Source organism: Sarcophilus harrisii, chromosome 1 (genome assembly GCF_902635505.1).
Source record: "Sarcophilus harrisii chromosome 1, mSarHar1.11, whole genome shotgun sequence".
Taxonomy (NCBI): Eukaryota; Metazoa; Chordata; class Mammalia; order Dasyuromorphia; family Dasyuridae; genus Sarcophilus; species Sarcophilus harrisii.
The window spans coordinates 328,808,927-328,881,015 of record NC_045426.1 but is presented as its reverse complement, the minus strand read 5'-3'; positions in this window follow the sequence as shown (position 1 = coordinate 328,881,015).

Below are 72,089 nucleotides of genomic sequence, written 5' to 3'. Positions count from 1 at the left end.
GTGTATCTAAATCATTCAAGAGAGAACTAAGAATCACAGAAGCACATTTTTGCACAGCAAAAATAATCAGCAACATTAAAAAACTTGAATTCTCAGAGGAAATATCTCCAGAGAAACGAGAGAGATCAAATGATTGGGAATACAAATTCACAGAAGTAAAGAGCAATCTGAAAGAAGAGCAACAAAAAACCATTACGTTAAAAGAAAACATGATCTCTATACTAGCAAAATTTATTGATCTCAAAGATTGGTGTAGAGGTGACCCTGAGCACTCAGAGACTAAGCCCATGAAGTATAAGTTTTGGCAACTTTTGAGTACAGGCCCAACAATAGGCTTTGTGTCTATGGTCAAAGGAGCAGCTAAGTTTGGAGGGTTAATCATCCAATTAATTAACCAATTAATAATTAATATTATGTGCCAAGAAATGTGCTAAGCCTGGGTTAGAAACTGGATCTAGGATTTTATTGAAATAGAGAATTCCTAAAAGAGAAAACTCACTCTACTAGACCAAGGTATCCTAGTAAAGACAAAAAGCCAATAGTCACAGTACTCAAGAGAGTTACATCCTATAGCGGAAAACACACAAATTTAAATACACACAAAATATGAAACCATCTACTATAGTGTGGTAGTAGTACAATCTAACTATCCATATGGGAAAAAGTTACAGATTCTTGAAAAAATTGACTTTCCATGAAATGGACAATTTCGGGGAAAGTTTCATGAAGTGGAAATGAAAAAACAAACTCATTTTTATCTAATTTGCTTCATGTCTCATCTATACTGTCATAAGATTGTGAGTTCTGTCAGGACAGGGATTGCTTTTTTGACTCTTTTTGTGTCCCCAGTGCTTAGCATAGTGCCTGACACATAGGCTTATTGAATACTGAATTCTTATTGAAGTGGTTATTGAATGAATGATTAGTACCTGGCCATTTTGATATTTTATTTTCTATTTGCCGTTTTTAAAAACTCAACTGTTATCTATAGTAGGCAAGTTATGTATTTATGTCTTCCAATAATTTTTTATCTATTATTTACTGGACATTTGTGTTACATATTATGTCAAGAATTTCTAGAATTTGCATTTAAAACATAAATTGTAATTTATAATTTTTATTACATGAGACAGAAAAGCCTTTTCATGAACAAAATCAACACAGCTAGGAAAAAGAAGAAGGGAAAAAAATAGGGAAAAAAATTGGTGCAACAAAGATCTCTGATCAAGTTCTAATATCAAAGCTATATATGAGAAATAAAGCAAAAATAAGAACAAAAACCATTCCTTATTTAATAGATGATCAAAGGATGAGAATAAACAGTCCTCAAAATTAGAAATGCAAACTACTAATTATATGAAATATCTCACAAATCACTATTAATAAATGAAATCTAAATAACTCAGAAGTTTAACCTATAACAAATGGCAAAGATAAAATATGGAAACAATAAATGTCAAGAGGATCATAGAAATAAAAGACACTGATACACTATTCATGGAGCTCTGGATAAATCCAAAACTTTCAGAAGGCAATTTGGAATTGTGCTTTTTTAAAAAAGTGACTTAAATATCCATCATCTTTGACCTAGAAATGCCACTGCTAGACATATATCACAAGATGTTCAATAATATAAAACAAAAAGCTTGATAGTATATAACAAAATATTCATAGCATCACTTTTTGTTGTATTAAAGACCTGGAGATAAAGAAGTTCTCATGTACTTCAATACACTACAGTATATAAATGTAATGGAATATCACTGAAACAATGCTGAATATGGTGAACTCTTATCATCATAAGATGAACCTTAAAGAGAAACCTTAAAGAAGAACCTTAAAGAAATTTATGAACTCATATGATGTGAAAGAGGAAAACAATATCCACAAAGACTACACCAATGTAATTATAAGAAGAATACCCTCCCCTCAAAAAAAAAAAAAGGTAGAAAAACTTGGTGCTGTGAAATCACAAGAATCAAGGTTAGCCCAAAGAAAAACATGAGAATGAACTTCTCACACCTCTCTCCCTGCCACCCTAAATGTAGAAAGGTGAGTTTTCTAAATCACTCTCTCCAATTCTGACATTTCTTGAGCTCTAGATTCTCACTTCTGTTGACACACTGGACATTTCTATCTAGCTGTCTCACCTTCTGGACACTTCATCTTCCCTTTCCTTCAGCTCTCACACTCCTACCAATCTCATGCTCAACATGCAAACAACTCTCCCTCAAAAACAAAAACTCCTCTTTTTGCCTTCTGTATTTCTGCTAACTTAAGTAGCCTAGTTCTCGATAAATGTGAAAGTACTTTTTAAAGACATACTCATCTCATTCCTTTTTATTTGATTAATTTTAAAGTCTAGTTTTCTACTACTTGGGAAGACTATAAATATGTTACCTCTTTTCCTATTCCCAGCACTTAGCATAGTGCCTGATATATGATAGGCACTTAAATAAATGTGTGCTTGTAGCTTGCCTTAATCTTCAATCTTCACGTGTCCTCTGCATTATTGTATTAAAGAAAATCCTCCTTATCTCCACCACTTAGAATCCCCTTTCATTACTCAGATTGGGTGCTACCTTCCAAAAGAAACTATCTTTGATCTTCAGTATTATTTGTGTTCTCTCACTTAATAAGTTCTCCTATTTTCTACTTATTTATGTATTTATGCTACCCCCAAGTAGAACATAAGCTTCTTTAAGATAGGGTGTGTTTGTTTTTTTCTTTGTATCCCATAGTCCTTAGCACAGTGTCTTATAAGGCTTAATAAATGTTTATTGAAGTGAAGTGAATTCAATCAAGTTGAAAAGAATATTTGTACAGTCTTATGTAATGTAATACCATCTTCCCATGTTATAATTCAGGGTATAAATATTGTTGTGTATATTACTGAACCATTATGCAATTATACCCCCAAAATATGTGAAGATTAAGGAAGTGGTTCATGGGAAGTTGGAAGCAAAAAAACTGTTTGTGTGTATGTTATATGAAATATAATTCCATTAAGTTGTGAACTCCTTTAGACCAGGGATTGTCTTTTGCCTCTTTTTCTATTCCTAAAACTTAGAAAAGGACCTGGTACATGGTAGACATTTAAATAAATATTTAGAGACTGACATATGTGCTATATATGAAATCTCTCTCTCTCTCTCTGTTTCTCTCTCTCTCTCTCTCTCTCTCTGTTTCTCTCTGTCTCTCTCTCTCTTGTCTCTCTCTCTCTCTCTGTGTCCCCTCTTTCTCATACACACACACACACACACACACACACTTATCACATGTGTCTTTATATAAGCCTTCATAGAAAGGGTTTGTGGTGGTAATAGATAGCTAACCCCCAGGGAAATGAGTGATTCTCCAAATAGCTACTTTGCTTTCATGTTCCATGGAGTACACACAGTATCTATGACACTATTTAATCATGCACCTCTAGTAAAAATCAATGTACATTGTGCTCTGGGGCTGGGTCTAGTTTTAGTTATTATTTTCCACTCTTTTCTATAGCTGCTTTAAGTCACAAGTTTCTGGCATGAAAGTAAATAGGGACTACCTGACAGAGACTGAGGTATATGAACTGTATTTTCTGCTTTTCAAAAGGACTGAGTACTCAGTAAGGAGCTAGGGAACTCATCTCAATATGTGATCTTTTCTATATTTAAATTGTTTGGGGCTCCAAAGGGACACTTCATTTATTCATTCATGTATTCATTTGTTTGTTCTTTTTTGCCATTTCTTCATTCAACTAACAGCTTATAAAACATATAAACATATATATATAAAATATATATTAAAAATATAAAAAATAGACTTCTCAGCACTATGAGAAATACATAAATATAGTAATGATGATACAAATAATCATGAAATGTTATCTCTGGAAGGAACCTAAACCATACTCCTTTAGTTTACAAACAAGGAAATTAAATCTGAGAGAGGTGGGAAGTTGACTTTCACTTTGAAATTTCTTTCATGAGATAATTGATGGACTCTTTCTATATTTTTCTTTGATCTCTAGTTCTAATAGAGCTAAGTGGTTTTATAGGATTTGATTTATTTTTGTTTTTGCCATTTTAAAGTGATATCCATTTTTTCATCTTTGCTTTCTAGAAGTTTGGTGATTCTTAAATTATGTTTCCTAGACCTTTTTATGCCAGTTTAATTTCTTTTATATTAAATACTTTACATCTTCTTCTAATTTTTCAGTCTTGTCTTTATTTTTTTTCTTATTGGAGACACTTGCTATAAATATTATTTCCCAGCTTTCTGCTTTTCTTCTACTCTTGAGTATTGATTTTGTTTGTGTAAAAGCTTTTTAATAAAATGAAAATTATCTATTTTACATTTTGTAATGTTCTCTATTTCTCATTTGTTCATGAACTTTTAACTAATTTAACTTCTCTTTTAATAATTTTGATGCTGTAACACTCGGTGCATATATATGTTTAGTATTGATGCTACTTTGTTGTCTATGGTATCTTTTAGCAAGATATAGTTTTCTTCCTTATCTCTTTTCATGACATCTATTTTTGCTTTTGCTTTGTCTGGGATCAGAATTGCTACCCCAGCTTATTTCTTTTTAAACTTCAGCAGAAGCATAATAGATTCCAATCATATTTACAGTTATGATTACTGTTTATTTCCTCTCTCATTTTTGTTTGTCTTCTCTCATTTTTTACCCTTTCTTTCCTTAACACTGTTTTGTTTCTGTTACCACCTCTCCTGGTCTGTTTTCTGTAAGTGCCCCCTCCTTTTTTACTTAGTCTTGAATCCTCCTGTCAGGTAAGATAGATTTCCATATTCAACTGATTATGTATATCATTTCCTCTTTAAGTTAATATTAATGAAAGAAAAGTTTAAACAATGTTCATCATTCATCCTTCCATCTTTTTATCTCCTGTTGTAATGTCTAGGCTAGCTCTTGGTGGGCCTCAGGATCAGTCAGAGTCAGGATCAATTAAAGTCCTTGATCTTTAGGAGGAGAAGTGAAGGAGGAAGGCAAGCTGCCACATGGCTCGTCAAAGATGGATCCTGCACTCTGGAGTCTGGAGCCTGAAGTCCTTCCCTGCTGAGCACTGCAGCAGAGAGACTCTGACTCTCTCCCTCAGCCCTCTGATCCTTGCCTACCATTATCTTACCACACCACATTCAGCAGGTGCCAATCATGAGGAGAGCCATCACATCATCGTATCACCTAAGTATATGTTTATAGAATCATTATCTCACATGGAGTAAGTACTTATCTTTAAGTACTCTGCTGTTTTGGATTCAAGTACACCTTTCCAGAGTTTCAGCCCTCTGTTCCATCCTGTAATAGGTTTTTTTGTGTTTGTCCATGTGAAATAATTTACATTGTTCTACCTCCTCCCTCTTCTTTCTGCATCCAATGTACTCCTCTTTCTTATCCCTTATTTTTGTCATTCCCTCAAATTCACCTTATATCTATATCCCCTGTTTACATATACTCTTTCTAGTTGTATTATTAATAGTATAGTTTTTAAGAATTATAAATATCTTCCCATATAGAGATATGAAAAGTTCAGCTCTACTGAATCACTTATGTTTTCTTTTCTTTTTTAGGCTTCTCTTTTGTCTTGATAGTGGAGACCAAACTTTTTGCTCATTTTGATCTCCTTGTTACGAAAGCTTAAAATTCTTCTATTTTACTGAATGATCCTTTTTTCCTTAGAAATGTTATGTTTAATTTTGACAAGGTAAGGCTTGATTGTAATCTTAGCTCCTTTGTGTTGGAATCCTAGTATCAACTCAATTTGAAACAAGGTGAAAACTCAAGGGTGATGTCAGAATCCTGGTGTTGACACTCATCCTTTGCCTTCTAGAATATCATTTTTCATGATCATTGATTCTTTAATAATGCAATTGCCAAGTCTTATGAAATCCTGATTGTGGCTCCCTGATATTTTCTGGTGAAGATTTTCTTAGCCTATTCTGTAATTTGGCTATAATGTTTCTTGGAATTTTCTCTTTTCGGAGGTAGATAGTGGATTCTTTCAATGCCTATTTTCCCCTCTGGTTTCAGTATATCAGGATGGTTTTCTTAGATAATTTCTTGAAAGATGCTGAGCAGATCCTCCTTTTGATTATAGCTTTCAGATAATCCAGTCATTCTAACATTATCTCTTAGATCTATTTTTGAAGTCAGATTTTTTCCCATTTTCTTCTAATTTTTTCATTCTTTTGAATTTGTTTGATTTATTCTTGATTTCTTAGAGTCATTAGCTTCCACTTGCCCAGTTCTAATTTTTAAGGAATTATTTTCCTTAGTTAGCTTTTGTACTTCCTTTTCCATTTGACCAATTCTATTTTTTAAGCAGTTGTTTTCTTTTTTCCAAGATGTTGACTCATTTCATAATTCTCTTGCAACATTCATTTCTTTTCCTAATTTTTTTTCCACCTCTCTTATATGACTTCTAAGATCCTTTATGAGCCCTTCTATGAATTCTTTCAGGGTTTAAGACTATTTCCCATTTTTCTTTGGAGTTTTGTACATAGGCATTTTGACATTGTCTTCTGAGTTCATGTCACCATAATAAGTTTCTATAGTTAGATTTTTTTGTTGTTGTTTTTTGCTGATATTTTCTGCCTTTTTTCTTTCTTTTAAATATGATCTCTGCTCCCAAAATGAAATGGGAACTCTTTGGGGCTTCTTGTGTTAGGGGTTGCAGACTCTGCCATTTAACCTGATACTGCACTGATGTTGTCCTGAGGCCAATGGGGGACCCTTCTAATCTAATTACATTAGGTTTATTTTGGGAAAAAAACTTAATTTTATATAATCTTCTGTTTTATCTTCCACGATCAGATCCTCTCTATCTTGTTTTCCATATCTCTTTTATTCCAATGTTCCAACTTTCAAATGAGCAAAGAGATAAAATGACATCTGAACATCTCATATTGTCTACCTCTTGACAAAGGTAATAGATTCAGAGTGTAGACTGAAACCAATTAAGATCTAACACAGAAACATAGTTTCTGGTATAGTTTCCCCTCCCCCATTATTACCCTTTAGCTTCTTGACCTCTTTTCCCTTAATATAAATTTCATAATTTCTTTCTAGATTTATAAAATGTTTCTTTAGTAGTTTGATTGTTTTGGCGCTGGATTAGAAAATTAATTTAAATTGTGATTCTATGAGTAAAAGAATAAAAAACATTTCTCTCAGAAAAATCTATTAAATGTCTGAAACAATGGAGTAATAGCTAATATTCATATAATATAATTTAAAGTTTACAAAATACTTTGCATATATCATTTAATCCTCTTGCCAAACCTGTGAGAATGGTGAATTAGTATCTCCATTTTACAGATGAGGAACCTGATGTTGAAAAGATTTAAAGGATTTATTCAGAGTCACAAAACTATTAAAGAGTTTGAACTTTGGTTTGCCTAATTCCACACTTAACAATCTATTCACTATTCACCTACCTGCCTGTTATTCTATTAGGATTAAATTGACTACATTGTTACTCCTTGATGAGATTATATATTGCTCTTGATAGTCTCTTTCTTAACTGTGCCTCTTTCCCCGCTCCATTCCTTGTTAAGCTATCTTTTCTTTTCCTCCTTTGAAAAAAAAAAAATGGAGGGGATTCTTTCCCTGTGTGAGAATACTGAGAGCAATCTCACTAAATTTCTCTCTTAAAATCTCAATTATAGAAAAAAAAATTCCATACTATTTTTATGGCTACAAATTTCTAAAAAATAGTGAGATACAGATTTAAAGCTGACCCAACAACTCTAATAGCATATTAGGAATATTTGAGACTTTAGTAACTTAACTTGTATGAAAGATTTATTAAAAGTTATGTACAAAAATTACATAGAATGAAGTGAGAAAGGGTTGAAATCTCCACCTGTTGATAAAGGATTGAAGCTGATAAGATTACAGGTACATTAGAATACCTAGGTAACTTATCTTTTTTGGTACCAGAGAAATAAAGGAAAATATTTCCACTGAGGTTTTTCCTTAATGATGCAACTCCACAAAGAGAGCAGCATTGTAAACAATATAACCAGTCCAAATGCAAATTAGTTCTTTTCCTAACCATCATGGAAAGATGCTTTGGGATGCTTTTTTGCAATAGTCAAGTTTTTTTTTTTTAATTGTGCTGAGTAAAAGTTGCAAGACACAAAATCTGTTGTTTATTTACAGTTGTAAATGAAGAAGTCAACTCTGATGGTGGTTCATTATAAAGAATCTTCCTTATGGCTGTTCTAATATGACCCACTGGCAGGTGTTTTAGTTTGGGGTGATGCTCTCAATCTTGGAAATACAATTATCCTTTGATATATACAAAAGATTCTCCACATTCATGAATTTGTGATTCTCTTTTTGAATATTCAAGAATAGCTAGAGTGCCAATCCATTGCATCCCCAAGACATGGTTATGTTTTTTGGTACTTAGGGTGACATAAAAGTTCTAATAGAGATGGAAATAGATGGTTCACACTTGTAAGGATAGTGCCATGAACTTTACTCCTATGTGTATTTGTTAAATTTAGGGGAAGGGAAAATATGAACAGGTAAGATATATTTCAGCAGGAAGAGTCTCAGTCCCCTTCAGGTTCAAATAGTTATGACACACAGATGTATATTAATTATAACAGCATAAATTAAGATGTTCTTTATCCCCTGAGATTATGAAACTAATTAATTGGTTATTTACATCTTAGTATGAATTGTTTGAATGAGTGAAACATCTAGCTGAAATCATTAGATTTCTGAGAGGTATGTTTTTTGTGGAGTGGGGGTAGTAGGAAAGGTAATTTTGTAGCACAGCAAAGAAAAAAAAAGATTTTTATTTATCCATTGAATATTTAAGTAAGATAAGTACAGGTACTATTAGAAAAGTGGGAGAAGAGAGATTAACTATGTCCAAGTTAAAATGTCAACTAAGATGTAAGTCCAGATTCTGCCACTTTTTTACTCAGGTGATCTTGGATAAGGCTTCTCAAGAAATGGGTTGGTTTTTAAACTACTGATAACTCTGATATTGTGTGTTCCATGTTCTCAGGATTCTTCCACTGCTAACATTTTTACCTTCAATGTTTTAAGGACTCTCCCAATTCCATCATGGTCTATGTTTGAAGATCTTTTCCTAATTAGACATTCCATGATCCTATGACTAATAGGAAAACTAGAAACTTCTATTTCTAGACCAGGGTCTTCCTGTTATTCTCCTACTACAGAAAAATAGAAAAATAAAATTAAAATATTTTGTCCTCTCTTCTCTCTTCCCCCCACACTTTCTTTATTGCCTATTGTAGGATTTGAAAATTTCTCCATTTTGTGGACCCCTACAAATTCTGGAAAATACCAAGGGGCTATTGCATTTTTTAACCAACTGTTTTATGAAAGACAAATTAAGATTTTATTTTTTTTATTTATTTACCCAAATTAAACTCATAATATTGGCATGTATGGTTCATAGTTTTCCCCCCATGTTTTAATAAAATTAGCTTCACTCTTTTGCCATTTTCATCCTAGTTTGAAATGAGGATCACTTTGTATCTACATAATGAAGAAATCAGCTGGTAGTAAGGTACATAATTCATGGGGAGGGCTTTTGGAGTACAATATCTCTGTGATTTTGGCTTAGAATTGATTGTTTTTAGCAAGTAGTTCAAGCATCAGCAAGCTACTACAAGCATGCCAAAAGCAAGATGATTATCAGTGGCAGGTGGGTTTATTGCCACTAGGCAAAATGTCAAAATAAAAAAATTTTGTCTGTTGCTTTTCCACCTCCCTTTCTTCACCCCTCTGTGAGGGGCTCTCTTACTAATCTCTGAATATCTGAAGTCTACTCTCCAGGTCTTTCTTTCCTATGTTGCCTTTCTAAAATTATCCTCTTTTCCAGTATTTCAACAAAACTATGATTCCTAAGTGCAAATGACCTAAAAGAGGTATTAAAATGAAGTGATTATCTGATTAAAGTTATTTATGCTATGATATAAATGTATAAATAATCTTTCTAGACTATATATAATATATACTGTGTATGTATATATATATGTAATATGTGTATATATATATATATATATATATATACTAAGAGATTTGTTCTCCCTATTTCACGTAGGCTACAAGTTCAATGACAGCTAGACGATACAGTGGATATGGACACTGGATATGGAGTCAATAAGACCTGAATTCAAATCTTGCCTCAGACACTCTCTAGCTGTGTGACTCTGGGTAAGTCACTCAACCGCTGCCTGCCTCAGTTTCCTCATCTGTAAAATGGAAATAATAATGATCCCTAGCTCCCAGGGTTGTTGGAAGATAATAAGATCGTAACAAGATAATATTTCAAAAAGCTTAACACAGTGCCTGGTACATAGTAGGACTTAATAACAGCTTGTTTCCTTCCTTTCTCCTTTCATTCTTGGCCCTGATAGTATTGTTGATGTCCTTGCAATCTTTAACTTGCTGGGTTTCTAAGTGGCCTCTGAGTGGCCCTTGCTCCTGGGAGCTAACTTTATTGGGGCCAGATAGCATATATACCTAATTAGCTTAAGACTTAATGCTACTCAGAGTTCAGCTTCAGCCTGCCCTGTTGTTGGGTTTGTACCGTCACACCTACAGGCACTGAGCACTTTACAAATATCCTATTTGATCCTTACAAATGCCCAGAATCACACAGAGTGTCTGAGGCTAGATTTGAACTCAGGCTGCTCCAGGCCTAGTACTTTATCCATTCTGCCACTTAGCCCCCCAGTTTAATATCACATTAATTTTTTGGGCTGCTGCAACAAGTTTGATTCATTCAGCTTGTAACTTGCTAAGCTTCCCCATCTTTTCCCCATGTTTGCTAATCATATCTTCCCCACTCCACTAATTTGTGGATTCTACAAATCACTTTGCAAATTGTAGAATGTATTGATTTTCTGAATCCAAGTTAAGGACTTTACATTTATCTCTATTTAATTCCACCTAATTAAATTCAGCTCATTTTTCCAGCTTATTGAGATACTTTTAGATTTTCATTCTGCTCTCATAATAGTACATAAACCTAATTAAATCACTGCCATGTTCAAAAAACTTAAGTTCTCTAATATTATATTTTTCTTTGATCTAATTCCAACCTACCCTTCTAGTTTTGTCATATAGCTGACTTCTATGCATTCTCTATACCAACCTGGAATACTAGCTAATTCCCAAGACTCACCCTGTCATGTCCTATCTCCATGTATTTGCATACACTATATCACATTTCTGTAATGGAATCTCTTAATTTGCAAATAGATTTCCTGTCAAAATCCAGATCTCATGCCACCTTTTCTATAAAGCCTCTCCTGAATTCAGCTAAATGTCTTTCTGTCTCTGCTCAATCTCTCATCCCTCAATTTATCTTTCATATGTGTTTATTATTTTATCATTTATATTTATTTGTGCATTTAATAATAATATTCTGTAATTTGGGACCTTTCAATATTGCTAGACTATTGGTCTTAAAATGTGGGATTTTTGCTTGAAATTTGTAATTATAAAAGGAATTTTCCCTGTATCTCCAAGGAAAGACAGTCTACTCTACTCCTTCTGTTTAATTCTGGTTCCAACATATAGTCTATTTGTCATGTCTGTGTAGGTTGTATCTCTATTTCTCTGTGTGTGTGTGTGTTTGTGTGTGTGTGTGTGTGTGTGTATGTCTCTCTCTCTGTTTCACACACACACACACACTCACACACACACACAGACGGATGAACTATATCAAGTGTACATAACTTCATTTCCTAATATGAATGATAGTCATCAATGACTCACTAGGTTTTTTTAAGTAGGTGTTCATACCAAATTTTCTTAAGTAGTTATAGATCTTGTCCAGAAAGCTATAGTGTTCTGGGACTTTATAGAACTGCTATGATACTTTCAATAAGCAAGAACATATGGAGGACCTCAAACTATCTATATTTCCTCTTTAATCAATCATTTTGTACTTTGTGCTTCTCCACAACAATGGTAAACACTTCTGTTGAGTATCCCTGGCTTATATCTCACTTGGTATCAATGATCAGAGGAATCTTGAACAAGATTAGATTTATAATCTTTTTCTATGGAAATAGATTTATATAGATTCAAAGGTGGATAGATATAGATGCGATATATTCATGTATGCATGGAAGATTTCTTGTTGGGAAAAATCTTTAAGCTAGCATTTTGCTCTCTTGAATAAAATATCTACTTTTTAACAATCAATTAGCATTTCTCTGGGTGGAATCATATAGTCTTTAGATATTTTAGTTTTAAATAAATTAATTACTACTATTACTGAATACAATGAAGAGACATGATAGGTGTGAACAAACTGCAACACACATACAAAAATAAGGGACTGCAAACAGAATCTGAGTAAGGGATGTCTTCCAAGATATTTATGATCAAAAGAGAAAGGCTGGTCATGTTGAAAAACAAATTATAGACAGTTGAGGTTCTATGTCTTTGTCAGGTATTATCACAACCCAGAAGAAAGAAAAAAAGTTCCACAGAATGTTGATTGGTCATTTTGTTGTGAGCATTCTAGTGGAAGGACATGATAAACATAGATGGGTTGCAATCTGTATCACTAGAGAAAACATTCACAGCATATCACAGGTCCATTTAACTATGGTCTTTAATTATTTGTGTAAATCTCATTTCTTCTCTTTATTAAGAGACAGTATAGCATTCATAAATGTAGGAAAACCAAGAGAGAACTATATATATATATATATATATATATATATATATATATATATATACATATATATATGTATATATATATATATATAAAATGATTAGCAAAGATGGAAGGATCAAATAAGTTTTTTTCAGGATAGGGGAGAGATGGGCACATGTATGTAGGCAATAGGAAATTAGCCAGTAAAGAAGGAAAGATAGAAAATAAGTGAAAATTCGGGATAACAGATGGGATTATCTATTGAAGGAAAAAGGGTGGAATGGGATCACTTGAACAGATGAAGTGAATTTTGGTAAGCAGCAAGACAACTTCATCATGTGAGACAGGTGATGAAAGAGTGACAGAGGCCATCTCAAAGATAGAGGATGAGTAAGAGAGAAAAGGGAGTTCATTGCAAATGATCTCAATAGTTTCAGTAAAATATGAGGCAAGGTTTTCTGCTGAGGGAGTGTGGGGAGGGGAAGCCATGAGAAGTGTGAGGAGGGAAGAAAAAATTTGGAAGAACTGCTGTGGAGAGTTTGACACTTAAATCTCTTCATAATTTAACTTGTCTATCCTTTTAGACTGACTTCACATTACCCACCAACTCTAAACCCTTACCCTTTCCCTACACTCTGCCAGATTATCCTACTCATTCCTCCCCATATAGGACATTTGATTTCTTGGCTCCATACCTTTACACAAGAAATAGGGAGAGAAAAAGAGTTGAACCTCCTCAATATATAGTAAGTCCAGTTTAAGTACACTTGTAAGTCCTTTCTGGATTTTCCCCAAGTCTCCTCCTCCCCCATTACTTTATACCTACTTTGAATTTATTTTGTATTTGCCTCCCTGTTTATATATTCCCTCTGCCCTCGTGGAGTATGAACTCCTTGCAGACAGGAACTATTTCATTTGTCTATGGAATATAACACATACTTTCCAAACATTTGTTGAATTGAATGAACAGGCAAGGTATAGAATCTGATTAAGAGAGCAAGATTTAGAGCCCAGAGATTTTATACTGGAAGGAAGTCACATGATGGTTCATATTCTTAATACATAAGCAGGAGGTCAATGAAGGAATCTAAATCAGGAATGACTGTCTGCATCTCAAGTAGTCAGGGAAAACCAGAGTATGTCTGTTGACTCTAGGATAGGAGCTGTTTGCTCTCTGTATAAGCTTTAAGCAGTCTTCCTGGTGTGGGAGAATAAGGACTGGCAGGTGTTTATTTCTCTTCAGAGAGAGCTAGAGTTTCACAGGTGCTTTTTGGCTGATGATTGAAGCACCAACTATATTCTCTAGGGAGTCCCAGAATTCTAATAATCAGGAACCATTGCCTCTTCCTTCAAACCCCAGTTTTCCTCATACATCCCTACATCTCTCCCTAGGCTTCAGAAATTCAGAGAAACATCCTGTTTATAAGAACCCTCTTTATACTCGAGAGTCTTATTAAACCCTACTTCAAGATTTTCTGTGGGCTGACTATTCTAGCTTCTTCTTACTTTTAAACTTTTAATAATCTTCCTTATTTTGAACTTTCTTCAGATGCTTTACATCTTTGTGATAAAAACCAAAACTGAATGTAGCAGAAGTCTGACCAGGGCAGAGTTTAATGGGAGGGGAAAGAATGGCCTATCCTCTACATGAATCTTACTCTGGTGCATACTTTGTCAAAGTATTTATTAAGCACTTAATAGTTCCTAGTAAGGACTAGGTTGTAATGAAAGTTAGAAATGGTTCCCACTTTCATTATTCTAATGAAGGAGACTTAATTTGTGATTAATGTTACAGTCTGGTAATATTTAAACCTCATCAGAACATTAATTATTTTGGTGACTACCAGTTGAACATTTTTCATTTCATTTTGTGTGGTCTCTTTCGAAAATTTCCAGCCAACCAAACAATGCTTTTCTTGTTCTCTTCCTATAAACAATGATCATTTCTAAAAAGGAAAATCCTCTTGACATTGATTTACTTAAAGGACTCTTGAACACACAACATTGACCCATTCCCAGAAACATTCACCTCAAGACTGATGCTCAGTTACCTATTAGAAAAAAGGAAACACAAAATGAAAAAGGCAGTTAAGAGGTCCAGAAGATGCTTTACATCAAGATCAACTAGTGGAAGCTCCAGACTATAGTTGCCATATAAAAGTAATTGTTCTGATGTCATTGTGGGAAAGAGCCAACCTCTACTATTTCTCTCTGGAAAACACTTAAGTTACATGATGCCTACTAGAGAGTCAAAGAAAGCAAGAATCAACAGGAATCTTTCTCTCCTTTTTACTGATGCAACAATCCCCTCTAGGCCTTCCCACAGGAACAACTCAGAGTCTTCTGCATTATACCATAGGGATAAATCCAATGCCAGCAGCTACAAGTTCATCCAGGAAGCTTATCATCCTGTAAAGGACAATGTGTTGAGTTACTTTATACCTGTGGCCTCTTGAATTCCCATAAAACTCCTCTAACAGTGTCTGGCTCATAGTAAGGACTTAATAAATACTTCTTGAATAACTGATTGATTTGTCTGAATATTGAAGTTTGTGATATCTGAAAGAATTTCTACCTTTCCTTTTTTAAAAAAAAATACGTAGAAATATCATTATATATCCTACAAGAGAAAAATTAACTCACACTTTTGCATATAAAACTACTTATTACATACATGGACCTAAAAATGGGAGAGCTTATGAGAATTAAATTGGTATGTATGTGTGTATATATATATATATATATATATATATATATATATATATATATATTTGTTGGCGAGGGTGAGGGTGAGGGGGGGTTTAGTCCAAAACTCTATCAGTGCATAGAGTCAGTTATTTGGGGCCTTAGAGGAGATATTCCTAACCTTTTTTATGGCATAGATCCCTTTGAAAATCTGATAAAAACCTGTAGCTTCTTTACCAGAATAATGTTTTTAGATGCCTAAAATAAAATACATAAAATCATTAAATAAACTAATAATGCAAAAAGTTACCAAACGTGTATATCTAAAAATTTAATTCACAGGCTCCAGGTTGAGAAGTTTAGAAATTTGCCTAGAGGAAATGAAAAGTTAAAAGACTCCCTAAGAGAGATTGTATTTTTATGTCAGAGGTAAACTCTACTTAGATGTAAATTATTCAGTAAGGTGAAAAACCAAAATGCACAAAAGGCATCTTTCACTTTCTGAAGCGAGAGTAGAGTGGGGATTAAAGAAAGAATAAGATCTTAAACATTTCCAGAAAGCTAGACATTTTGACAAATTTGTTGTAAAGACTTAAATTCAGTTATTTTCACAGAGGCAGAGAAGAACAGATGATTTTAGTAACCCTTTTCCTTTAAAGAAATATATTTAGCTAGAGCATGGCATCCTGCTGGAATATATCAGTTTGAAGTCGCCATCAACAAGCAGATGATGGCATCCAAATAAACTTCTTGAAAATACACACTTCACTGAAGATTCCTTTGCTTTGGAAATGTTTTTTAAAGTCACCAGCCAATGGAATAGATAATGTGATCTGTAGGGAATCACTGCTGACATCTTTAACATTGATTTCCTCAAGGAACAAGATGACAGAAACTGACTATAAGATCAATATGAATATACCATCCAATTCCATGCTTTGTTAACCAGAAAATTTGAAGGAATGTATTCTTCATAGCAGAATGTCTAGTCCTACATTCCTGTAGGAACATTTTAGTAACTGTTCTCTGTTATGGACCAAAAGTCTAGTGACCTTCTGTGAACTCATTGTTTAAAGACAAACTAGAGTAAAGAATCAACCTAATGCTTACGTCCACTTCCAGTATAGGGTGGTTGTTGCTGGAATCATAACTATTATCTAGTACAAGCAATTTTTAAAAGTTCCCTAAAATAAAAAATTTTGAAGATATATTGAGCAAGATATTAGTTGGATAGTATCAACAATTCAGGGAGAAGCCTTAGACTTCAGGGTATTACTTTTGTGGCTAGGTTATAGAGATCCTAGGAGATCATGAAACTGCTCTAGGGAGGACACAGCCAAGGTGAAAATAAATTGGTCAGGACTGAGCTGAGAAGGAACTCTCCTGGGATATAATCAACAGTTGGTAGGGAGGAAGCTAGGAAGAAAGAAAAATCTCTCTTAATAGCTTCCCATTTTAACTAATTGTTCTTACTAAAGATGTATTAAACTATTTCTGCCAGCTGAAAGTATACATACAAGTATATAAGTACACTCTATAAATTACTATGTCTTGAGGCAAAGCTTCTACCTCCTTTTCCTAGTTTTGATTCTATACCTTACTTTGAAGAACAATGAGGGTGGCAGTGGCAGGAGCTCTCCAATCAAAGGAGATCCAGAAGAAATTAGAATATATGGTCAGTGCCAAAGAATTGGGCATAAAAAGAATCCCACAGAACTTTTAAGTGTGATAAATCAAGAGAATTCTTTGTCAAGTTTGGCACTTTTTCTGTTTACCTCAGCCCTGCAATTGAAACCCTGTACTTTTGCTCTTGCTAACACCTTCAAATTTTCATACAAATCATGCTTTTGACTTCCCTTTCACTTCAGATGCAACTTGACATGCCTCGCCCTCCAGGTCTGTGACTATTTTTCCTGAATTTTCAATCTTGACTTCTTCACATTGCTTTTCTGTTCCCTGTCTGCATAATAATTGTTTTTGCTTTGACTCTTACTCTACAGGGAAGAGTTCAATCAGCACCAAAAAACCCAGTGAATCATGACCCAGATTAGACCTGAGCCCATTCCCACCATGGTGCAAAGCCAAAGGAAACAGTACAATTCTGGAGATAAGAGTTCAGGTATGGCATTCTTGGGGATGACTATCAGATCCTACACTTCACTACTTTGTGGTCTGGATGTATGAGATATGAGGAGGAATATCAAAATTCAAATATCAGAAAAAATTGACTCACCTTCAAAACACATGGCTAGACCCCAAGAGATAATGTAATCAGTAGCATGGTAACAAATTCCCCCCCCCCCCCCCCCCACAGTATTCAGAGCAGAAATGCCATTGCAAAGACTGTGCTGAACAACTGAAATGTACTCACATTTTCCTCTCAGAAAAAGCTCCTTCATTCAAAGCTGACACCTATGGAAAGGCTTTCCTAATCCTCCTATGTGTTGGTGTTCTCTCTTTGTATTCCATGTTACTGATCTGATAAAGGTCAGATTTTTCCAAATAGTGTATAATCTCACTGAGGACAGATATTTTTGTTTTAATTTTGTCTTTGTATTTCCAGGATCTACTAGTCTATCTTACAGAAAGTAAGAATTTAACAAATATGAATTGAACTGAAAAGTGCCAATTTAGGCTTTATGGTTAAAAGGAGAGGAGGATGTTGAGATTTTGGCCACCCAGACTTAGAATCATATTGACACACTATATAGTTCTTAGTTTGCATGCACAAACACTCATGTACAAAATTTCATCCAGATTCAGCAGCTAGTTCACTATCTCCAAATAATTTTTGTCCTTCCAGCTTCATTCTTGGGGATCCTTCCCTATTTCTGCTTTATCCATTAGTCTGTATCTCCCCAATTTAAACAGTTACTGCAAATATATAAACAATACCCACACCTACATATCCCCACCACACCCATGCACACAATGTATGAATATGGATATCATTTTGAAGGTTATAAACCCTGTGATTAAGAATACAAGTGTGATTATCCCCATTTACAGATGATAAAACTGAGACTCAGAGAGAAAAAATATGGTAAATATAATATATATATTTATATATGTACATAATATATAAATATAAATATATAAAAATAATTTATCAAGTTCACACATATATTAAATGTTTGGACTTAGAATTTGAATCTGTCTCTCTTGAGTCCAAGTCCAGTGTTCTATAGAATGATATAGTTTTCTAGCATACACTCTAAGATAGAATGAGCATCATCTCCCCAAATGCCTGTCATTTCTAACTCACCAGTGCTTTTCTATTCATTTGAATAAGGTAATAAGGTCCGGAATAGCAGAATAGCAGTTTCCTTTGCCATGTAGGGATGTGTAGTGGTAACTACTGTTTAACAACTGGCTCTCTTGGGAGGGAAAGGGATGGGATGTACACAAAGCATATTTTTAAGTGTATTCTGTATTATCAATATTTTCTTATCACTCTCTTAAGTCTAGACAATCCATAAAAAAATAACCTGTCATGTTCTGATTGGTAATGTTTACCAATTTTTGGGATAAAAAATACCATACTGAAAATTTAATATTTGGTCCTTATGAGACATTTGAGTTTATTCCAAAACATCCCTACACATATTTTCTGCATTTATTTCTTGTTGTTTTGTTACCTTGCGTGAAGCTAAAAGAAATTCTTTCTCTTATTTCTGGTCCCTTACAATCTTAGACTTTACCTCTGAGGATTCTAGCCTAGTATAATTTGTCCCATGGAAAATTTTCAAAAACAGCTTTTGGCCAAGTTTTACTCAAGACTCCTGAGAGTTGGGACCCTGGAGATCAGTGCAACAGTCTTGCTCTTGTTACGTTAGGTAATTCATATTTTTGACATCAAATATTACTTTGATAAATATGTATACTATCCAAATGAAGACATCAAATATAAACTAACTTATTGGTATTACAATGCTTATTTAGAAAATTTGGAAATATTGTAATGCAAGGAACTAAATGCAATGGGAAATCAGTACTATTTCTGCAAAGTAGTAATGATGCCATATCTAATTCATTTTATAAACATTTAGCTCAATTACCCATTTTACATGAGAGAGAGCTCCAGCAAAAGGCTTCAGCCCTTGGCTTGATTTGCCTCATGGTTTTGCCTGGGGACAATTCATATACTCAGGTTTTTTCTAGATAAGAATGTCTTATTGAGAGAAGAGATTTTCCCATTTCCCAAATGCTAAGCTATAATTAACTATTACATCTCCACATAAATCATTATTTTCAAATCCCATTCTTTTTGCCTTATTTTTGCTCATGCCTTACTTACCAAAAATTGTGATAATAAGGATACTCAATCCCTTTCTAGAAATATATTTTGTCTTAGACTAGAGTCTATTTTACTCAGGTGGACTAGTGTTGTTTGTCCTCCAATCTCGAAGGAGGATCTATGACATCAGGAAAATAATGCCATAACATGCAAATGAATTGGATTTAAGTGAGTAAGGACTGTGCAAAGTCACCAGCCTCACTTTCTTCTCTGGAGCCATCAGGTCAGTCTAGTGGCAAGATATAGATCAGGATGACTGGAGATGGCCCTGGAGGTAGTAGGAAAATTTAACCTTTTTTAAACTAAAATCTTTAATAGTCTCAATTTAACTGAGGCAATGCCCAATCAGTAATTAAGTATAGGTAAGAAATGAGGTAGAGAATGGGCTCTTTTGCCAAATTAAAAAAAATCCATCTCTGGCTCTCATTGATTGAGATGGATTATAGTTTAGGATAAATGAAACTAATCTAGCCTGGGTATTCCATTCAGCCTGCATATTTGAAGTACATATAAGATATTATACTAAGCTGGGCAATAAGGCCTCGGATAATGATGAAATTGTCTCTGCCTTCAAGCAGCTTGCATTCTACCACAGACTGAGGATAAAGCATGTACCCAGATAAATGAGGAAAGCACTAACAACTTCAGGACTAGGAAAGATTTTGTGGAGCAGATGGTGCCTAAGCTGAATTTGAAAAGAAGCTAAGAATGATGAGAGGTGGAGGTGAGAAGTGAGTATAAAGAGTATTCCCAAGACCACAGGAGTCTAACAAGAGGTATGGCCTTACACAAAATAAATGCTTCATATTGTTTGCAGGTGTGATAGGAAATCATAGAAATAGATTCATCATAGATTTTAGAGCAGGTATTTACAGAAAAGGAAAAATGTGTAATAGAGTTGGAAAGCCCAGGGGCACAGAAATAATGTTTCCCAAGTGGGATTTGAACCAGAATCTTCTCACTCTAACTTCAGTAATACTTCAACTCTGCCATGCTTTCTCATCTCACACTACCATATAAGCTTTCAAGCAAGTTTTTTTTAATATACATTTGATGTTAAAAAAATGAGTACGAAGCTAAGGCAACATGCAAATAATTATTAGTAACATATAACAGTTTACTTGTAGGGAAATGATTAATTCTTATATTGTGAAGAGGAGGGAAATGAGGGGAGATCCAGGTTTTTCCTCTTTCTATTTTCTCATTCAAAGCCCAAGTCCCTCAAGGACATTGCTGACCTGGTCCAAAAATTTACTCTATCCAGGCCATCTTATATAGATGGAATTCTGATTTCCCCATTGTTCATTGTTCATTGACTAGGTAGAGGATAGATCCTTTTGTACAGATTGCCCAAGAGGGGAGTAATCTGGATTGAAATGAGTTTCTCTTTGTCCATAAGTGACAAAATCAAAGTCCAGCAGCTCATTAATATAAACCCTCCTCTTCTCACATTAATTGTTAGCCAGAGTTGATCTCTGTCAAGAATACCCACTCTGCTACAGGCATATAAGTGTTAATCAGCTTCAATGATTTGTCTTTGGTTGACAAGAGAAAGCCACTAGGCATCTCTCCAATTCCCTTTGGGTTATTTGTTATTTTATTTCTTTTGACATGGAAATCTATGAGTTGAAACAAAAAAATAAGACTAGGAGAATATTAATGTTAAAGAGATGGCCCATTGCCACAATGAGTAATCTGAGATCACAGAAAGCACTGTTTGATTTCCCAAATGTGATCTAGCACCATCTCTCCCTATTCAATTCTAGGCCCAGTTTACTGTCCAGCTTTAGTGCCTTATCCAAAACATACATATTACAGTACTAACAAAAACAAGAGGAAAGGATAAGAAAAATTTCCTTCATAATATCTACAACATCATAAAACATCTGGAAGTTAACCCTCCAGAATACTCACATTATTGCATTACTACAAATCACTCTGTAGAAATTAAAGAATTAAATAATTTGTTGGATAGTCTGTGCTCATGGCTGGACCATATCAATATAATAAAAATGACAATACTACCTAAATCAGTTTGGAGATTTTAAGCTATTCAAATTATCAAGGGTATAGTTTATAGAACTAGACAAAATAATAACAAAATTCACTTAGAGGTCAAAAGTCTAGAATCTCAAGTGAAATATTTTATTAAAAAGAAGCATAAGAAGGCATAGCATCATAAGGTCTCTAAATGTTATAAGAGGTAATCAAGACTATATTTGGTCCTAACGGTAGAATAAAGGTGGGAAAGTGAGAGTTTAGCAACCCAGTTCTGGATCACAATTCTAAAATAGAGAGCAATAATCATTGTTGCAAGGGAATGACTGTCTATGTAAAGATTAGAGAACAGACCCAGAAGAAAGTGAACAGACCTCTCAGCAAATCACACTGCATTGGAAGTATAAAAAACAGGCCTTGAGTGGGTTCTAAAAATGGCAGGACATAAAAGATAGAAGCTCAGGACAAATATCACACTAAGAGACCAAAAACTATCTCTAACTTAAAGTCCAAAAGTCAAAAAGTCGATTGGAAAAATGAACAAACAACAATAACAAAAAAGTAACCTGACCATAAAAAGCTAGTATAGTGACAGGGAAGCTAAAGACCAAATTCAGAAAAGACAATGACATGAAAATGGCAACAATTGAAGCTTCAGAGAAAAATACAAAATGGACATGAGACCAACAATAATTCCTAGAAGGAGTAAATAAGGAGATTTTTTTTAAAAAAGTAAATATATGATTTTAAAAGCTAAATAACAATAGAAGAAAAACTGAGAAAAGAAATGAGAGCTTTGCAAGAAAATTACAAAAGAATAATTAAAAGTTTGGTAAAAGAAGCACACACACAGAAAGAAAAATCCTAAAGACAGTAACTGTTTAAAAACATCAGATTTAGTCAAATGGTAAAAGAGATATGAAACCTCACTGAAGAAAATAACTCCTTAAAAATTAGAATTGATTGCATGGAAACTAATAACCCTATGAGATACCAAGATTCTTTTATCTTGGCTAAAAAATTTTATATATATATAAATGGAAGATATTAGATAAGCAGGAATCAGAAACAATTGAAAACAATAGGCTAGTGTTCAATAAACCCACTACAGAATCAGGATTCTAGGCTAACTATATTCCAGATAATATTGTTATATTTCTAGAAGTCTAACATTACTGAAAAGAACTATATTGAAAATCAATGAGAAAGTGCTTCCTATGTGAAATCATGTAATGGAAATAATTGATTAACTTGCAACTGTAATTTGACTTTTTTCTTAGAATATATATAATATATATATACATATGTATATATATATATATAAAATCGCAAGCACTGAGCTTTTCTGGCTCTATTCTGTATGCTTTCATCTCCTAATTTTGTATGCCTTAATTTATCCCTTGCCTTTGTACAATCTTCATCTATTATTTCAACTTTGTTCTAACTCAAGAGTTTTCTTCACAGCACATTGACTGACTGCTGAATATTTTCTCCTATATAGCTGTATGAATAAAGAAATATTTTGATTAAACAAGTACTGAGTTAATTCTCTGACACCCAGAACATTAATTTCTAAGGGAAGTGTTTCTCATATAATAAGAACTATTAGAAAAACTGGAAAACAATTTGGCAGGAATTATGCTTAGACTAGCAATTTAGGTCATATACCATAATAACCTCCAAACAGATGCATGGTCTGAATATGAAAAGCCACATTATTTAAAAATTAGGAAAGAAAAGGCAATACTTTTCAAAATTAATCTTAAGAAGAATTCTTAGCCAAATAAGGGCCAGATGCAATTTTTAAAAAGACAAAACATTGATTGTGTAAAATCAATAAGCATTTGTACAAACAGAGTCAATACAGGTAGAAGAGAAATTATCTGGATGGTGATGGAGAAGTCTTTGCATCAAATATAACTGAAAAAAATCTGATAACTAAGATACATAGGAAATGACATAAATATATAGCATCAAGAATTATTCCACAATAAATCAGTGGTTACAAGATAGAGGTCAAAAGGAAGGGAATAGAAGTGGTGAAGGAAGGAGAAAGAAAGAGCATGTGCACTTACAAATGACTTGACAGGCTTCTTATTGGGATGATTATTATAATTTGATCTACATACCTATTTATTTACTTTGTTTTTTTCCATCATAAATGGTTAGACTAACTTCTTTTGTATAGTTGTTGGTTTCACCAAGAAAACTATTTTTTGTCTAAGGGCTTTATGAAATTACTATTTCCAAACATATGGGAAAAGGAGAATTTGTAAAACCTCACTCTCAACAGAGAATCATTTTGTATGAATTCTACAAAAAAAAATCTTACCTTAGCTCTCCATAAATCTGTCTTTCTGTCTCTTGTTTCATTAACATATTATCTGATGAAAAATACAAACCAGGATCATTCAATTATGTTATTCCATACTCATATTTGTCATGGCATTACGTTATCTTAATGTATTTATTACATTAAAAAACATGCCTTGTTTGTGAAATACTTTCAAGGCTACATATCATGCTACCAAGTGAAATTTTAAAAAAATCAATAATCAACGGGAAAAGCAACATATTCTATTCTTCAACTGTCAGTTGCATGACTATAAAAATATGGCCTGCTATAAAGAAAAAAATAATCTACAAAAGTCTCTCTGTTCTTTTTCCAAGATTTTATCAAGTATATCATTAAGAATTTAGCTCATTCATAAAGCATTCTCATAAAATCTTATACAGATGAAAAAGAAGTCAATAGAGTGATTGAGAATTAGATATCAGCATACTATTTTCAGCTTTTTAAAAATTTCTCATGGTTTTTCCCTTTTGTTTTGATTTTTCTTACAAAAATAAATGTTTAAAGCTCGTTTATGTGATAAGATTTACATGTAAGATTTTTGTAAGATTTTGAGTAATTGGAAAAAATAAAATACTATTAAATGAGAAAAAAAGGCAATTTACCTGGGCAGCTGATTGTGTTGATTATTCTTCATTCTCAAAGAGGACTAAAATGGTATTACTATGTTAGTTTCAAGATACAATATGTCCAACTGTGACTGATCAGATCAATACAGACTGTGAAGACTTCTCCACAGGTTGGGCACAAATAATTCATATGAACATTTGGAGTAGAAATAAGTCTAAATTTGCACAGCTCACATTTCTTTTGAGCTACTACCATTCTGCTTTGCTCATAAAGTACAGTACCTTCTTTGATGTGAGCACTACATGCTGGATGGTCCTGTGCCAGTGAGTTGTGAGTGATTGGACTTGGAGAGACATGGCATAGGTTACCTCCTCTATATGATTTCAGAATAACTGAGTCCCTCAAATAAATTTATATTTCTTGTGCCTGCAATTATATTTTCTTAACCTTAAAAAAAAAGTCCAGGAGGAAAAGCTAAAACTTGGCCCTGTGGTACATGAAAGACAATAATGCCATTCTGAATGCCTTAATGTCTCCATGCAAGGCATTCAGAAAAATAGAGATGCTATTTCTTCACAGATGTGGGACTAATGTCCACTAAGAACAGTGAGCCAAAACATGGTAGAAATTATTGTGAGCTATTAATGCCATTATATAATATATCAAGTGAAATAGATAGTAGAAGTAAGTACTGAAAATGTAAAAATCAAGGGAACAGGCAGGAGTAGAAACCAAAAACAAGTAAAATTGACACTAAATAGAATGCCTACTTTTATGCTAATAAAAATGTCATAATTATATGTAATAATAACCATTATCATAAAAATTATATTAATAGAAGTCATACATTGAAAGATTGAAAAGATACTTGTATTGGTTCTGTTAACTTTTCCCAATTATCTCTTACTGAATTAACCAAATGAGTAGAGTAATGGCCTAATTGTTTAAGGCTACAAGAGGAGACAGATATTCTGGATTCTCATGGGCTACATTTAGAAAGCCAATCTTAATTTTTTTTTTCTTTTGTTTTGCTGAGGCAATTGGGGTTAAATGATTTGCCCAGAGTCACACAGCTAGGAAGTGTTAAGTGTGTAAGGTCAAATTTGAACTCAGGTCCACTTAGCTGCCCCTAGAAAGCCAATCTTAATGTGAAACAGATAAGGTATTGGCAGGGTTGGGAGAAAAAGGAACAGCAGAGGGTTAATAGATCTGAAAATATAGTAGGGAAACCATAAAAACAGTAGACAAAAATACATGATGCTACACACAGTAGAGATTAGTTGCTGAGTGATGTGACCAACTCTGTCACTGCAAAGAATCCTAGGGCATAGGAGTCATGCATAACTCACTGTCTGAAACCTTGTGGGAAATCAGGACCCTGACATTATTATCTGTCTAACATAGATAACTTAGATCTCAGAAGAAACAATGGCATTCCTAGGATTGGCTTAGATTTTTGAAGTGTCATGAAAATTCCCTTCTTTTCAAATGAGGATTCTTAGTTGTGTGGATTTTTATTTATTTATTATTAAAGCTTTTTATTTATAAAACATGTGCGTGGGTAATTTTTTCAACATTGACCCTTGCAAAATTTTTTGTTCTAAATTTTCCCCTCCTTTCCCCCACTCCCTACCCTAGCTGGCAGGTAGTCCAATACATGTTAAATATATTGAAATACTTGTTAAATCCAATATATGTATACATATTTTTAACTTGCTGCACAAGAATAATCATATCAAGAAAAAGAAGGAAAAGAAAAACTGAGAAAGAAAACAAGATGCAAACAAATAACAAAAGAGAGAGTGAGAATGCTATGTTGTGGTCCACACTTAGTTCCTACGGTCCTCTCTCTGGGTATAGATGGTTCATCACTGAAGAAGTGGAACTGGTTTGAATCCTCTCATTGTTGAAGAGAGCCATGTCCACCAGAATTGATCATCTTATAGTCTTGTTGCTGTGTATAATGATCTCCTGGTTCTGCTCATTTCACTCAGCATTAGTTACATAGGTCTCTCCAAGCCTCTCTGAAATCATCCTGCTGGTTGTTTCTTATAGAACAATATTCCATGATATTCATATACCACAATTTACCCAGCCATTCTCCAACTGATGGGCATCCATTCATTTTCCAGCTTCTGGCCACTACAAACTGGGCTGCCACAAACATTTTTGCACATGTGGGTCCCTTTCCTTCCTTTAAGATCTCTTTGGGATATAATCCTAGTAGTAGCACTGCTGGATCAAAGGGTATGCACAGTTTGATAACTGTTTGAGCATAGTTCCAAATTGCTCTCCAGAATGGTTGGACGCATTCACAATTCTACCAACAACATATCCCCTTCAACATTCATCATTATCTTTTTCCTGCCATCTTAGCCAATATGAGAGGTGTGTAGGGGTATCTTAGAGTTGTCTTAATTTGCATTTCTCTAATCAATAATGATTTGGAGCATCTCTTCATGCGACTACAAATAGTTCCAATTTCTTCATCTAAAAATTGGCTTGACCTATTATGAATTTGAGTCAATTTTGTATATATATTTTACAAATGAGGCTTTTATCAGAACCTTTGAACGTAAGAATGTTTCCCAGTTTATTGCTTCCCTTCTAATTTTGTCTGCATTAGTTTTGTTTGTAAACTTTTTAACTTAATATAATCAAAATTATCTATTTTGTGATTAATAATGATCTCCAGTTCTTTGGTCACAAATTCCTTCCTCCTCCACAGATCTGAGAGGTAAACTGTCCTATGTTCTTCTAATTTGTTTATAATATTATTCTTTATATCTAGATCATGAGCCCATTTCAACCTTATCTTGGTATACAGTGAGTTATGTGACTTTTTTTGAAAGAAAAATAATTGCTTTCATATGTTTAGTCTATTATGAATTTTACCTATTCCATGCTCAGGTAGTCCGGAAAATAAACTTTCAGGGCCAATTGGAGTATACTTATACTCTTAAGCATTCAAACATAGATGTCTGTGTTCACTATAGACATTTTTACTTCAGTGTATTATTTTTCTGGAAAATTTAAAAATGAGCTTTGTTTAGCATCATATTACAAAAATGCCTTATTTTTCTTTTAACCTTTAGGTAATAAATTTCATCTTTTTAGCCTAGGGAAATGGTCAGAGGATGAGACTGGATGATTTTTCCAAGCCTTTACTGACCCTTTTGTTCTTGTAGTGGTGGTGGTGGGTTTTTTTTTTTTTTTTTGGTTTGGATTTTGTTTTTTGTTTTTCTCTCTTATTCTCAAAGATAGAAACTCTATGGTACTTCACAGCAGGGAAAGACTATTCACTACAACTGGCAGTCTGTTCAAGAGGCCATCTGCTTAAGTCATGAGAATGTGACACCTCCCAGACCCATCCCTAGCTAACCCAGGTTTGGCAAGTCTCTGCTAAACATAATCCCCTGAAATGGAGTTGGAGTAAGGGGACAGGCAGCATGCTTAGATTGTTCTTGACTTCTTATTTCCCCCTCTTCTTTTCTTTTTTATTGTCTCTCCTGAAACATCTATTCCAACTCCAACATGAATTACAAGGGACTGCCTACTCAGCTTGGAAAATGAATTTTTGCCAGAAAGAAGAATTTCATTGGTTTTAGGAGAACCAATTTTCCTTATTCATTATAAATAGAGAAAATACTTGGAAATTTATCCTTTTTTTCTTATGACCTTGATGAACTGTCTAATCCCTATTCTTTTATCACCTCTTGATTTTGAGGAACTGAATTTTCTTCAGCATGCTCCCAACTGTAAACTGGGTCTTCAGAAACCCCTTGGTGAATTAGCTTTGAGGTTACCTGTCTGATATCATGTTTATCCCTATAGAGTTGTTCCTTTTTAAGGATCTGGCTAGCCTATGACTAGAATTCTTTCCTTATTGTAGTAGCAAATCCTGTCTATGCAGCCTACCTATACTATACCCAAACTATTGCTTACTCTAGAAGGAATGGCCTCAAGCCTGGAGCTCAGTGTTTGAGATAAGCAATGATAGTCAGTTTTGATGTTGTTCTGAGAGAGCATTGAGGGGATAGGAAAAATCTCTTGGGAGTTTAGGCAAGTCCTCAGGTTAGAGAAAGGATTGGTGATAAGAAGCCTATCCAGTTGGTGGATTTTTAAAAGTTAAATAATAGTAGATTATAGTTCTATAGTACTTTAGGATTTGCAAAGTATGTTAGTCTAAACAAGCCCATGAGTTAGATAATGAAAGTATCATTGCTTCACTTTATAGGTAAGGCAACCAAGGTTTAGAAAAATTAAGTGACTTGCCCAGGATCACAAAAACTGAAAAATCAGTGCAAAGACTCAAACTCATAGTCTGTATCATGGTATTTTGCTTCATATCAACAGTACACACACACACACACACACACACACACACACAAAATTACATCTATATTTTATCAGTTGACTTTTACTTCAAATATAAATATAGATAGAATATATATGTGTGTGTGTACATATTATTATATACCTTACATATAACATTACATATTTTCAAAGATAGTCCTTAATATTATGCCATCATATCTCAGGGTTATCTTTAAGGTCAAATTTGCACACACAAAGTGCATGAAAAAAATTTACATTTGGGTCTGAGACATCAACAGATTTCCCCAAGGTTCAGAACCCATGCTATTTTTACTGATTTCTCATAGTTTATGGACAACTCTAAAATGCAACTTTATAAAATGATTTATATTCATGGAACAACAAATACAGTCATGTGTACAATGATTTTTTCACCTATTCACTTAGTTAGGAAAGTGCTCAATAATGTTTTTCTCCAGGTCTCTTGTATCATGCCATATTTTAATCTTTTCAGTGCATTTGCTTCCAATGTGCTAAGAGTGGATTTGTTTTTTCCCCTCATTTCTGGGAGTTACAGAATATTCTCATTTCAGTGGAGGCCCCCCAATATAATGCTGGCATTTCAGTGACGTGAAGGCAGCAAAGATATACAGATTACCATAACATGCCTGGAAGAAAAGGCCACGGGAGTGAAAAGGTCCTTTGTAGCAATGCACAAACTATATATTTCTGCTCAATACAGGTGTTCTTTGTAATTACAGTCATCAGTTTGATATTCACTGTCTCTCCCTCTTCCAATTATTTATGGAGATTTCAGCAGGGACATCATTAGTGCTGGCTCTGAAATGTCACATTCATAACTCCAGTTGCTTTATTCTCCTATCTGTCCTCCTGATAGTGATATGATGTTCTGAAAATTGTTCTGCTAAGTAGACTAGCTTTTAAAAGTAATACATTTGCAACAGTTCTATTCTCTCCCTCTTCTCTCTGAAAGACCTGGCAGAGACTGAGACTAACTTTATTCCATCAGACAGTTTGAGCCTTTCCTTCTGGGGAGCAAAAGGTGAGGAAGCAAGGTGACATGGTAAATAGAGTGTGAGACCTGAAGTCAGGAAGGTCTGAATTCAAATCCAGCCCCAGACAATTGCTAGGTATATGACTTTCGGCTAATCATTTAACTCTACCTCCCTTAGTTTCTTCATCTGAAGAACAGGAATGGGATTAACAATAAAATCTACCTTCAGGGATTTTGTATTAAATAGATGTGCACCACTATAATTGCAGACAAGAAGTTCAGAAACAGAAATATTTTGAGATAAAACAAAATCAGTAATTAGTGAATGGTCTGCTGATCCTAGGGGTCTGAAGTGAATGAAACAAAAGTAGCATCAATAGTAGCAGAAAGAATAGAGGCTGACATTCTGGAGAGCAATTTGGAATTATGTCCAAAGAGTTTTCAAACTTGTGTATACCCTCTGATCTAGCAGTATCACCACTGGGTCTATATCTGAAAGAGATTATAAAAGGGAAAAGGACCCACATGTGCAAAAATGCTGGTAGCAGCTCTTTTTGTAGTGATAAGGAATTGGAAATTGAGTGGATGCTTATCAGTTGGGAAATAGCTGAATAAGTTATGGTATATGAAGTAATGGAATATTATTGTGCTATATATAATAAATGATGACCAGGCTATTTCAAAAAAGCCTGTAATGACTGACATGAACTGATGCTATTTGAAGTAAGCAGAACCAGAAGAACATTGTACATAGCAAGAAGATTATGTGATAATCAACTATGATAGTTAGCAATAGGATGATCCAAGAGAGTTCTAATAGACTTGGGATAGAAAATGCTGTCTATATCCAGAGAGAGAACTATGTAGATTGAATACAGATCAAAGTATACTATTTTCACTTTTTTTTATTTGCTTTTTTTTCTCATAGTTTTCCCCATTTGTTCTGATTTTTCTTTCACATATGACTAACATGAAAATATGTTTCAAATGATTAAAAAATTAAAATTAGGGGCAACTAGTTGGTGTAGTGGACAGAGCACCAGCCCTGAACCCCTGAAGGACCTGAGTTCAAATTTGACCTCAAGACACTTAACACTTTCTGGCTGTGTGGCCCTGGGCAAGTTACTTAATCCCAATTATCTCAGCAAAAAATTTTTTTAATTCAAAAAATAATAGAAGCTGAAGGGGATAAACAGAGAGATATAGTACAAGGTTAATTTAATTCAAAATATCAAATATTTATTAAATAGCTACTCTAAGATATTAATTTAGAAGTTAGACATACAAAGATTAAAGCAAAAGTGAATACATTCAAATCCTTACATTCTACTGGAACATTTACTCAGATACACTGAGATTTAGGAAAGCCATTAACCTATAAAGGCCAAGGTCTCCCACTACATCTGGGGTCATTTCCAATCTTCTTTACTATGTCTTGGGACTGGATTCCAATGACTTGGGAGGCTTCTTGAACTCAAGATTTTGCCTCAGCCTCATTTTAATCCAATTCACTGGCAAATCAAGATATCACCTTCTTGTTTTCATTGGTCGTTTTACAGAATGAAGAACTAACAATAGCAACATGCAATAGATATCCTGGCAATCTTAAGAAAGAGAAAACAATAGCTTCCGGGCAGACAGCTTCTTGGAAAAGGGTATACTTGAGCCTTAAAGCACCTAAAGGATTCCTAAAAGAGACAGGAATGAAAAGGAAGTGCGTTCCAATGATAAGGAATGATCTCTATAAATGCACAAGAGGTTAAGAGATGAAATGTCAAATATGGGTAGCAACCAGGAGGCCAGTTTTTCTGAAACAGTATTGTGAAGGGCAGTAATACAAAATAAGTAAAGCTGTAGTCATTTTAGGGCAGCTAAGTGGCACAATGGATAGAGCTCTGGGCCTGGAGTTAGGAGGACTTCCTGAGTTCAGATCTAGCCTCAGATACTTACTTGCTGTGTGACCCTGTTTATCTCAGTTTCCTCATCTGTAAATTGGCAGTGTTGGACTAGACAGTCTATGAAGTCCCTTCCAGCTCAAGATCCATGATTCTTGGGTTTTTTAAATTCAAAAAGCACAATAAATCTCTTTTCCTTAGGAAAAATATATAATGTATGTAATACATATTATAATATAATTATATAAAATACTATAGGGGCAGCTAGTTGGTGTAGTAAATAGAGCAGCAGCCCTGAAGTCAGGAGGATCTGAGTTCAAATCTGGCCTCAGACACAACACTTCCTGGCTGTGAGACCCTGGGCAAGTCACTTAACCCCAGTTGCCTCAGGGAAAAAAAATAATAAAATAAAATACTATGTATATAACTTGCTCTGAACTTAAACACCAGATGATAGCTACTAAAAGTTGGCTTTCAATGAAGAAATCACAATGGCCATTCTCTTTGGCAAAAGGTAGGTTTATTTAGGGAAGAGATTACACAAATAATGAAAGAATACAATAGACACAGAATGATAAATATGAAATAACATTGGGGAGAGCTTAGAAAGGAGCTTTAATAATTAATGATGAAAAGGACAAGGTCCCTGATGGAACTTATCATTTACCAGGAGAAAAGAAACACCCCCATGAGGTTGGGGCCTACTCTTAGCTGGCAGGCTAAATCCTAAAAGGGAGTTAACACCCCAAAAAAGAGTTAGCAGTAAGGAGGAGAGGTAGGGCCAGAAGAGACTCTACAACGCATGGAGGGGTTAGGAGACCACAGGGCAAAGGGGAAGGGGAAGGGGAAAAGACCCCAAAGCAGGGTGCTGTGAGGAGGGCAGTGGCATAGGATGGGCTATAAGTAAATTTGTAGGGAGCATTTAACCTCAGGGACATGACTGGGATTTCTGACTGGAAGACCTCCAGAGTGGGACCACCGAATTAAACATAAACATCTTTATCTGTGTCTTCTCTCTGCTTGCCTCAGGGATCATACCATTCCAGGACCTTGTCAGGGAGATACATGTTTTAGCATGATAATATTCCTAAAGAAAAAAAAAGAAAGATCTAGATGAAGATCCTTGTATGTTTAAAAGGCCACTTGTGAAGAATTCTAAGAGGATACTGACAAGTAGCACAATAAAAAAGCAAGGATGGGTTAAAGTCTGTGCTACTGAAGGTATTGCATAATAAAATCAAGATCTTTTTAAAGTCTTAAAAATTAAGCATAGAGTGGAGAGGGGGGAATATAGAAGCAGAAAGCTCATTTAGGAAGCTATTACAATAGTCCAAGCCAGAAGAGATCATGGTCTAAACTAAAGTTGTAGCCATGTGGGTGGGAAGGAAATAATGTGGGATATATCAAAATCATATTGACAAGAGCTGGCAACTGAGTGTAGGGGGAACAAACAAGGATGATGAAGGCTATGAATTTGTTTTAAGTGATAGGTTGGTGGTATCCTCAAGAAAAATAGAAAAGCTTTGAAGAATTATGGTTTAAGTGGGATGTTCTGCTTTAGACAAAGTTTGAAATGCTGATGATGACAATGACTAGAAATAAAGAGAGAAAATAGGGCTAGCTTCAAAGCTTTTAGAGTCAATTGCTAAAAAATAATAAAACTCATGCGAGCTCAAGAGATCAATAAGGGCAGACAAAAAGATATCACAGAAGAGGATGTGGGACAGTCACAGGGAATAGACATGCTAAGGGGATGAGAAAAACAAATGAAAATCTAGCAAAGGAAGCAAAGAAGGGACAGTCAGATAGCTGAGAAGAGAAACAGGAGAGAGAGCAAAGTCTTAGAAGTCAAGGGAAGAAAACATATCCAGGAATGGGAGTTAAAGATTGCAACAGCCACAGAGAGGTTAAAAATGATGAGGACTGAGAAAAGGCCACTGAATTTCGTAGATCATTGGCAACCTTGAAGAGAAAGTTTCATTCAGGTGGCAGTCATAAGCTAGACTGCAAGAGGTTAAGAAATGAGTGGGAAGTGAGGATATGAAGGCAAGAAGTGTTGTATGCCTTTTTTTTTTTTTTTTTTTTTAGAAAAGGAAGAAGAGATATAGATCAATAATTTGAAAGAAAATAAAAGTTTGGGGGCTTTGTTTTTATTTTTTAATTTTGAGAAATGGGGATGCCTGATCATGTTTATAGGCAGCATGGAAGGGTCAGACTGCAGAACTTAAATGCTGAAATAAACAACAGGGATATGAGTTTGACAAAAAGTTGTACTTTCTTCAGGGACTCTCTTGTTTCTTTTCTTTCCATGTCAGTCTGGCCCCACCCTTCTGCTTGCTCCAAATCTGCTGCCACCACCACCAGCACTCATCCTGATTAGCCATCTCTAAACAACAATAGACAGGTCCAAAGAACACCTCTTCCAGCGTGCCCAATTTACAACACCCGACTCCATTTGGAAGAATTTATTTTATTTTATTTTTAGCAGCTAAGGAAAACCTGAGCTGCATACCCTTAGGGGAGCAATAACTGAGCTGACCTCCAGTTACACAGGTTTTACATGTTTACTTCCTCAAGTATTCAATTAAAAACCTACTTAGCATGGCAGCTGCCATATCACCCAGTACATATGTTGTCTCAGCTATGGAGCAGCTTTCAAGACATGACTGCCAAGCTCTTACAAGAACTTTTATAATGTTTTCAGGGGATAACATGCAATGTAATAAATCACTCCCTTCTGATCAGGTTTGTGGGGCTTTTATAAGCCTTTTTTCCCCCTAACAAAAAAAAGGAGCAGTTGAAAGGGAGCTTAAATAGAATTTCTCCAAGAATAGGGAGGGATATGAGAAGGAGGAGGACAGCTGGAGTGAACATGATGGAGCAGATGCCTTTGGGGCCACAAGTTTGTTCCTCTGGGAAGAACGCAAGGAAACGGCTCATTATGAAGGAGAAATATTTCTACCCGTGATAAACTCCAAGCACTGACTTAGAACGAAACAATTCACACAAATTGTTCGTGTTGAACATTTGGTTAGTTGTTCTATAGAAAAAAGGGAAAGCTTTCCCAAAGCCACGAGTGTTTTCCATTCATAAGTCTATGCATGCACTCCAACAGACTCAAGCTTGTTATTCAGTGCTTATGCCCCAAAGCAACTTGGCTTAAGAAGTAGACAGAGTGTACAACTGTCTATGTAGTTATTTCAAGGAACTTGGGATCTTACACTTTCAAAATCTCTCCTCAGTTAATTAGCCTCCTAGATTTAGAACTGGAAGGAATCTTGGAAGTCATTGTAGTGCCCAAACTAAGGCCTAGAGAGCTGAGGTGATTTGCCAGGGTAACCCGGGTGACTGAGGCAGAATTTGAATCCATTTCCTGATTCCAGTTTCCAAGATCTGTACATATAATTTCCCATCTATTAACTGAGGCTTGAAATTCAGTAATAGATATTTCTTCCTTTTTTTTTTCTTTTTTCTTTTTAAACCAGACCCATAATTTCATTGATATAGGACATTCCTAATGAGGAAATTCCTTTATACAATCAAATTTGTACCTTTTCTTTGCCTCAATGCTAGGGGGTATTGAAAGCTTGAGTGACTTACCCAGGGTCACACAACCAAGATGTGCTATTTGGAAGTAGGACTTAATCCAGGTCTTCCTTACTCCAGACTAGCTTTCTATCCCCTTGCTGCTCTTTTCCTTTTCAGTTAAGCTTTCAATGTCTGAAAAAATACTAATCCTTCATAAAGATAGTGCTTTAAGTGATGAGTAATTCATACATTAATATGACAGTTTCCTTTCCTTTAGAGCAAGTTTTAATAGGGAGATGACCCTGACAATAGCTCCATGAGATAGAGGGAAAACTCAGGATAGGGCCAGGATGTAGTGAACCCAGGAAACTAGAATTAGAGAAGGCAAGTAGTTCACCTTTTTTATTTTTCCCTGATTCCCAAAGCAAGGAAGGCTCAGACTAGTCTTTGTCTCCTAATGTCTCTCCTAGACTATCTCCTCAACTTGATTCAACATCTTTTTGTTTCTAATCCTATACCAATGTCTATTTCCTTCTTCTATCTTCATCATCATGGTCCATTTCTCTCCATGGCATACTTCTACCTGTCTCTCCTATCCCATCCCCAATCATGCTGGGGTTAATTATTCATGTTGAGGACCCAAATGTCACATTATCCATTAAATTTCATAATCTTCTCAGCCACAGGGACCTTTATCAACCCTCTACTTCTTTAATACACCGGCATGCCCATCATTACCCCTATTGCTTAAAATACTTTCAAAATCATGAACTTACTCCTTAAGCTTTATCTTTCCCATTTTCTCATGCTTATTCAATTTTTCACTCATTGTGTACTCTATTCCACCTTTTTTAACCTATAAATTTCTCAGGCTTCACTTGCCTCTAAGCACTCTCCAGATTTCATGTTCATACAACACTGCCCTGTCAATAGCCAATAATCTACATTTCCTCCTTTTTCTAACTCTCCCTCATGACTGCAAAGGCCAACCATGAGTCACCATCCAGATTCTCCACAGTTTTTCAAAGGTTGCCAAGTCCAGCTAGAGAGTTATAAAAAGTCATGTTGACTGGGTTTTACTATAAATTCTTCCCAAGTTTGACTAGACTTTTATTGTGCTACAGGAACAACTAGGTGGCAGAGTAGATAGAGTGCTTTGGGAGGGAATATACCAATGATCAATTATTGCCATTGTACTTTTGCTTTATGTTTAGTAATTTTTCAGTCATGTGTGACTCTTCATGACACCTTTTTCTTGGCAAAGATACTGGAGTGGTTTGCCATTTCCTTCTCCAGCTCATTTTATAGATGAGGAAACAGGAACAAACAGGATCAAGGGACTTGATCAGTGTCACATAGATAGTGTCTGAGGCCTGATTTGAATTCAGGAAGATGAGTCTTCTTGACTTCAGGTCCAGAACTCTAACCACTGTGACACCAGAAAAATCCTTCATTTTTCTCTTTCGTATTAACACTTAAGCTTTCTTTTTGGTGGCTGACAGTGAAGCTAGGTAGTGCAATGGATAGAATGCTGGACGTGAAGTCAGAAAAATCTGAGTTCAAATAGCAACACCTATCTCAAAGGGTTATTCCTTCATTCATTACCACTGCTATTCCAAACTTTTTACATTCTCCTCAAAGAACTCAACTCCATTTTAAACCAGAAGTTTTATTTTATTTAGAATATTAAGGACAGCTCACTTCTCTTTCCTCTTCTTCATCTCTAAAATATCTATAGATCCTCCTCATCAGCTAAAATTGTAATTCCATCCTCATTTACTCTTACTTACTAGCCCCTTGTCTCAAGGAAAGAAGGCTCTCTTCTCCCTCCAATTCCACCAGTCCTGCTCTTAATCCTATCTACTCCAGCTCCTTTTAGAACCTTGATTCATCAATTAGGTCTCTTCTCTCTTGAATTTTCCATCTTTGCCTCTCAGTGACACATGCTGTAACTGCAGATGTGCTCAGTCCTCCTATATCCTTAAAATAAAGTTTCCCTCCTCTTTGATAACTACTCTCTTTTACTAACAAACTTCTTGTAAAATTAAAGTATCTCCAAAAGATGCCTCTATTTCCTCATTGGCAACACATCCTTTCATCAGTGCTTCAGTGGAATTACTAGTATTTACATATACTTTGACCTAGCAATTTTACTATCAGACAGAGGCCCCAAAGAGGGAAAAGTCCTATATATACAGAAATTTACCGCAGAATGCTGTAGCAGCAAATAATTAGAAAATGGTTGTAAAGTCCTGTCTGTTCCATTCTCATATTTTCCCCAAGCAAATCTTTCATACACATGCACATATTTCTCAGAAAGACTATTGATGTTCTTTTACTTTGCTTTTTTGGGGTGTGTTGTGCGGGGAAGGGTGTTTCAGTTTGGTGATTTTCCTTTTTCGATTTGTTTTGAACTTTAATCTCTCAACAATTTCATAAAGTTGACACTCTGCTTTCTTCTGTATGTATTTCATGAAGTATAGCCACTCTTCTCAGTGTTCTCAAGTACTCATGTTCTTGAATTTCATTTCTACTTCCTAATACAGTCCATCAAATACAAAGTTCAAAAGTGTGATATTACTGCCACCCATGATAAAAACAAATCACCATAGAAACGCTGAAAAAATGTTTTCTACCCACCTTCATCTGTGAATGTTCCTGTACTTATTTGGCTCACATGACAAATTCTCTTCTTAGTGCTTTTGTACTGCATAGGAGGATAACACTGGTCCTTAATTTACCATTCTAATATTTGTATCCTAAACTGATGTCACTCTTTAGTAGCATGACCCTCTACTTAAGAAGGATATACAATTTTTACTCACTTTTTTGTAGCAGTTACTTTATATTAGTTAAATTTCTGCAAGAAGTTTATCGAAGTTAAAGTTTTTAACTTTAACCATTTTTAAAAACTTTCAGTATCACATTAAAGTTGATGCAATTACATACACTCAACTTTATGGTTTTTTTTCTATTTTTATGTTGAGTTTAGTTTTGCTCTAGCCAATTGATAATCTGCAAACAGAAAAGTGATTTAGAAATGATTCCCTCATCAATGAACAATCATTTTCTATTTATATGTAGTCTGTTTCATTTTTGTGATGTTCACTGATCTCTATTTCTTGTTCTCTGTCTTGTCATAAGACCTCCAATGACTTAATGAGAAAATGGAGTAGGATTTTTTCAGTGGATTTCATTTGCCACTCCTTTTTTGGATTGGACTTATGACTTCATTGAGATAAGAAATGCTAGGTTCCAGGTGTGGAGCCAAGATGGTCTAGTAAAGTCAGGAAGCTTCTTGAGCTCTCCCAGTTTCCCTCAAAAATCACACGAAACTAAACCTCTGAACAGAGTCTGATGGAATGAAACTAATCTTCAACTCAAGATAGACTGAAAAAACTTTAAGAAAGGTCAGTCTCACTGATGTGAAAAGGGTGTTCAGCCTAGGTCAGATAGACTTTGGGAAGGCTGGTGAGAAAGTCTTAATCACAGCAAATCAGCATCTAAGATCCTCAGTCCTGGCTCAGTAGAAAGGCAAACTATAGGGCATCCCCTATTACCAAATCAGAAGGCAAACTTTGGGAAACCAGGTTGTTCCCTGAAAAGAACAGCTCTACAAGCACAAGGGGCCCTTGTGCTCAAAGCCAAGGCTCAGAGTTGCACAGGAAGGAGCAGAGTTCCATCTTAAAAGTTAAAAAAAAGAGGAAATACCTAAAGAAAAGGAAAGAAAATGAGCAAGAAATAGAAAATAACCTTGACTATAGAAAGCTACTATGGTGACAGGGCAGACCAAACACAGACTCAGAGAACAAAATATCCACAAAAGAAATCTCAGAGTGAGATAAATTGGTCTCAAACCTAAAGAGGCTTCTTGGAAATGCTCATAAAAGACTTCAACAGGCAAATAAGAGAGGTCAAAGAAAAAGTGAAAAAAGAAATGAGAGGTATACATAAGAGCCAACAGTTTGGAAAAGGAAGGAAAAAAATTGTCTGAAGAAAACAACTATTTAAACAATAGAATAAACCAAATGGAAAAAGAGATACAAAAGATAACTAAAGAAAATCACACATTAAAAACTAGAATAGGGCAAATGAAAGCTAATGACTGTGAGACAGCAAGAATCAGTCAAATGAACTAAAACAAAAAGAATGAAAAAAATGGAAGAAAATATGAAATACCTCATTGGCAAAACACCAACCTGGAAAATAGATCCAAAAGAGACAATGTAAAAAATATTGGCCTACCTGAAAGCCATGACAAAAAAAAAAAAAAAGCCCAGATAGCATTCTACAAGAAGTCATTAAGGAAAACTGCTCAATATTATAGAAAAAGAGGGGGAAATATTCATTGAAAGAATCTATCAATCACCTCTGGAAAGAGATCCCACAAGAAAAACCCCAAGGAACATTGTTATGAAACTCCAAAACTATAATCTCAAGGAAAAAATACTGCAAGCTGCGAGACAAAATAATTCAAATAGCAGGACAGCCATAAGGATTATCCAGGATCTGGCAGCTTCTACACTAAAGGATTAAAGGACCTGGAATACCATATTCCAGAATGCAAGGGATCTGAGGTTAATTAACTACCCAGGGAGACTCAGCATCATCTTTCAGGATAAGCAATTAATCTTCTATGAAGTAAGAGACTTTCAATCATTTCTATTGAAAAAAACTAGAACTAGACAATTCTCAGATGAAGAAATTGAAACTACTTCTAGTCATATGAAAAGATGCTCCAAGTCATTATTAATCAGAGAAATGCAAATTAAGACAACTCTAAGATATACTACATACCTGCTGATTGGCTAAGATGAAGGAAAAATAATGATGATTGTTGGAGGAATGTGGGAAAACTGGGACATTGATGCATTGTTGTGGAGTTGTGAACAAACCTACCATTTTGGAGAGGTTTGAACTATGCTCAAAAGTTATCAAACTGTGCATACCCTTGATCCAGCAGTGTTACTATTGGGCTTATATCCCAAAGAGATTATAGAAGGGAAGGGACCTGTATGTGCACAAATGTTTGTGGCAGTCCTTTTGTAGTGGTAGAAACTGAAACTGAATGGATGTCCATAGTTGGAGAATGTTGAATAAATTGTGGTATATGAATATTATGGAATATTACTTGTTCTGAAGAAATGACCAACAGGATGATTTCAGAAAGGCCTGGAGAGACTTACACGAACGATGCTGGAGGAAATGACAGGACCAGGAGATCATTATATACTTCAACAACAATATTATATGATGACCAGTTCTGATGGACCTGACCATCCTCTGCAACGAGATCAACCAAATCATTTCCAATGGAGCAGTAATGAACTGAACCAGCTATGCCCAGAGAAAGAACTCTGGAAGATGACTAAAAACCATTACATTGAATTCTAACCCTATATTTATGCCCACCTGCATTTTTGATTCTTCACAAGCTAATTGTACAATATTTCAAAGTCTGATTCTTTTTGTACAGCAAAATAACGTTTTGGTCATGTATACTTATTGTGTATCTAATTTATATTTTTATTAACATCTACTGTCATCCTGCCATCTAGGGAGGGGTGGGGGGGTGGAAAAATTGGAACAAGAGGTTTGGCAATTGTTAATGCTGTAAAGTTACCCATGCATATAACCTGTAAATAAAAAGCTATTAAAGAAAAAAGAAAAAGAAAAAAAAGAAAAAAACTAGAACTAAACAGAAAATTTAATCTATAACCCCAGGACACAAGAGAACAATGAAAAGGTAAATATATATATATATATATATATATATATATGTGTGTGTGTGTGTGTGTGTGTGTGTGTATATGTATGTATTTAAAGATTAAACCATGTATATCCCTAGCTAAGAAAACAATATTTATAATTGTGAACTGTATTTGTCACTGGGGCAGAGAGGGCCATCACATAGACTGAGGGTATGGTTGCAGATGGACCCTGATGTGATGACATCAAAGAAAAAGATATTAAGGGGTGGATAAAGATCTGTACTGGAAAAGGAGGAAAGGGGAGGTACAACTAGTTTACATGAAAGATGCAAAAGACCTATTACAATCCTGGGAAAGAAGGGAGGGAGATAAGCATTGTCTGAAGCTTGATTAGTTTTGGCTTTAGGAGGGAATAATTAAATCATTCAGTTGAATACGGAAATTTATTTAACCCTATAAAGAAATAGTAGGAGAGAGAGAAAAAGAAAAGGGAAGGACAGGATGTAAGGGAAGACAGAAATGCTAGGGGAAAAGGGAAAGAAGGAAGGAAGAGTTGATAGAAGATAAGGTAGTAGTTGTAGTGGGTTTAAAAAAAAGCAATAGTAGGAGAAGAGAGGGAAGGACTGATAAGAGATAAAATGGTGGGTGGAGTGGGTAAAAACCACTGGACTAAGAACAGAGAAGAGAGAACAAAAGTATATGTAGGGGAGAAAATAAGATTGAGAGAAATACAGAGCTGGTAATTATAACTGTTAATGTGAATGGGGTGAATTCTCCCACAAAACAGAAGCACATAGCACAGTGGATTAAAAACAGAATCCTACAATAAATTGTTTGCAAGAAACACATTTGACACAGAGAGACACATACAGAATAAAGATAAAAGACTGAAATAGAATTTATTATACTTCAGCTAAAGCAAAAAAAAAAAGTAATGGTAGCAATTCTGATCTCAGATAAAGCAAAGTAAAAATAGATTTTACTAAAAGAGTTAAGGAGGGAAAGTACATCTTGATAAAAGGTACTATAAATAATGAAATATTAATGATACTAAATATGTATGCACCAAATGGTAGAGCCTGCAAATTTCTCGAGATTTTAAGCCAGTTACAGGGAGAAATAGATAGCAAAACCATATTGGTAGAGACTTCAACCTTCCCCTCTCAAAATCCAACAAATCTAACCTCAAAATAAGAAAGAAAGAAACTAGGGAAGTTAATAGTATCCTAGAAAATGTAGATATATATGATAGACTTCTGGAGAAAATTGAATAGGGCCAGAAAGGAATATGCCTTTTTCTTGACAGTACATGGCATCTACATAAAAACTGACCATCTATTAGGGCATAAAAACCTCACAATCAAATGTAAAAAAGCAGAAATAGTAAATACTTCCTTTTCAGACCACAATGCAATAAAAATTATATTCAATAAAGGGAAAGATAGACTAAAAACCAATTGGAATTTAAATAATCTAATTCTTAAGAATGAGTAGGTCAAACAACAAATCACAGAAACAATCCATAATTTCATCCAAGAAAATGCAATAATGAGACAATATACCAAAATCTATGGGGTGCAGCCAAAGCAGTTCTTTGGGGAAATTTTATATCTCTAAATAGCTACATAAATAAAATAGAGAAAGAAATGCTTAAAAGATATGAACAGATAATTTTCAGATGAAGAAATTAAAACCATTTTTAGTCATATGAAAAAGTGCTCTAAATCACTATTGATTAGAGAAATGCAAATTAAGAAAACTCTGAGGTACCACTACACACCTCTCAGATTGGCTAAGATGACAGGAAAAGATAATGACGAATGCTGGAGGGCATATGGGAAAACTCAGACACTGATACATTGTTGTTGGAATTATTAAAAGATCCAGACATTCTGGAGATCAATTTGGAACTATTCTTAAAAAGTTACCAAACTGTACATACCCTTTAATCCAGCAGTATTACTACTGGGCTTATATCCTAAAGAGATCTTAAAGGAGGGAAATGAACCCCATATGCAAAAATGCTTGTGGCAGACCTTTTTGTAGTGGCAAGAAATTGCAAACTGAATGGATGCCCATCAGTTGGATAATGCCTAAATAAGCTATAGTATATGAATGTTATGGATAGTTTTAGAGATACTTGGAGAGACCTACATGAACTGATGCTAAGTGAAATGAGCAGAATCAGGAGATCATTACACATGGCAACAACAAGATTATACAATGATCAATTCTTATGGGCATGGCCCTTTCCAATAATGAGATGACTGAAACCAGTTTCAATGATCTTGTGATTAAGAGAGCCATCTATACTCAGAGAGAGGACTGTGGGAACTGAGTGTGGATCACAATAATATTTTTTATTCTTTTTTGTTGCTGTTTGCTTGCATTTTGTTTTCTTTGTCATTTTTTCATTTTTGATCTGATTTTTCTTGTACAGCAAGATTATTGTATAAATATGTATACATATATTGGATTTAACATATATTTTAACATGTTTAACATAGTTTAGATTATTTGCCATCTAGGGGAGGACATGGGGGAAAGGAGGGGAAAATTTGGAACACAAGGTTTTGTAAGGGTCAGTGCTAAAAAATTATCCATGCAATATTATTGTTCTGTAAGAAATGACCAACAGGATGAATACAGAGAGGCTTGGAGAGACTTACACAAACTGATGCTAAGTGAAATGAGCAGAATCAGGAGATCATTATATACCTCAACAACGATACTGTATGAGGATGTATTCTGATGGAAGTGGATTTCTTTGACAAAGAGACCTAACTCAGTTTCAATTGATCAATGATGGACAGGAGTAGCTACACCCAAAGAAAGAACACTGAAAAATGAATGTAAACTGTTTGCATTTTTGTTTTTCTTCCTGGGTTATTTTTACCTTCTGAATCCAATTCTCCCTGTGCAACAAGAGAACTGTACTAGAAATAATTCACAGATTTAGCTAAGTTGCAGGATATAAAATATACCCACACAAATCACCAGAATTTTTATATATTACTGACAAAGCCCATCAACACGAGATAGAAAGAGAAATTCCATTTAAAATTACTGTAGACAAAATAAAATACTTGGAGGTCTACCTGCCAAGATAAATCTAAGAACTATATGAACACAATTACAAAACACTTCTCACACAAATAAAATCAGATCTAAACAATTGGATCTAAACATCCACATGTGCAAAAATGCTTGCAGCATTTCTTTTTGTGGTAGCAAATAATTGGAAAAGGAGTGGATACCCATCAATTGGGGAATGGCTGAATAAGCTGTGGTACATGAAAGTAATGGAATATTATTGTTCTATAAAAAATGATGTATAAGCTGATTATAGAAAGGCCTGGAAATATTTACATGAACTGACAATGAGCAAAACAAGCAGAACCAGGAAATTGTACATGATAACAGCAAGAATGGGTGATGATCGACTATGAAAGGCTTGTTTCTTCTCAGTAGTTCAGTGATCCAAAGCAATCCCCAATAGACTTTGGACAGAAAAAGCCATCTGCATCCAGAAAAAGAACTAAGGAGACTGAATGTAAATCAACACCTTCTTTTTTCTGTTTTTTATCTCTCCCATGGTTTTTCCCTTTTGCTCTGATTTTTTTTCTCCCAACATGATTCATAAAGCAACATGTATTAAAAAAAATAAACTTACTACAATAAAAAAGAAAAGGTAACAGTAAAAAATAATAATGAAAACAATTCTAAAAAACAATTGAACTCAAATGAATTCAAAGAAAAAAATCTTAATAATGAAGAACAGAAAATCTTGGTACAGAGATGAAGGATGATAGGCATAAAATATTCTCTTTCCTACCAGGCATGATTTCTGTGTCAGATGGTTTTGTTTCAGTGCTTTGTTGGTTTGTTTAAAGGGAGGGTTTTGTGAAGAATCCAGTTATGGTAGGAAAAGTTGAAGAGCTAAATGAGCAGAACCAAGAATGCACTGTATGCTGTATAAAGTAACAGCATTTTTGAAAGAAATAATACAAAGATCTGGGTCTCAATTTTTCACAGCCCCTTATAGCATATATATCAGTAATGAAGAAGAGTAATGAAGGACTGATGGTCAAATTTGTTCCCATTCCACTTGTGTGACTTTATTATTTTCTGAGCTATTTCTAGTTATGTTTTAGAAAAAGTACATAGGAAAGTGTAGTATTTATTTAGAACATAGAGTATACATGACTATAAATGACAATTTCATGATAATCAAGGATGGCTAAAAGTCTAAGAAACAAGAGTGGTAACTAATTATTAATTACATTGTTAGGCTATAGATCTAGACTAGGTACTTAGAAAAGGGAACCCAGAGGAGAGAAGATAAATTGGGAAAATAGTGCAAAGAAATTTTAGATCCCAGCCCAGTGAAAGCAAAGAATCCTATAGTGCAGAAAGAATCTTGGCTCTGTAGTTAGGGAACCTAGAGTCCAATTCTAGAGCTGGCATTTCCTTGTGTGACTTTGGGCAAAGCATGTTACCTTTCTAAATCCCAGTTTCTTCCTCCGTGAAACAAGAGACATAGACCTGATGGTCTCTAAAGTCCTTGTTCTAAAGTCCTGTTCTATGTTCTTGTACATAGAAGTATGATTCTATAATCCTAAGTATAAAAGGCAGGTGCATAAGTAGAATGCAACAGGGAACAAAATTTCAAAATCTTGTTGGAAGGGGCAGCTAGGTGACACAGTGGATAGAACCCTGGCCCTAGAGTCAGGAGGACCTCAATTCAAATATGGCCTCAAATACTTATTAGCTGTGTGACCCAAGGCAAGTCACTTAACCCTAATTGCCTCCTTAAAAAAATCTTGTGGGAAAGCTATAAAACAGAAGCTGAAAGAATATCTAGTTGTCTTCAACAACTTCAAGTCACCAGGTCCATATAAATTGTGAAATGTATTGAAAGATCTGACAGATCATTATTATTGCTAAGTCACTACTGGTAATCTTTGAAAAATCATGGAGAACAAAAGATGGGCTGCAGAACTAGAATGTTGTAAGTGTGCAGTGATGCTTAAATTAACTTCAGTGAAAACTTCATTTGCCAGTTCTTCTAGGTTTGCTAATGAAGGCTGAAGCATGAGATGAATGAAGCATTCCCCTAGCAGGGGAATGATTCTGGAAAGTGAATGAGATTTTGGGTCCCTGTTCAAAGGCAAACTCAGAGTTGAGATAGAAATTCACACACTCAAGGCTTCTCCCATGCATATTTCTCCTGCCACTGAACTTCCTGCTCTGACAGTTTCCCAGGCTTCTTGAGAACCTCTTAGGAAAATTTTGTAGTCAGTTGAGAAAGTTTCTCGACCTGGTGCTGGCCAAGGATGAGGCAGTGGGTTGGAATAAAATAATTTCTCCCCTTCCTTTTCAACTCCTTGGAGTCCATTATTAATTCTCCTTCTGGCTAAAATAAGAGAATTTGGCAGAAAGTCACATGTCAGCTAGACATTTCTAATCTTAATTAAAACAATTATGAAAGTCCATAGAATAAGCATGTCATTGTTAAGAGAAATACCAACAGTTCCCAATTTGAACTACATTAACTATTCTAGTTTAGTAGATATAAATTCTTGTCATACTGCTTTATGTGAATTCCATGATTTATTCTAACAGACAAGTCATTAAGTCATTTTTTTTGCTCTAATAATGTCTGATTTGCTGAGAACTCAGATTTATGCTCCAAGTTATAGTCGTCTAACAGCTATTCTTTAGTTAGGAAGTCAGCAGTAAATCTAAATTTCATGAATTGACAATATAGCTCAATTTGAAAGAGAGCCAGAGTACTCATTCTTTTTTTTTTTTTTTCTTGTTACTTAATACATGATTTTGAATACAGGGAAATATTTCCCCATTAAAAACATGTCTGCTATTTAAAAATTTCATTTTCCCTAATATTACTGATACTTTCACAGAATATTAGAGCTGAAAGGATGACAGAATCAAAGATTTAGAGTTGTAAGGGACCTCAGAGATGAAGAAATTGGTGTACAGAAAAGTAAAGTAACCTCAAGTAAGTAGATGGCACAGTGGTTAAAATGCTAGACCTAGGCATCAGGGAGATGTGAATTCAAATCCAGCCTTGAACATTTAATACTGGAAGACTGTAAGCAAGTCATTTAGCTACCTCAAATGTAAACTGGATGCTATTATTATTTAACTTCCAAGAGTTTATATGGAAAACAACTTTGCAATCCTTAAAGTACTATATAAATGCTAGATATTGTCCAAGGTCACACAAGCAGAAGTCATCTTTCTTTATCTTTCTTGGTTTCCTCATATTTAGAATGAGGGTATTGTACTACCTGGTCTCTAAAATCAATTCCAGCTCTAAATCCATGATCCTATGACACTGAGACAGGGATTCAAGTCCTAGGTCTGATGCTTTTTAGGTATGTGACTTTCGAAAAGCCCTTTAACTTTCTTTTATCTGCATGAGAAAGGGGATTGCATGCTAATTCCTTTTGTAGAGAGCTGCTTTGCCTCCAACTCTCAAAATCTACTTATTTGTATTGGTTCATTTGTCTTTGCTGGAAATCCTCCTATACAGAAACACACACACACACACACACACACACACACACACATATACACACACATCCCTCTTCTTAAATTCAGTCATTATTACTCACTTAGATATCATATTTTAAATAAAATGAAACAGTCTAATTATTAAAAATATGGTCATAGTAGTAGCTTTATACATAAATTGCAGCAAATTTCAATGCCTCCACCCAAAGTTGAAACTTCCCACCCCACTCAGTTCCCCAGAATTCCCAGGCTATAAGGGGAGAAAGAAATCAGAAACTTTATTTGCTTAATACCAGTTTCCCATATCCTGCTACTGTAGGCACAGGGTGATTGATTTCAATTCTTGTGTCAGTGGGTCAGAACTGGGTTAGGTACTAGCAGTGGAATTGGTACTGGGCATTCCCATTTGACTCATATAGCTGTAGGAATGTCAGCTATTGTACATATTGACTCTGTCACTCTGTACTGACTCAGATTGCTCTGCTTAATAGGGCAGGACCAAGCATGTACCTAGCTGCATCAACCACCTCATGGGTACTGCCTGGGCCTTCGCCAGTAGTCTTGACTTTTGTCTTGCCATTGGACTCCTATGCTTCTTGAGAAGAGAATAGGAATGATGACTTTGCACAACTCTGCCTCACTTAAACCTAATTTACATGCAAGTCAAGACATCACTCTAGAGATGTCATCAGTACTCTTCCAGAACAAAGGATGAACAGCAATAACCAGAAAAGTGTATATCAATACATATAGATATAGACATATTAACTCATTAGCCCTTTTTCAACATGGTATCCTCACATCTCAATATTCTATTTCTTCTTCTCTATAACAAACTAACATAGCCACAGAAGCATGTCATTAAATAATAGTTACTGAGAAATACAGCCCAGAGTTCTGGGGCAAGGTCCCACTCAGATTCTTTTTATACATAAAACACTCTGCTTGCTCAGCTAGGGGGTGTTATAAGGAAAGTATTTTGTAGATTTTAATGCCCATTTCATTTGGATGGATCCATGATTTTGCTGATGGAAGTCACTGTTCTCACAGCTTTAGATCCTATATGATGCTCATTTACATATTTTTCCCATAAATCCTCCAGAAAACATATCCAATCAATTTTTGGTCCTCTTCTTGTCCTCTTTTTACAGCCACACCTTTTTTCTGTTTCCCAAGTCATATGCCAAACATTGTTGGCTGCCTATTTACACCCGTGTGTCCTCTTATAGTTTCAGTTATCTTTCCCTGATACATGGTAATATAGGATCTCTGGAAGGTTTTTTTTTTTTCCTTCCAGACCTGTGATTTCATCTGTGCAAGGAATCCTTGCTAGTAAGAGAACATCCCTTAACAGACAGATTGGCAACTACTATGATTCATATTCTTAGAAAATTACCCTGGGCAAGTCACTAGACCCCAATTGCCTCAGGAAAAAAAAAATCACCTGGATCAAGTTAAAATTAAATGACTTATCCAGGGTTACACAGCCATATCTATCTATCTATCTATAGCATGTTAAGGTTTTCAAAGCACTTTCTTCACAACAATCCTATTATCGAGTTAATGCAGGTATTGTTATACTGATTTTACGGATGAGAAAACTAAAACATTGTTGTTATTTTCCCACAGTCATCTAGCTGGTAAATTACAGTTCCCTTTCCATGAAAGAGTTTAGAATACATACATGCCAAATTCATGTCATCTACACCATTCTTTCCTCTGGCTCTAACAAACAAATCTGTTCTTATACCCTAAACATTAGAATCATAAAGAGAATGGTGACTTACAGAGCATGCCATTATTTCCAACTACCTTAAAGAACCTGATAAATGTTTGAAGGAGACTTGAGAAATTTAACATTTTATTGCTTCCAAATTCACGTACAAACGATGAATAATTCCATGTTGACAAATCTCACTATCATTCACAGTCCCAAATCAGAACGTGTTGCAAATGGAAATACACAAGCATTCCTTGTAGATGAAAAATATCTGTCTAAACAATGGAGCTGTCTAAAAACAGACTGGGTTATGTTAGGTAGTGAGCTCCCCATCTCTAGTGAGGTTCAAGCAAAGGTTGGATAACACATGTTATCCTGTGGTGCCTTTTACATAAGGGATAGAAAGCTGAAGGAATTAACCTCAGGTTCCTACAAATTCTAATATTTTATGGTTTTAATTGAGTCCAGGAAGCTGGACAAATATGCATTTATAAAGGCAATACTTGTGCACATAATATATGAGAAATAGGTTTCTGCATGATTACTTCATTATCATAACCCCTAAGATGTCTAAAAACTATGATGACTCCTAAGAATTCTCTCTAAGGTGAACCATTGATCCCTAAAACTCCACTGTGTGTCTTCCTCCTTTTAGGAGGACATAACTGTTTTTTCCCCACAAACATTTTATTTCTCCGACTATAACATATCTCCAAACTGAGATAGAAAGTTTTAGGCATTGTGTCTCTATTGGGCTTTTATCTTGACTGTCCATATGAATAATTATATGATAAATTATGTATGGGAAGGGATCATACCTCACTTTAATCAGTTGTTGAATACAGAGATCTAATTTGAGGTAACAATGAAATTAACTAATTTGAAGCATAAAATGGCATAATAGATAAAGTTGGTCTCTGCTTCTGAGACATGATTTCAAATTTTACCCCTGTCACATCCTGACTTTTTTATCTTGAATATCACTCAAATACATTTGCCCTAGGCAATTTTTTAAGACTAGAAGTTTACAACAGGTATCAATCTACATTGGCAGAATGAATTTCCTAGCTGGGAGTTCCTTAAAACTAATAAAATTACAAACCCAATCTAAGATGGTTACATAGGTAGACAAGTAAATACAAAGTTAATTGAAACAAATAAAAGGATTAACATGACTTAGTAATATAAACATATCCAAGGATTATTTCATAGATACTTCAGCCAATCATACCTATCAACACAGACATTTTATAATCAGTTCATTAAATGCTTGCAGCATAGTCGCATGCTACATAAAAAAGCAATGGGCCAAAATCTCATATAGGATAAAGCAGGATGGATACAATTTGAATTTTTATAGAGATCAAAGGAAAAGGTAAATAATTACATGTAGAGAACTAATAGAAGAAGATGAAAATCTACATCAGGTAAACTGATAAGCAATTACCAGAGGTAAAGCTAATAATTTTGCAAAAGTGACCAGATAATAATAGGATTTAAGTAAATAGAGGTAATAAACAGCCTGAAATTCTTCTATCATTCTTCTATCATCTTCTATCTATCAAAGTTAAACTTTTGTGGTCTTAGATAAATTCGAAAGACTTCAGCTAATTACATGACAGTTTGTCTTTTGCAAAATGGTGTCTATACTAAGATTCTTTTATGACACTGAATATTCAAAAGGTGAAATAAAGACATGCAATAATCACAGAGTTTGAGAGGAGCTAATGTATTCTCCATCTTGAGGATGAAAAACATGAGAGGCAACTTATTTCTTAAATCACTCTATTGCAAAGAGGAGACCCTTTTGCTGTGTAAGACAGCATCCTCAGAGACAATACATAAGAGGGGAAAGAAAATCATTGATGCAAAGCCCCCTTCTTCAGTTTCAAAGCAGGAAGCTTCATTCAGAAAGTCATTGCTATTTGTTTCCATTTTGCTGATCAGCTCCCCTCCCTATTGAAGGTGCAGTTCACCTCCTCTTTTCTGTTCTGATTCACTCTCCCTGATAAATTAAAAAAACAACAACAATAACAATAATCTGTTTTGGAGCACTAACCTTGGATTTGTGATCATTAGGGGAGTGTTGGATGTATGGGAATAAAGAAGCTGCTCTAGAAAAAAGATCAGAGGTATCAAATAAAAATACAATATAGATAACATTAATGTATAGTTTTCTTAGTTGTTCATTTCTGTTTGAGTCTAACACCATTGCAATAGGTTGTCCAGCCCAGGGATCCTACAAAAGCTAGCCTAGCAATCTACAAACAGTGAATCCTCCCAACCCCTTTGGATCTTGCTAAAATCACATTCCATACTGCCCAAGCTTGACAACAGGAGAGAGAAATCAAACAGACATTTATAACCAACCTGAATGTTTTCCCATTGTTTCAGTCACATCCAGCTATTCGTGACTCCATTTGGGGTTTTCTTGGCAAAAATATTTGAAGTGATTTTCCATTTCCTTCTCCAGCTCATTTTACAGATGAGGAAACTGAGGCAAATAGGATTAAGTGACTTGCCCAGCATTACACAATTCCTAAATGCCTAAGGCCAAATTTGAACTTGGGAAGATAGATCTTGCTGACTGCAGGCCAGGTGCTCTCTCCATTGTGCCACCTACCTAATTTATATATAATTATTATTCCTAAACAATCCCAATTATTCCTAAATTATTCCAGGAACAGCCAGTCTGTGCAAATATGGCACATGCAAATTTTACTTCATGTTAGATATGAGTAAGCATCCAATGCATCACTTGAGCAGAAAACCAGAGACCTAGATATAAGCAATTATTAGTTCCAAAGATAAGGGTAAATTTAAGAGTTCAAGAAGACTCTTTTATTATACCGTTTTCATTCTGTATAACACACACACACACACACACACACACACACACACACACACACATACATCACTACAAGCCCCTTTGGGATCGATTTTGTTTTTACTCTATAACTTCTTGATATTCCTCCTGATACTTTCCCAAGCCTCATAGGATGAGAATCACCTAATCCATCAATTTCTCAGGCAAGGCAAGGATGAGTCTCTAGAGTTCTCCAATATTTGCTGTCATCTTCCAAGTGTGAGATGAGGGCAAATCCTCTAGAGTCCTTTCTTCTTTCCACTTTCCCTCTTCTCCTTTCATTTCTTCCATTCTCCACAGGAGACAAACTCTTCCCTTCTGACAAGCCTCCAGGGTAAACACAGTCCATTCTCCCCAAGCTCTCACTGAGACAGGAGAAAAAGGAGAAAAGTAGCTGATGGCTCCAGCAAGAGCTCTGAGCTTATGCCTTCCTTTTGCTTTGGATGAACCCCAGTGACTTTGATAAAATAACAAGAGATGAGACATATACTCGGGACCCAAAACGGCCACAGTACCTTCTTGATTTTATTTTTATTTTTCCTGAATAGACTCATCATAGTTCTTTTGTCTGCTGTACAGACTAGTCAGACTCAGAAGTTCTTCCTGGTCCTAGAAATCAGGAAGGAAAGGACCAAAAACAGCAATATATCAACAAAATACATCGCTAACATTTGTTACCATGGTCCAAGGTTCCTATGGTCCTTGCAATCTTGTGGTACTGGACATGTCAAAAATTGAGGACTGTCCCCCTGCAAGAACCCACAGATTATACATATCTAAGTATGGTGCAGTAGATAAAGTATCAGACTTGGAGTCAGGAAAATCTGAGTTCAAATATGGTCCAAGATACTAACTGTATGATCCTAAGCAAATCACTTAACCCTTATTTGCCTTAGTTCCTCATCTGTACAACGAGGGCACACTGGAGGGGAAAATGATCAACTCCTTTAGTGTCTTTGCCAAGAAAATCTCATGGATAAAAATCCATGGGATTACACTCAGTTGGCAAGACAAAATAACAAGAGATAATTAGGTGGTATATAATATATACATATTATGCATATAGATATAGAGAGGCAGGTAAATGGGGCAATAGATGGAATGCTGGACTTGGAATCAGGAAGGCTTCAGTTTAAATCTTGATTCAGACACTCATTAGTTGTGGGAATCTGGGCAAATCAGTTAATCACTACGTGCCTCTGTTTCTTAATTTTTAAAAATAATAATAATAATAACATTTATCTCCAAAGGTTGTTTTGAAGATCAAATGAATTGACATTTGTAAAGTATTTCGCAAACCTGAAGTGCTATGTACATATTAAATAGTACGTATAAATATTTATACACACACATTTCCCATTATAACATGAATTGACAGTTGGATTTCAAATAAGCCAGATCCCCTGAAGCACAGGTTCTTTTTTTTATGGGCAAGACTATAGAGAGAGGGAGGTGTTCAGTGACCTAGCTTCTAAATGTAATCTATGAATTCCTCTAATCTCCAAAAATTTATGTCTTATATGCTAGCAGCTAGCATTGGCTGGAACACAAGATCTGGAGTGACAAAGACCTGAATTCAAATTCAGCTTCAGATACTTACTGTTAGGCAAATCACTTTGCCTTCCTTTCAGTTAATTATCTTAACACATACCCTCCAGGATTATTGTTGAGGATCAAATAAGAAAATATTCCTAAAGCACTTAACACAATTTGAAACATAGTAGGTACTTAACAAATGCTTACTCCCTTCCCAAAAATTCCAAATACAAGGATGAAAAAAATAAAGGAATTGACCCCAAAATGGCCCCAGAGACTTCCATACATGAGAGCTAATAGTCCAGTTAGGCTGGGCCTTATAGCATGTAAAAATGGGAATAATGTGAAATATGCCTAGAAAGGCACCTTGGAAACAGGTGAGGGAGGGCTTTGGGGCTCAAGGAGAGCAACTAAAGATATTTACACAAGGGGATAATCTGAGTTGCCATCATAAACTTCGGGTTCATAATTAAAAGTATTTGAAGCAAATCTCCAAATGGTAGTCCCTACTGGACTCCAAATAATTTGTGTTCACTTGTCATTTGTAAACAATAAGCAGAATCAACCACTTTTGTCTTGTGAGAGAATTAATTAGGAAATAGTCATAGATACCAAGGGTGAATATTTTTACTTTCCATATCTGCTTGCCCCAATAGCTTTGAGGATGCAGTTTTGGACAGGGTGATTTTGAACCAATAAACAGATTCTAGATAAAGTCCTGCACATTTTTCCCTATTTACTCTCTAGGACATAGAAGAATCATAAGAGACACAAGATCCACTAATCGAATGGACGTTCTATCTTCCCTTATTATTTATTTTTTATTGCATCTTTATTTCTTTATTGCCAAGGTGATTTACCAAGTTGACTGTTTTGCTATCACCTTTCAGTAACGTCACAGAATGAAATAAAAACAAAAGAAAATCAATATTACAGATTTTTATCAATTGCTTCTTTGTGGATTATAGGGGATTATTATAGGCATGTAGGATGCACCATGCCTAATTTATAAGTCTTTTCAGTAGATTTAGTTGGCTTTAGTGGCTCTTATCAGGAAAAACTAACAGGACACTTTAAACAACGTATCCCAGGAGGCCACTTTTAACATAGTTTGTATCAAGATATGACACCCTCAGAGCAATCAGCACCTTTTCCTTGTAAAAAGGTACAATTCTTGTCATAACTTCCTAAGGTGTACAAACAGATCCCTATTGTCCTGAAGCTTGTCTCCTGAGCCACCTGTTTCAACTTCCAAACCTAAGGAATCTTTGCTACCATGGAAAGCAAATAAAGCTTAGACAGCCATGATTCAGTCATGCTAATCTTTAGCAGTTAATAGGAAATAGAATCTGATTCTAACAGAGACATCCCCTATCTTCCTGCAGCCAATGTTCCCCCAGACTTGGATCCCTAAACTCAGGGACTTACTTCAGCCAGCTGGCTCACAAGAGCAATTGTTAAATTTTCAGTGTGAACATTTGCACCTCAAAAAACAGCAATTGCTACAAATCAGGGCTTGATTTATTGTTGTGTTGATTGTCTAGATGAAATAACTGTTAATAATGCTGATTAAACTTAGAACATGTGCATATATATCCCTCCCCCCAGATCCAGGGGGATCCACCAGTTCACCCTAGCCTATGCTGCTACCAGGATGACCTCCCATCAGACACTAGCTTTACTCTCTAGAGCTCTCCTTATCCTTTGCCCTCCATCACTCCATCCTTGCTCTAGCTGCCCAATTCACCTAACAATCAAAAATTTGCGGTGTCACTTGTCAATCATGTCTGCCTCTTTGTGACCCCTTTTGGAATGTTCATGGCAAAGGTACCAGAATGGTTTGCCGTTTCCTTCTCTGGCTCATTTTAGAGATTAGGACTTGCCAAGGGTCATCCAGTGTCTGAGGCTGGATTTGAACTCAGGAAGATGAATCTTCTGATTCTCTGTGCACTATGGCACCACCTCGCTGCCCTAAACCCAACACATAGGGGACCCATATTCTGGCTCAGTTAGAGATCCTATATATAAGATGAATCACTGGCCTGTGCTTTATCCATTTCCCCTGAAGATAGATCCTGAAAATTATACATTGTTATAAACAAATGAGTATGAGAATCAGCAATAGAATGTGAAGCAGAATGGAATAATGAAAAGACTAGGGATTTTCTATGTATTCCCTGGAGAATATGAGAAGCTTACCAAGGGTGACAAGGAATATTTGGTAAATAATTACATTATCTCATTGAAATAATTCCAAAGGCTTCAATTTTGTATACAATGAGGTATCTCTATGAGTTAGAATTTTAAATTCTGTTCTTAATCTTTCTATTTCTCATTAACAAATTAAAGATAGACACCAAAATTTATTTGCTTTTATATGGACTAGGGGATATGAGGAGGTTTATAGATTTGGAAGCTTTGCCAAAGACAACTGGGTTTAGAATCAGGAAACATGAGTTCAAATCCTCTGTGACTATGGATCAATCACACAATCTTTCTGAGCCTCTGATTCCTTATTTATTATAGGGATAACTGAGTATATGGTACTATCTCACAGTCTTGTAGTAGGGCTCTGATGAAATAAGCTTTTCAACCTTCAGAACAAATACTATATAAACATCAGTTATTTTCATTCACTTCCCATCTAACCAATAATCAGATAATGTCAATCCCCCCCAAGATTTATATTAAAAATTTCCAAAATTAGTCAAATACCAAAAAAGAAAAAAAAATCCTGAACAGTTATATCTTATAGAAGAGAAAAAGAGAAAATTATGTGTTGACAGGTCAGCATATTCAACCAAATCAATGCAACAACGATAAGCATTAAAGGAAACATATAACTATGCACATATTGAGTCTTTCTCTGTGAAATCAAGCTAAATTTTTATTAAACTATATCAGGATTCAGCTATATCATGAGGAGTAGGGGCATGGCACCCCATGAACTAGAAAATCTGTACAAAATTTTTTGGTTTTCCCTTTGTATCAGAGAATTATTATGGTATCAAAGTATAAAATATGTTGATATTATACAATACTATATATAGATTTTATGCATTACTGAGTTTCTAAACTTTTTCTGTGCCATCTGCTGGCCTTCTTCAATGTTGTCTGCAGCTTCCACAAAACTCCCCCAAAATTCCCATTAAAATTTTTTGCCAACCTGTGATATATCAAAATCATGACAGAAAAAGTCATGATATGGAAAGGATAATTATACTTGAAAATACCACAGAATATATCCTGTCATGGTATCATTCTCACAAAGAAAATTTGTATTTATGCTCTGTTTATAACAAGATTACCAGTCATTTGCAATAGGATACCTCGTCTAATGAAACCCCAAATTTGAAGTATAATTAATTGACCCTCTCCTAGGATCTGCCAAATAAACTCTTACTAAAGTGCCAGAAGCATTTCTTAGAGAGGTTCAGACAGACTTTTCCTAAAGGGGAGCCCTGGGACAGAATCAAACTCAATAGTTCTAAAGTACTTTCTGGGCCCCACTTCTACCATTAAAGAGATTTTTTCAATATGATTATTATTTTTCTAAGCAGTGCTTCCTCATGGCTTAGACCATTCATTATTGTAATTTTTCATTTCTTCTTTCATTCAAAATTAACAGACTAAGTACCTACTGTGTATGTGATGTAATTAGCATTGTATTAGGCATTGGGGGTAATTTAAAAATAGTTCATCTGCCTGGAACACTCACCTTTCTCATCTTTTCCTGGCTTCCCTAGTACCTAAAAGGCTCAGTTCAAATCTCACCTTCTGCAACAATCCTATCCTACTCCCCTTCTCTACTAGTGTCCCTTCCCTCTGAGACCTCCAATTTCTATATGTTACATGAACATTGTTTGTCTGCCTAATAGAACGTGAGCTCCCCTAAAAGCCAGGACTGTTTTTGCCTTTCTTTGTCTCCTAAACCCTTAGCGTAAATTATCTTATACATTTGTTGTTGTTATTTAGATATTTCAAACTCTTCATGATCCCTTTTGGAGTGGTTTGCCATTTCCTTCTCCAGGTCTTGTACACAGTAAGTGCTTATTAAATGCATGTTAAATGAATTCAGAAACAATCCTTACTTGCATAAAGCTTATAGTCTAGGAGAGGGATTTTACAATACACAAGTACACAATAATTATAAGTTAACTCCATAGCAAAAGAATATAAGAACTAGAGAGAAAGTGCTCCTCGTGGTCAAAGGAAAGAAAAGTAATTTCTGACTCACTGACTAGAGGAGGCTTTATAGGTATGGAAGTGGTTGGGAAGAAAGGTATAGGTAAGAAAGGTTGGGAAAGGAGTAAAAAATCATAATGAGAAAAGACTTGCTTGCCTAGCAAAGTGATTTGGACTTTATTTAGTAGTCAATGGCTAGTCATTAAGGGGTTATGACAAGAAAGGCATGACATAATCAGACCTGGACATGAGGAACTGCTCTGTCAGCAGTGTAAAGACTGTATTAGAGGGGGAAGATCACATAGGTCTTCCTGGTCCAGATAGGTTAGGATGAAATAGTATAATGGTCTAAATGGGAGATTTCAGTGGGAATAGAAAGGAGGGTGGAAGTGGATTCCATAAACATGGACAAGTCATGGAAAAATTAGTAAAAATTCAAAATCATTCAGTTTGTCTCCAAAGAACAGATAAGAAAATTAACTTCACTTCATTCACTGTGGAGGTGAGAGACCATGTATGTAGAATGCTGCATATAACATCAGGCTGGTCTGATGAGTTGGTTAATTTAGCTGAATGGCTTCCTTTTTCCCTTCCTCTTTAATTTTCTATTACAAGGGATGACTCACTGATTAAGCAAGGAACAGAAATATATTCTGAAATAAAGATGATGTAAGTTTGAAAAATATGAATTTTTTTAAAATCAGCATCAAACACATTGTGTAAGGATTCTGTCTATTCATGTATTGCTATTTTGTATAAAGTCAGTATCTAAGCTGTTTGTCTGACCTTGGTAACTCAGTTTACTCTGTTGAATTTTTGCTTCCCAGATTGTATCAGGAATCACATGATTTCATTGCATAGTTGAACTTGACATCACTAGCTCAAATTATGTCTCTTATTAACAATGTGATCTTGTACAAATAATTCTCTAGTTCTCAGTAACCGCATCTGAAAAATGAAAGGATCAGACAAGATTGCTTTTGCAGTTTCTTCCTGTAAAATAATTGCGTTCCTATGAACTCGTACTTATATGACTCTTTACAATTTGAAAAGGACTTTTTTAACAAATCGGGAGTCAGGTAATACAAGTATCAAATTCCCTATTTCCCAGATAAGTAATGGTGAAGTGAGGAAACCTAGGAGAAATGAAGAGACTTTGCCTGTGAGCCAACAGATGGTAAGTAGTGATATCCAATTTTTTTATGACAATAGCCCTAGCTTTTCCATGAATAAACAAACAAGACAAAGAAATTCTATAAAACACTTACCAGATCATGTATTTGGATGAATATGAAGCAATTTTCATGTTATCCTTTCTATCAACATCAGTTTACATGTGTACATGACATAATACAAAATACTAATGATGTTGAATGAAAAATTGTTTAAAACATCAACAGAAGAGATGTCACAGGGGCATCCATGTATAATTGACATAGGAGTGGGACAGATTCAAGAATTAACAAAGGAAGATAGTAATTAAGGATGGATGGTCAGAGAAGTCTTTACAAAGGATATAAGATTTCAGCTGAATTCTGGTAGATGCAAAGGTTTTGTATAGACAAAAAGGAGTGAGGAGGAAAGTCCAGGTTGAGGGAATGGCATGAGGAAAAGTTCTGACTAGAAATTGGAAGTCAGATTGAGATAACATTCAATAAAAATAACTGGCAATTTTATGTCATTTTAATGGTTGCAAAGAACTTTATACACATTATCTCATTGGAGACTCCCCAATAACTATTTATAGATATTATTAGACCCATTATCACTCAAAATTAATCTCTCTGGAATAGAAGTATTATTCATTTTTTAAAGTATTATTCATTTAGAGAAGAAATTCTTAATGTTTTTTTTTATATCAATGAACTCTCTTTTGACAATCTGGGGAAGTCTCAGAATAATGTTCCGAATATATAAAATAAAAGACATAGGATTATAAATGAGACCAAATATACTGAAATAATTATCAAAATGAGCAGTGAAGTGGTGTAATGGAAAGATCACTGGGCTTAAAATCAGGAATTCATGAATTCAAATCTGGTCTCATATATTTACTAGCTATGTGACTATGGGCACACCACTTAATCCTGTTTACATCAGTTCCCTCATATGTAAAATGACCTGGAGAAAGAAATGGCAAACTACTTTAGCATCTTTATAAAATAACAAGCCACCCCCCACTCTACTAAATAGTGTCATGGAAAGTTTGGATACAACTGAACAACAATTATCAAAATATTTTTACAAGAATATCTCCAACCCCAAACTAAAGAATTCTGATTCAGAAGAATAGTAGTAGATAAGATTGGAAAGATAGACTGTGATCAGATTATTGTGGTACTTGTCTGCAAACTAAAGGATTTAATTGTATTCTACAGTAAATTAGGAACCATAAATGTGCATATCTCTCTGTTCTCTAGGCTTCCTACCACCTGCTCTCTAACCAAAGACTTGTCAGACACAGGTTAGAAAAACTGAAGGGAGATGGTAGGTTGAGTGCCCAAAGAAGGCCAGACAGTACAACTGGAGAGTGCCCTCCATTCACTTAGCAAGAAAATAAGGGCTAGAATCTGGCCTTCCCTAGATCGCCCTAGTGATGCATTAGAAATTAGAATATGAATTTGAGAAAGTTTCTTACTATGTAACAAAAAAAATAAAAATAAAAACTTTTAAAGACTAAAGTCATTATTTTTGTCTTTTATTAATAAAAATCATGTTTTAAAATACAAATGGGGTCAATTCTATCATATCTTTTTTCCCTCTGAGTTATATTAAAAAAAAAAAAGGTTAAACAACATCCATATTATTTCTTTTCCCTTTCATTTTCATATGTTTATCAAATGCTACATGTTAAGCAGAAAGCAAAAGTCATTAATCTGTCTTCCAGTGACCTTGGCCCATGCTTCCTCTCCTATTTTTTCTTTAGATGGCTGCTCCTCCCTTAGTTGACAAGGTAATTATTAGATGGACCAGGCTGCTTTCATCTCTTCCTACTGTGTGATTTAGTTAACAATTTCCTCTGTCCTTCTTGTTCTGCTTGATCCTTTCTTATTTATACTCCCTTAATCTGTATTTTCAATTTAGTTCCAGTTTCTCATTGTGCCACCAAAAATCCGCTATCTGATATCAACTGTTGATGGGCACTCTGATTGTTTTGATGTCCAGTTGCTAAGTTCTTAGCCTACTATATCCTGCTTGAGAAGGCTTTTGAGTTTTCTAGCCAATTAAGATGCTGGAGACAGGGTTTAAATTAAGAGGAGATAACACTTCCTTCTTTTCAGAACCCTAAGCCAAGAACATTCATGCTAGTGAAACACAAATTATTGAACATTTGGTTCCAAATCTTGCTCAAGGGACAAAATCTTTGGTGGGTCTGCTTACATCAACAGGGGCATTTGTGTTTGGTTTAAATATACATGTTCTTAACTAATCTTATATTTAGCTAAATTTCTTGTGACTACTTGTGTTAGAGTAAAGAAAATAATTCAATAATATTTCCCATAATCCTGTTTGCTGGATCTTATATTTGAATAAATTATAATTTGTCTTTGCTGTGGATTATTTTCCAAGTGAATGTTATTGTCAATCAAATTAATACACATTATGTACCAAGGAGTATGCTTGGCCATGTGAATACACAGAATTTAGAGATGAGAAACATTAGGTTTTTAATGGTATTTTTTATCCTTCAAGAGATTATCTTGATCTCTTCCAACCCCCACAACAGTTGAGGAAACTGAAACCCAGCTGAGGTAACTTGCCTAGAATCACAAATATAATGAATACTAGTGCTGGACATTTATTTCAGGTCATCTGACCTCAAATCCTGTATTCTTTCCACTTTATCACATAAAGCATCAAACCATGATATATAGAAGGCTGGTTCTCAAATCCAGAAACAATACAATTCATGTCTTAACTTTGAGATACACTGTGTGACACTGGATAAGTAGTCCCTTAACCTTTCAGTGCTCTACAGCAATGGTGTCAAACTCAAAGAAATGGATCTCTGCTGACCACATATTGACTTAGAAAAATCATAAATCATCATTGTGTATTATATTTTTATTTTGTTAAAAATATTTTTAATTTTTAAAAAATTGTTTAAAATTTTGTAAAAAATATTTTGTTAAATATTTTCCAATTGCAATTTAATCTGGTAGGGCACTCCTCTGAGCTACACTTCTTCCCTAGACAACTCAGTCATAGAATAAATTGCAAAGATGGTACTGACCTATTAGTAACTAACTGTTACAGGGAGATTCCTTATTTAGGGATTCCTTAGACCAAGGAAATCTCAGGCCCTTTCCACTTAATAAAGAGAGAAGTTATTTTCTGAGCAATTGTGACTTTTATCTCTCTGCTGCCCTAACAATAATAGTAATTAGCAGTAATATTTCTTCTCTATAGAAAGCTTTAAGGCTTACCTTGTGTTCTCTCTTACAGCCACATAAGCTACATAGACCACTTTCTTTGTTATCAGCTTGACTTGGGTTAGCATAGCCTTTTCCTCACACAAATTATGAATTCTTCAAAAAGATCCAAGTAATGCGATTGAACCATCATGGCTCATACCCTTTCTTTTCCAAGGCAGATAATCTTCATGAACTGATTTGGCTAAAAAAAAGCCATCACTGGCTGGATAGGCCTTTGATGATAAGCCCCTCTGAGAACAGTGAAGTTGTTCTTAAACAGGTTCATAATCTATAACCATATCTGTGCTTGTGAATCCTTTCCTGTTTGAGAACTAGAAATACCAGTACTGGAGCTATTCTTGTATGAGCTTTGAGAACACAAAGAACATTTGATAACAATGAGGCATTGAAAATGACTTTTCATGGTGAATCTTTGTGTATGTGAATGCATTTCATTACTCTCTTACTCTGTGATTTTATTATTTTCTATCTTTCTATTTCCCCAATAATATATGTATTTAAAACAGTGAAAAGTTCTGATCATGTAGACATGAACTCTACTTTTTAACATCCATGGTTTATCCTGGAGAAGAGAATAGGATGAGGACAGGTGGTGAAAGGCCTTCAAAGCTAAACAGAGAAGTTTATATTTTAAATCTAGAAGCAATAGGGATCTATTGGGGTTGGTTGAGTGAATGACTGACATAGCTAGATTTGTGCTTCAGGAAAATTATTTTGATATCATTGTTTAGGATACTCTGTGAAAGCCCTAGCAGTGAGAGGATCAATTAGGATGCTGTTGCAGAAATCTAGATATGGTAGGACATTCTAGATGGATATAAAGGGTACCATCTCCAGAGAACCTAAGTGCTGCTGTATCCACACCATATATCCTGGTTACATATTGGAGCCATGGTAGTGGAAAGTAAGTCTCCTCCTTATTAAATATTCAGTAACTCATAAGTGCCTGAATTCATCCCAACACCAAACCTAAACTAAGAGGGAGAGACTAGAGAAAAAAAGGGCCTAAACTAAAAGGCTATCTTGTTTCTGACATAGGTGCAAGAAGCAAGAGATATTGTAAAGAGAGGAACAATAAGATTTGGCAATTATTGGATACAGAAGAGGTGGGAGATTGAGGATGCTAGGATACTTCTGACATTACAAATCTGGAAAGATAATGTATTTGGAATTGGAGTTATTTCAATAGAAGTAGGAAAATTTAGGAGAGAGGAATATTTGAGGAAAGAGTGATGAAAGATATTGAGTTCAGTTTTAGACATATTAAGTTTAAATTGTCTCCAGGGTATCCAGCTTGAAATGTTCATTGTGATGTGGGACCAATGATTAGGGAAGAGACCTGAGCTGGATATATAAATCTATGAATCATCAACAGAAATATGACAGAAAGAGGAATAGAAATGATGATCCATCACAGAAGAAAGAGAAAGAGTGGTCAGACAGGTAGGTGGAAAACAATGAAAGAATAGGATAGTAAAAAAAAATTTTTTAAAATATATCCAGGAAGAGGTGGCCAAGAACTTCTAATGCAGCAGATAGAATTGTGGATGCGACATCTAGAAAGAAGACCAATGGATTCAGCAATTAAGAAATTAGTTATATATGTAGTAGTGTTATTGTGAGGAAAGTAATTTGAAATCTTAAAATGTGGGTTATAATAATGACTGGTAGTCTATACCTACTGTTAAAAGCGTGATAGTGAACAGATTGCAATGTTTATTTTACAAACATAAATACAATATTGGCCCAAATATAGTCTGCATTCTAATATGTACAACCTATATTTGAACCAAAATGTTTTATTCAGTTAGCCTTGGGGAAAACATAGAAAAACTAAATTACCTCCTTGGCTTTAAACTTGCTTTCTCATAGTCCTCCTCTTGCCCCAACTTGATTGAACTAGCCAGCAGATCCAGTTAAATAAGGCATCCTACCTAGGAAATTATTGGAAGTACCTCATGGAAACGAGTGAACAGGACATTTCCCACATATAGAATTGCATTTTCTTCTGAATCTAGGATCCTGTTCTTGTTGCTGAGAACCCATTCTCCTCCTCCCACCTCCTTACCCTAAACCTTGGATAAATTGTGGTAAATTGTGTCACTCCCTTAACACATAGTGAGTGGGAACTAAAATAGTTCCCATTTAGATTAGGACTCAAAGCAAGCACATTCTCCCGAGATCCCTAGACTATAAAAAAGAAATCTTTGACACAGAAGGGGAGTGACTTGAGTGAATATTTTTATTTCTAGTAACCTTGGGAATCCCCAGACATTTCTGTAGGGAGTCTATTGGATTTTGAGTTATACCTTAACTGCCTTGTACTGAAACTCTATGACTAGTTACCATTATGTTTTATATAGAGTTCTGGAAAATATTACAGAACAGACCCGGGGGGGAAAGATGCCCTAGGGAAGGAACTCTCATGAGAACATCTGCCTTGCTGCTACTGATGAGCAAAGTAGGGTTGAGGAAATGGCCAACACTTCTGGGTATGTGAGTGAGAAGATTTATGCATGACTGACTGTAATGAATCAGTAATCAGAGCACAAGGAACACAAACAATTTTGATGAAGTCTTTCCCACTGCTGTTTTCAAATGATATGATTTTACAGTGACTAGAATCTGCTTAGCCATCTAGAAGAAAAGTTCAAATATAGTAAATGTAGAATTCACCAATATTCTGGAGTAGATCATTAGTTGTGAAAGGCTTCCTTAAATTGGCACCCTTAATCTAAGATCAGAATATTATATTTTTTAAAATTCTGTATTTGGCTTCAATTTTCACTGATTCACTGAGATTATATCAACCCAGGTCATTTTACCTATCATCTAATAGTATGTTATCTAGGGGCTTGCTTTGCTTCTATCTCATTCTCCCCTGCCTCATTCTTGCATAGATAGCATGGTCCCCATTACATTAAAAAGTCTTTGTGAGCAGAAATTACGTCATTGTTCATTTTTTTTATCCCCATCATATAATGCAGGGTCTTACACCTAAATGCTTATTAAATTAAATTGAAACTTTAACTCCATTTCTTTTGTCTATTATATCCTAATAAAATACAAGTTCTATTGATCCGCTCTTCATAATGTAACTATCATCCATAACTTCTTTCTTTCCTTATCAACTTACTTCAGACTCTGACCAACTTACCCCTAGGTTATCAGGTAGCCTCTTAATAGGATTTCCTGCTTCCTTTCTCTCTTCCTTGTATACTACTATTGTCTTACATGGCATTGCCAGCTTTAATTTTTCCAAAATACCACTTTCATAGTGTTACTCTGTAATGGCAGCTTTATCCAATTCCCCTCTATTTGGCTACCGAACCATCTCATAAGCCATGAGAGCCACCAATATTGAAACCATGTGCCAGCACAAAATAAGCTCTCTGTAATTTGTTCTATATGGTTTTAAATTCATCACTCTGGAAAGAAAAATTGAGCCCTGTCCTCAGGGTCATAAATCCAAGCTCTATGTGTTTTGGATTAAGAAATACAAGACAATCTCCCTTTGATTGCTTCCAAATATCTATTCTTTTCCAGCTATAAGCTACAGATTTTTCTATCTCATATCCATATAGTCATATAAAACAAAGTGCCCTCATTAGCCATATTAGAAAAGAAAAAGAAGAAAAAATATACTTCAGTCTTCACTCTGAAATCTCTTTCTCCCTCTCTTTCCCTTTCTCTCTTTTTCCTTTCTCTCTCTCCATATACACACACACAAACACACTATTTGCATATATATGCTATTATATGATTATGCATATATATATAATGTGTATGTGATTCAACATGAGTCTTTTGGAATTATGATTGATCAAAGAGTTGTTCTGAGTTCTTAGGTCTTTCAAATTTGATTATCTTTTAAGGTGTTAATATTTTATAATTTTTTCTCCTGCTTCTACTGACTTCACTTCTAGCTCATTCAAGCTTCCTAGGTTTTTTCTGAAAGTATCACCTTTATTATTTCTTACAGCAAAATATCATTCCATTACATTTATAAACCACTACTTGTTCAGCTATTTCCCAATTAATGGGCATTCTCTCAGTGTCTGATTCTTTGCTAGCATAAAAAGAGCTGCTATAAATATTTTTGTACAAATGGGTCCTTTTTTTTTTTCAATCTTTCTAAATCTCTTTTCTAATATAATCCAAATTTTGTGGATTTGATGAAAAGACTATTTTCCAGAGACTCTGTTGAACAAGCAAAGTTTTTTAAACTAAAGATTCTTAAACTGTGTTTTGCATCCCTGCATGGGGTCACATAACTGAATATGAGGATCACAAGAAATTTGGCAACAGTAAAAAGTATCAAATATTACACCAAGATTTAATTATTTATGTAAAAATAAATAAGCACATCCATCTTATTAATATGCAAATTTGTTTTCAATTTTAAGAAATAATATAATGTTATGTATACTAACAATTATTTTAAAATAAATTATTTGGGATTTGTTGTAAGTAAATGTTTGAAATCAAATACTTACAAAATAAGTATATTTTATATACTAATATACCCGGGGTCATGTAAAAATTTTTGTGCGAAAAGGGATCATGAGTGGAAAAAGTTTAAGAATCCCTGGTCTAAACCACTATGGATAAGGGGAAAGTTCTCCCAAGGTCCACTTTTTTCAGAGCACTGAAAAATACATTCTATGACATCTCTATGCTTTAATATTCTCCAATTAACCTATGTATTGAAATACTAAGATAAATCAATAAAAAAAAAAAGGGCCAGACCTTTTTTTCCTCCCTTTATCTATTAAGTTTTCTCCCTGTAAGGTCATAATTAGGAAACAGTAAAAAACAGAAAAAAAAACTGTGGTTTATTATTTTAACTTGCTGTGAATCAATTGACAGCGATTGAGATGCTGAAATAAACATAAAAGTCCTCTGCAAAATGTTGTACCTCACAAATACATGTACATTTTTGAGAGAAATAATTATTAATAACTAATTATGGGGGAGAGCCAGGTTTCCCCCCCCCATCTGATTTGTTTAAAACCCAGATTTTGAAGGATATTATTAACCTCTGCCAAAAATTTATCCTACCTAGTTCTAGACCATGTTACCTAGGTGAATTCCTGCATGCCATTATATTCTGCTTAGGTTTGGGTGGGAATAAATCCTTTGAGTGAATTGTCCAAGTTTGGGAGTAATTTGGAAGTAAATGACATGAACAAAATCAGTCCCAGGCTCCTTAATAAAATAGGTCCACTTCGTATTATAATATTGATTCTCTCTTATTAGTTGTTAACCAGAGTCAATTGCCATCCTCAGGAACAGTCAAATTCCAAGATACTGAGTGGGTTCCATGAAGGATCTTTGGCTTTCAAGAGTATCACTAACCCCTTTTATTAATAATATGATAGCATTATTAGGCCAATAGAACCGACCTCTCAGGATTGTTAAGTCTCAAATGAAAAATTATGCTCAAAGCATTTTGCATATTTTAAAATCCTATATATATGTGCGTGTAATTTATCATTCATTATATATTTATTTTTATCATTAATTTATTTATAATAATAAATGTCATTTATTATTACAGCCAGACTTATCTATTCACTGCTTGCTAAATATACCACACTCATCTATATACCTCTACTTGGGCTACATTTTCCCTCATATAATGCCTCTCCCACTCTCTTCTCCAATCTAATAAAGCCAAATCATCCTTTAAGGCCCATCTCAAGACTCATTTATTTGCTCTATGAAGTCACTCTAGGACCACATCAAACTACAGTGATTAATCGCTACCTTTCATGAGTTCATCACAATTACTGTTGTCCTTTCACATGACATTTCTATATTTTCTTGTGACAGGGCTATTCACTTTCTTTTATATTCTCTTAGTTCTGCATTGTTACTGAACTTTCTGTCTGCCTCTTTCCTTTCCTTAAATAGCACACGTTACAGATAACTGTGCCCCACACACTTCCAAACCCCGAGGCTGTTACAGCAGGGCTCAGTAGGAGAACATACCTGAGAAGCTCAATACTAATTAGCCACATGAGGCAGGTAATTTACTTGCTGTCTGCCTCAGTTTTCTCAACTGTAAATTGAGGATGATACCAGCATCTATCTTGCAGAATTATGGTAAAGTGCACAATGCCTGATACATGTTAGGCAATACTATTGTGTTTATTCTTTTTTCCCCTCCCTGAGTTCTTCATTCCTTTTGAAAGATGATAAGGCATTTGCTGGGGGAAAAATAATAAGTCATAAAAAGAGAGTTACATAATCTCCCTGGGTTGAATTTTTCTCATTTAGTAAAGAAGGGAAGAGTCCAAAGGAGTCTAAAGCCCTTTCTAGCTGTAAATCAATCCAATAATGCATTAAGTTTCCTTTTAAAAAATTAAATATTATTTTCCAATTACCTGTAAAAACAATTTCTAAAATTTATTGTTTAAAATTTGGAGTTCCAAATTCTTTCTTCCCCTCCCTGCTCTTCCCCCTCAGACAAGGCAGGCAATTTAATGTGTTATACATGTGTAATCCGGTGCATTACATTTCAATGGATCTCAAATATCTGACTCAGACACTGTTAAGTTTAGATCAAGAATTGGCATTTCTATATTGAAGAGGTTAAGTAGTATCAGAAGATGCAATTTCAAGTTCTGGTTTCAACACTTAGAACTTTACTCTGGATAAATATTAAACTCAGCTCACACACATTTATTAAGCATCTTAAGCAGGCTTAATATGTCATATTAAGTGCCAGGTACTCTGCTAGGCACTGAGGATTCAAAAATAAAAATGAGACATTTTTATTTTATATCAAGACATTTTTAGGGCACACCACAGGCACACAGATAAGTAAATACAAGATAAATACAAAATACATACATAGACAAACAGATGAGAGAGTCCCAAAAGGCCTCTTGCAAGGGGTGCTGAGCTTTGGAGGGAGTGCCAGGTTCTGAGACATGGGGGTAATAAAGGAGTGCATTCCATCTGGGCCTTAATTTTCAACTCTGAAAAAAAAGAAGATAAAAAGATAATAAGATATCACTCCCAATTTCATAGGATTGCTGTAAGTAAAGCTCTGTAATTTTTAAAGCTCTCTAGAAATGTATATTTATTACTATTATTGTTATTATTATTATCCAAGAGAATGGATTATGTATCATTGATATTCTTATAATCAATGTGGCAGAGCATGTGGAGGTAGCCACAGGATAAGAGGGAAGAAGTGGGATCTGAATGTTTATTTAATCATTTATGCCCAGTGGGGGACTCCTATTTCACAAGATTCCCTACCCCCACAGGATCCTCTAGGGCAACCAAAATGGATGTTGTGCTAGCACCATCTAGCTAATTTCTTCCATAATTCATGCCACCTCTGGATGGATTTTCACTGCAATTTAGTGATTTAAAAAAAAAAAAACAACTTTCTCAATTTGTTGACAAATCTGGTTGATACATTACTGGTATAATCAAGATACCTCTAATGAACAGTTAAGAGCACGCACAGCATGGTGGGAGGCTCTGGGAATACTGAGAGATAGAAGACATCTCTGTCATCAGGGAACTTGCCAGTCTGATGGACACTCAGGGTATGAACGTATAAAAGGAATAAGCAGCAGGCTCTTAGGCTGGTCCACATGAGCGCATTTCCCTGGAAGTAGCCATAAGGTACAAACTCAACCTCTTTGGGGTATGTTCTAGCCAGAACTAGGGAGTGGGAGGCTGGGGGATTTCTGCTTACCACCATCACAGACATAAAAAGATAACTATGATTCTTTTTTTTTAATGTTAAACATGGTAAAAAGATATGTTAAATCCAATTTATGTATACATATTTATACAATTATTGTACTGCACAAGAAAAAAAGAGAAGCAAAATAAAATGCAAACAACAGAAAGAGTGAAAATGCTATGTTGTGGTCCACACTCAGCTCCCACAGTTCTCTCTCTGGGTATAGATGGCTCTCTCCATCACTGAACGTTTGGAACTGCTTTGAATCATCTCATTGGATAATCATGATTTTAAAGAAGTACCTGTGAAGTGTCTTCTGTTTGTTAGTCTGCTCCCTCTCTCCCTAAGTGACAGTATAAGTTGCTTAGAGGAGTTCAGATGCAAGAGTGATTGTGGGTTGTAGCAGTTGGGGAAAGCTTCATGAGGAAGGGAGAGAGAACATGAGCCTGGCTTCAAAGATAGATAGGATTGAAATAAGCACAATACACAAGGAAGGGCATTCCAGGCAGGGGAAGATTGTGTGAGCAAAAGCAAAGAGGGGAATAAAATGGCACATTTGGAGAATGGTAAAGAGGGCAGTTTGCCAGAGAAGAGTGCATGTAGGGCAGCAGTGGATGATAGGAAACAGGAAGCTAAATAATGGTGGTTCATGAATTCAATTCATATCATGAAACTCAGCAAATATTTATAAGGCACCTGCGGTGGATAATATCCTATGCTGGGCTGAGAGGGAAGAGAGGATAAAGAGGGAGATTGAAATAAATATAAAAAAAACAGGGTCATGACTCTTAAGGAGAGAATATATAACTGAAACACTGAAAATGTTATATACATGGCTGTGATAATGATGGTATATTAGAGTGAAAGGAAATATGAGTAAATTCCATTAAACACTGTATAAAATTGGACATGATTCTACATATAAGCAAGATAGAATCAAAGTGTTATGAGAGGTCTGATTTGGAAACAAGAATTACTGAGTGGAAAAATCAGGGAAAGGCTTCATAGAGGAAATCATATGACACATCAACTGGATCTTGAATGAGCAGGATTTCAGCAGGTAGAGATGGAAGGAAGAGTGACATTCTCGAAATACCATGAGGAAAGACACAGGCCTGTGAAGGTATATGGTATACGTAAGTAGTCCAGAGCAGCTGTCTATAATGTACATGATGAGCAGTAAAATGAGATAAGAGAGGAAAGGTAGAGTGGAGTCAGATTTTTAAAGTCTTTAAAGACCAAGCTACATCATTGACTTTATTCAGTAAGTGATAAGGAGCTCATGAAGAGTTTTTGAGAAGATTGATATAATTTGAACTATAAATCCGAAATATTATTGTGGTGGATGGGGATGATGGAATTTGGAGAAGTCCCTCATGATATGCTTTGGGACAAGAATAAGTGTCACCTGCATGAGAGCATGGCTCAGTTTATTCAGAATGATTGAACCCAGAGTGTTGATCAATGTCAAGTTGGAGAAAAGGTCTCTTGTCATAGCCAAACGATTCTATCATTGGGATTTAAAAGAAGTTAGGCACATCAATCATCAGAGTGGAGGATGGAGAGCGTTTCAGGCATGGGACACAAGCTAGAGAAGATGCCCAGAGCTAATAGATGGACGTTTGTGAAATAGCCAAGAGGCCAGGGTCACTGGCTACAGGTTGGGGAGTAAATATGAGAAGACTAAAGGAATCTAGGTTATGAAGAATTTTGAATGTCACAGAGAGCATTTTGTCTTTGATCCTAGAGGCAATAGAGAATCACTAAAGTTTATTGAAGATGAGGGAACAATAGGGCAGAAAATCACTTTAGTGGTTGAATGAAAGATGGATTGGTGTGGAGAGAGACTTGAGGTGGGCAGACCCATCAGCAGGCTACTGAAGTAATCTACACATAAGATGATAAGGACTTCTTCATTGAACAATTCTTCATTATATAACATTTTAAGGTTTATGTGACTATTTCCACACAAGGATCTAGTATGTGTTGTACTTTTTTAGGATGAAGAAACAGAAGCTCATAAAATTTAAGGGATTCCCCATTGTCATATACCCA